The following is a 72089-nucleotide window of genomic DNA, read 5'->3' as shown; positions in this document are numbered from 1 at the left end:
GGACTGGGACGGGATCGTGGCCTGCCATCGCGGCCGCCTGACAGCCACCACCTGGAGCTACCAGCGGTGCACTATGGGAGCTCACCACCTAAAACCTCCATTTGCCGGAAAGGATGCCGTTGCCACGGTGACATGATATTTACATACGTTACAGATGTAACATAAGCCCCACTCTATGATGGTTTGCCAAATGACTTCCTGTCTGTTCCCAGGCTGTTGACATCACTTCCTGTGGAAACTATGCTGTGATTGGCTCGTCCTGTGGCCGTGTGGACATCTACAACCTGCAGTCTGGTCTGCACCGCGGTTGCTATGGTGACGGCGAGAAGGGTGAGCTTGCTTGTCCATTTTATTGCTCCACCTTATGTCTGCGTCTCTTGAACCTCGTTCCCTGTGCTGCAGCTCACGGTGGCGTGGTGCGAGGCGTTGCCACGGATTCACTCAACCAGCTGACCCTGAGCTGCGGCTCTGATTGGCTGCTGAAGTTTTGGCGCTTTAAGACAAGGAAACAGGAAGAAATGCTGAAGCTGGGCGCTGCACCAGCACTTATGAGACTTCACAGGGACAGGTGAGACACATGAGGAACTGAGCATGCTCAGATGGTGCATCTGTCTCTGATCACTGATCCATATCTGTTTCCTCAGCGGGATGCTCGCTATGGCGCTGGATGACTTCACGCTAGCTGTCGTTGACATTGAAACCAGACGGATTGTCAGGAAGTTTGCGGGTCACCATGGCAACATCACCGACATGGTGGGTAGTTGCTAATGCCGACAGATCACTGATTGGTGAAGTCCAGGTGTAAATATAAATAATGACCACAGGGCAGGAATAATGGGAACTTGGACAATCTGAGGTCCAGACTGTTTATCCATCATCAGAATAATGTTACTATTGCTCCGAGTATTTGGGTCCTGGTCCTCACCACAGACCGGGTCTGCTAGTAGTACTGAAAGTAAACCAGTCGAGACCAGGAACTGCTCACACCTGGTTCTGGTTTCCAGGCCTGAGTGCTTAAACTTACTGGGATAAAATGGTAACCAGTTTAGATTAAACCCAGTGACCCGGTTTAAAATCAATTTGTCTCACTTTAACACATTGACCTGTCTATTTTGACCTGGCAGTTCTGATCCATGGTTTTTGACCTCTCAACACTGGCACCTTGGCTCTTGGTGTTTACCTGTTGGTTCTGATCTAGTAGTTCTGACCTGTTCTTCTAACATGGAGCTTTAGCAGCTCAGACCTGAGTGAGTTCTGGTCTGTAAGGTCTGTAAGACCCCCTCCTAGCTGGCCCAGTATGTCACTGGGATCCACTGCAAATTATAATGGCCCCAAAATGATTTCCCAGCAGTCCTTTCAAATGAGATGTACTGTTTCTGATATTAAGGATGATATATGGAGTTCTGACCCATCAGTTGGTTATGATCTGTAAGTTTTGGCTGCTTGGTTCTGATTATTATCTTTCTGTAAATGGAACTGCTGACTGCTTTCTGTTGACCACCATCTTGGTTTTGTTTCCCCCTCAGACCTTCAGCCCTGATGGCCGCTGGCTGGTTACCACAGCGATGGACTGCACCATCAGGACCTGGGACCTCCCCTCTGGCAGGTGAGCTGTGACATCATCAGTTTGTTGTTTGCGTTTAGAAGCAGGAGGCTCTGCCCTCTCACTAATGATAGTCTTCTTCTTCTTCTCTCTTCAGTCTGGTCGACTGCTTTCTGGTTGCCATGGCGGTGGTGGGAGTTTCCATGTCCCCAACCGGTGACTTCCTGGCTACAGCTCATGTGGACAGTCTGGGCATTTACCTCTGGTCTGAACGAATCACAGATCAGTTCCTTTTTGCAGTGGTTACATCACCAAAATATCCGTACCAGTCCTGTATCAGCCAATCACAACACAGCTCTCCTTTCTCAGGAACAACAGGAGCCTGTGTGGGCCTGTGGGGCTCCGCCCACTCCCGGCTGACTACCACCCAGTTGAGGAGACGCTGCCCGGTGTCACTGAGGAGGACACGGCACAGGAAGTGACATCAGAAGAGACTGATGATGCGTACCAGTCAGCTGAACAACTTGGGGTAGAGCTTGTGACGCTGTCGCTGATGCCAGAGTCTCGATGGAAGAGTCTGCTGCACCTGGACGCCATCAAGGTGAGCTCAGTGATGGCTGCGGTTGTGATAAGAAACGTTTGAGCCCCTCCCTCACCTGCTGCTTCTGTTGTTGTTACAGAAGAAGAACAAACCTGTTGCGCCCCCTGCTGCTCCACCCACTGCCCCTTTCTTCCTGCCAACTGTTCCTGGTCTGATGCCGCAGTTCCAGTTGCCCCCAACAACCAAACAGGAAACAGAGGTGGAGCCAATCAGAGCACACACATTCAGCACGTTTTTGTTTGAGGGTCATGTGATGATCAAGGAGTCTAAATGTGGTCGTGGTTCCTTTTTCAGTCCAAGGTCCTTCCATGGGGTTCTCTGGCTCAGAGGTCTGAGTTCGGTTCTGCTCTGGAGTCTGCTCTGGAGTCCGGGTCATGTGAGTCCACATTGGTCCTTAAGATAAAAACTGAATTTTAACCTTAGATTCAAGTAGTTTAATTAAGTTCATTTAATGTTTTATTTGAATAAATTTTAAGCTAATTAAAGCAAAATATTTCAGTAAATATTTAGTGTTGAGAAATTATTTTCAGAACATTTTACCAGTGTTTTTTTTTTGTTCACATCATTTATTCAATTTATTTAAAGAATTGTTATTAAGAAAAACAATAATTATCTGGTTTTATTTAAAATATTTTATTATATTTAATTTTGACATTTAATTTAGAAATAATTTTTATTTTGAAATATCAATAGTGCTGAAAAAATTTTCATTATTATTTTTACCGTTTACTATACATCTTTTTAATTAGAATAAATATTTAAATGAGTTTTTAAAATAAAAAGCTTAAATATTTGTCCTGATCCTCTTCTGCTAATGATAATAAATCTGCAGCAGAGTTAGGCTCTGTGCTTTTATTCTGTTAAGCTGTGGTTAACTTCTTGTCTTATCCATTAATGCTCCCAGTCGATCGGCCACTGCGACTCCTAAAGGATTGTGGACCGGCAGGAGTTTCTGTGGAGCTCACCTGTCTGACAGCAGGAGGGGGCGGAGCCAACAACCTCCTGCTTGCCTTCATCCTCATGATTGACAGGATGCTGGCCACTGGGCGGGACTTTGACCTGGCTCACGCTTACCTGGCTCTCTTCTTGAAGGTGAGCCAATCGGAGCAGAGCTTTAAACTTTTATTATGAAAGAGTCCCAGCTTCCTGTTTACCTTCAGCTTTGTTTATTTATTTTTTTCAGCTCCATCTGCGCATGTTGTCCCAGGATGCTGTTGCTATGGAGGCGTTGCTCCGCCTCTCATCCAGATTGGAGTCTGGGTGGGCGGATCTTCAAGCATCATTCAACCAATCATTGTGCCTGTTGTCATACACAAAGAGTGCGCTGCTGTGACCCACACACACACACACAGTCTGTATTTGAATAAAGTGTATCCTGATTCTGTATCTGTGACTGAGTGAGATTGATTAACTAACCCTCTGTGATTGATTGATTGATCAGCGATCACTCAGTTGGTTAGAATCTAAGAGCACCTCAGTAAATCAGAATATCATCATCAGAGCAATAAAAAAAACCCAGTTTGCTGGCCAACCAAGAACAGTACCACCATGGTTATTAACATGAGAACATTTACGTAAATTTATGAAAGTCATGAACACTGTACAAAAATAAATTACAATGCGTTATCTTCTATACATTGTACACAATAAAAGATGAATCACTCGGACTCCGGTACAGAAAACCATGGTTTCATTCATTCACGTACATGAAACATAATGTTTCATTCATTCACATACATGAAACATAATGTTTCATTCATTCACGTACATGAAACATAATGTTTCATTCATTCACATACATGAAACATTATGTTTCATTCATTCACGTACATGAAACAATGTTTCATTCATTCACATACATGAAACATTATGTTTCATTCATTCACGTACATGAAACATTATGTTTCATTCATTCACGTACATGAAACATTACTGTTTCATTCATTCACGTACATGAAACATAATGTTTCATTCATTCACGTACATGAAACATGTTTCATTCATTCACGTACATGAAACAGTAATGTTTCATGTTTCATTCATTCACGTACATGAAACATGTTTCATTCATTCACGTACATGAAACAGTAATGTTTCATTCATTCACGTACATGAAACATTATGTTTCATTCATTCACATACATGAAACATTATGTTTCATTCATTCACGTACATGAAACATGTTTCATTCATTCACGTACATGAAACGGTAATGTTTCATGTTTCATTCATTCACGTACATGAAACATTGTTTCATTCATTCACGTACATGAAACATGTTTCATTCATTCACGTACATGAAACATTAATGTTTCATTCATTCACGTACATGAAACAATGTTTCATTCATTCACGTACATGAAACATAATGTTTCATTCATTCACATACATGAAACATTATGTTTCATTCATTCACGTACATGAAACATTATGTTTCATTCATTCACGTACATGAAACATTATGTTTCATTCATTCACGTACATGAAACATAATGTTTCATTCATTCACGTGCATGAAACGGTAATGTTTCATGTTTCATTCATTCACGTACATGAAACATAATGTTTCATTCATTCACGTACATGAAACATAATGTTTCATTCATTCACATACATGAAACATAATGTTTCATTCATTCACATACATGAAACATAATGTTTCATTCATTCACGTACATGAAACATAATGTTTCATTCATTCACATACATGAAACATTATGTTTCATTCATTCACGTACATGAAACAATGTTTCATTCATTCACATACATGAAACATTATGTTTCATTCATTCACGTACATGAAACATTATGTTTCATTCATTCACGTACATGAAACATTACTGTTTCATTCATTCACGTACATGAAACATAATGTTTCATTCATTCACGTACATGAAACATGTTTCATTCATTCACGTACATGAAACAGTAATGTTTCATTCATTCACGTACATGAAACATTATGTTTCATTCATTCACATACATGAAACATTATGTTTCATTCATTCACGTACATGAAACATGTTTTATTCATTCACATACATGAAACGGTAATGTTTCATGTTTCATTCATTCACGTACATGAAACATTGTTTCATTCATTCACGTACATGAAACATGTTTCATTCATTCACGTACATGAAACATTAATGTTTCATTCATTCACGTACATGAAACATAATGTTTCATTCATTCACGTACATGAAACATAATGTTTCATTCATTCACATACATGAAACATTATGTTTCATTCATTCACGTACATGAAACATTATGTTTCATTCATTCACGTACATGAAACATTATGTTTCATTCATTCACGTACATGAAACATAATGTTTCATTCATTCACGTGCATGAAACGGTAATGTTTCATGTTTCATTCATTCACGTACATGAAACATAATGTTTCATTCATTCACGTACATGAAACAGTAATGTTTCATTCATTCACGTACATGAAACATTACTGTTTCATTCATTCACGTACATGAAACAGTAATGTTTCATTCATTCACGTACATGAAACAGTAATGTTTCATTCATTCACGTACATGAAACAGTAATGTTTCATTCATTCACGTACATGAAACATTATGTTTCATTCATTCACATACATGAAACATTATGTTTCATTCATTCACGTACATGAAACATGTTTCATTCATTCACGTACATGAAACGGTAATGTTTCATGTTTCATTCATTCACGTACATGAAACATTATGTTTCATTCATTCACGTACATGAAACATTAATGTTTCATTCATTCACGTACATGAAACATAATGTTTCATTCATTCACGTACATGAAACATAATGTTTCATTCATTCACATACATGAAACATTATGTTTCATTCATTCACGTACATGAAACATTATGTTTCATTCATTCACGTACATGAAACATTATGTTTCATTCATTCACGTACATGAAACATAATGTTTCATTCATTCACGTGCATGAAACGGTAATGTTTCATGTTTCATTCATTCACGTACATGAAACATAATGTTTCATTCATTCACGTACATGAAACAGTAATGTTTCATTCATTCACGTACATGAAACATTACTGTTTCATTCATTCACGTACATGAAACAGTAATGTTTCATTCATTCACGTACATGAAACAGTAATGTTTCATTCATTCACGTACATGAAACAGTAATGTTTCATTCATTCACGTACATGAAACATTATGTTTCATTCATTCACATACATGAAACATTATGTTTCATTCATTCACGTACATGAAACATGTTTCATTCATTCACGTACATGAAACGGTAATGTTTCATGTTTCATTCATTCACGTACATGAAACATTATGTTTCATTCATTCACGTACATGAAACATGTTTCATTCATTCACGTACATGAAACATTAATGTTTCATTCATTCACGTACATGAAACATATTGTTTCATTCATTCACGTACATGAAACATAATGTTTCATTCATTCACATACATGAAACATTATGTTTCATTCATTCACGTACATGAAACGGTAATGTTTCATGTTTCATTCATTCACGTACATGAAACATAATGTTTCATTCATTCACGTACATGAAACATTATGTTTCATTTATTCACGTACATGAAACATGTTTCATTCATTCACGTACATGAAACAGTAATGTTTCATTCATTCACGTACATGAAACATTACTGTTTCATTCATTCACGTACATGAAACATCATGTTTCATTCATTCACGTACATGAAACATAATGTTTCATTCATTCACGTACATGAAACAGTAATGTTTCATGTTTCATTCATTCACGTACATGAAACATGTTTCATTCATTCACATACATGAAACAGTAATGTTTCATTCATTCACGTACATGAAACAGTAATGTTTCATTCATTCACGTACATGAAACATGTTTCATTCATTCATGTACATGAAACATTATGTTTCATTCATTCACGTACATGAAACATGTTTCATTCATTCACGTACATGAAACGGTAATGTTTCATGTTTCATTCATTCACGTACATGAAACATTATGTTTCATTCATTCACATACATGAAACATGTTTCATTCATTCACGTACATGAAACATTATGTTTCATTCATTCATGTACATGAAACATTGTTTCATTCATTCACATACATGAAACATTATGTTTTATTCATTCACGTACATGAAACATGTTTCATTCATTCACGTACATGAAACGGTAATGTTTCATGTTTCATTCATTCACGTACATGAAACGGTAATGTTTCATGTTTCATTCATTCACGTACATGAAACGGTAATGTTTCATGTTTCATTCATTCACGTACATGAAACGGTAATGTTTCATGTTTCATTCATTCACATACATGAAACATTATGTTTCATTCATTCACGTACATGAAACGTTACTGTTTCATTCATTCACGTACATGAAACATTATGTTTCATTCATTCATGTACATGAAACATTAATGTTTCATTCATTCACATACATGAAACATTATGTTTTATTCATTCACGTACATGAAACATGTTTCATTCATTCACGTACATGAAACGGTAATGTTTCATGTTTCATTCATTCACGTACATGAAACGGTAATGTTTCATGTTTCATTCATTCACGTACATGAAACATTATGTTTCATTCATTCACGTACATGAAACATGTTTCATTCATTCACGTACATGAAACGGTAATGTTTCATGTTTTATTCATTCACGTACATGAAACATTATGTTTCATTCATTCACGTACATGAAACATGTTTCATTCATTCACGTACATGAAACGGTAATGTTTCATGTTTCATTCATTCACGTACATGAAACATTAATGTTTCATTCATTCACATACATGAAACATTATGTTTCATTCATTCATGTACATGAAACAGTAATGTTTCATTCATTCACGTACATGAAACGTTACTGTTTCATTCATTCACGTACATGAAACATTAATGTTTCATTCATTCACGTACATGAAACAGTAATGTTTCATTCATTCACGTACATGAAACATTACTGTTTCATTCATTCACGTACATGAAACAGTAATGTTTCATTCATTCACGTACATGAAACAGTAATGTTTCATTCATTCACGTACATGAAACAGTAATGTTTCATTCATTCACGTACATGAAACATTATGTTTCATTCATTCACATACATGAAACATTATGTTTCATTCATTCACGTACATGAAACATGTTTCATTCATTCACGTACATGAAACGGTAATGTTTCATGTTTCATTCATTCACGTACATGAAACATTATGTTTCATTCATTCACGTACATGAAACATGTTTCATTCATTCACGTACATGAAACATAATGTTTCATTCATTCACGTACATGAAACATAATGTTTCATTCATTCACATACATGAAACATTATGTTTCATTCATTCACGTACATGAAACATTATGTTTCATGTTTCATTCATTCACGTACATGAAACATGTTTCATTCATTCACATACATGAAACATGTTTCATTCATTCACGTACATGAAACATTACTGTTTCATTCATTCACGTACATGAAACAGTAATGTTTCATTCATTCACGTACATGAAACATTACTGTTTCATTCATTCACGTACATGAAACATGTTTCATTCATTCACGTACATGAAACAGTAATGTTTCATTCATTCACGTACATGAAACAGTAATGTTTCATTCATTCACGTACATGAAACAGTAATGTTTCATTCATTCACGTACATGAAACATGTTTCATTCATTCATGTACATGAAACATTATGTTTCATTCATTCACGTACATGAAACATGTTTCATTCATTCACGTACATGAAACGGTAATGTTTCATGTTTCATTCATTCACGTACATGAAACATTATGTTTCATTCATTCACATACATGAAACATGTTTCATACATTCACGTACATGAAACATTATGTTTCATTCATTCATGTACATGAAACATTGTTTCATTCATTCACATACATGAAACATTATGTTTTATTCATTCACGTACATGAAACATTAATGTTTCATTCATTCACGTACATGAAACATAATGTTTCATTCATTCACGTACATGAAACATAATGTTTCATTCATTCACATACATGAAACATTATGTTTCATTCATTCACGTACATGAAACATTATGTTTCATTCATTCACGTACATGAAACGGTAATGTTTCATGTTTCATTCATTCACGTACATGAAACATAATGTTTCATTCATTCACGTACATGAAACATTATGTTTCATTTATTCACGTACATGAAACATGTTTCATTCATTCACGTACATGAAACGGTAATGTTTCATGTTTCATTCATTCACGTACATGAAACATTATGTTTCATTCATTCACATACATGAAACATGTTTCATACATTCACGTACATGAAACATTATGTTTCATTCATTCATGTACATGAAACATTGTTTCATTCATTCACATACATGAAACATTATGTTTTATTCATTCACGTACATGAAACATTAATGTTTCATTCATTCACGTACATGAAACATAATGTTTCATTCATTCACGTACATGAAACATAATGTTTCATTCATTCACATACATGAAACATTATGTTTCATTCATTCACGTACATGAAACATTATGTTTCATTCATTCACGTACATGAAACGGTAATGTTTCATGTTTCATTCATTCACGTACATGAAACATAATGTTTCATTCATTCACGTACATGAAACATCATGTTTCATTCATTCACGTACATGAAACATAATGTTTCATTCATTCACGTACATGAAACAGTAATGTTTCATGTTTCATTCATTCACGTACATGAAACATGTTTCATTCATTCACATACATGAAACATGTTTCATTCATTCACGTACATGAAACATTACTGTTTCATTCATTCACGTACATGAAACAGTAATGTTTCATTCATTCACGTACATGAAACATTACTGTTTCATTCATTCACGTACATGAAACATGTTTCATTCATTCACGTACATGAAACAGTAATGTTTCATTCATTCACGTACATGAAACAGTAATGTTTCATTCATTCACGTACATGAAACAGTAATGTTTCATTCATTCACGTACATGAAACATGTTTCATTCATTCATGTACATGAAACATTATGTTTCATTCATTCACGTACATGAAACATGTTTCATTCATTCACGTACATGAAACGGTAATGTTTCATGTTTCATTCATTCACGTACATGAAACATTATGTTTCATTCATTCACATACATGAAACATGTTTCATACATTCACGTACATGAAACATTATGTTTCATTCATTCATGTACATGAAACATTGTTTCATTCATTCACATACATGAAACATTATGTTTTATTCATTCACGTACATGAAACATGTTTCATTCATTCACGTACATGAAACGGTAATGTTTCATGTTTCATTCATTCACGTACATGAAACGGTAATGTTTCATGTTTCATTCATTCACGTACATGAAACGGTAATGTTTCATGTTTCATTCATTCACGTACATGAAACGGTAATGTTTCATGTTTCATTCATTCACATACATGAAACATGTTTCATTCATTCACGTACATGAAACGTTACTGTTTCATTCATTCACGTACATGAAACATTATGTTTCATTCATTCATGTACATGAAACATTAATGTTTCATTCATTCACATACATGAAACATTATGTTTTATTCATTCACGTACATGAAACATGTTTCATTCATTCACGTACATGAAACGGTAATGTTTCATGTTTCATTCATTCACGTACATGAAACGGTAATGTTTCATGTTTCATTCATTCACGTACATGAAACATTATGTTTCATTCATTCACGTACATGAAACATGTTTCATTCATTCACGTACATGAAACGGTAATGTTTCATGTTTCATTCATTCACGTACATGAAACATTATGTTTCATTCATTCACGTACATGAAACATGTTTCATTCATTCACGTACATGAAACGGTAATGTTTCATGTTTCATTCATTCACGTACATGAAACGGTAATGTTTCATGTTTCATTCATTCACGTACATGAAACATTATGTTTCATTCATTCACGTACATGAAACATGTTTCATTCATTCACGTACATGAAACGGTAATGTTTCATGTTTCATTCATTCACGTACATGAAACATTATGTTTCATTCATTCACGTACATGAAACATGTTTCATTCATTCACGTACATGAAACGGTAATGTTTCATGTTTCATTCATTCACGTACATGAAACATTAATGTTTCATTCATTCACATACATGAAACATTATGTTTCATTCATTCATGTACATGAAACAGTAATGTTTCATTCATTCACGTACATGAAACGTTACTGTTTCATTCATTCACGTACATGAAACATTAATGTTTCATTCATTCACGTACATGAAACAGTAATGTTTCATGTACGTGAATGAATGAAACATAATGTTTCGATAGTAAGCATTCTAGAGCAGAACGTCCAAACGTTTTCAAACTAACACATGTTTGGCAGACTGTAACCAGAGGTAACCAGGAGCTCATGCCAACAAAGTAGGAGGCAGTTTCAGTAAAACAAGTCCCATATTTTATCTGCACTCACCTCTAGAGGTCGCCCTCGTGATTCTAGTGATTTTATCTGACCTCAGTGTATAAAACGCGCTACAATCATAGAGTATGGGTACATATGTGAGGCTTCAATAGTGAGAGATCTAGGTATGTATACCTAATGTTTGCCAAGCTAAATTTTAAAGACTTCCTAAGCTTGTTAACATGGTTTTTAAATGTCAAAGTTGGATAAAGAGTTACACTTAAATGGGTAAATTTATCCACGTTTTAACTTTCATTCTATTTATAAAAATACCTGGATAACCTTTAATTTACCTCCAATTTTTAATAAATATTGCAAGTGTCTTTTCTACATTCAGTGTTAGGCTGGAATTTCTTGGTTGTCAGCAACCTTCTGTAATTCCTCTGTTAATCTCAAGGGGACGTCTGCAACATTTTTCCCATGACGAACAACACTGTATCTGCATGCATAAAGTTTCTGCCACACAAAAATGGAGATCATTAATATATAAACTAAAAAGCAGAGCCTGTAAAATTGAGCCCTGTGGGACTCCCATGAGGACTGCCATTTAGATAAGATTTAAACCAGTTTATTGCTTGACTCGATAGATTGTAGATTACCAATTTTTACACTAGCAAGTCTAGAAGACCGCCATCATGGTTTTGTTTAAGTGCCTGACCCACATACACAAAACTCTCAGGAGACTGGACAGATTTTAAAGGGTTTATTGAATACAATGAATAAATGCTTTGAGATATAACCCTAACCCGGAGATGAGAGCAAAATACGTCCAGCAGATGTTGTGGATTCGACTTTAGTCTTTCTTTGAAAGACAGACGTTTTCATCTAGTATCCCAGAGGATTATGGGGATCAGGTCATTTCCCACATGGTCTAGGATAAAAGGAGCAGCAGTACCTTCTGAGCTGCCACACCTTGTTCTCGCCATCTTCCCAGTCTTGTCAGTCTTGATCCTTCTGATGGCACCCCAAACCATCACTGACTGTGGAAACTTCACACTGGACTTCAAGGAACAAGAATTCTGGCCCTTTTTACTCTTTCTTCAGACTCTGGGACCTTGATTTCCAAATCAAATACAAACATTACTCTCATCTGAAAAGAGGAATTTGGACTGAGCAACAGTCATAGTACTAGTTGTCCTCAGCCCAGGTAAGATGGTTTAATAGATGTTTTCTCTGGTTTAGGAGGGGTTAAAGAAAAGACCTGTGACTGCTGAACCTCAGGTCCAGAATCCCTCTGTATATAGTGGCTCTTGAAGTTCTGACTCCGGCTACAGTCCACACCTTGTGAATCACCTCCAGACTTTTTCTTTCCACTAAACTTTCTATGGACATGTTTGGATACAGCACTCAGTGAACAACCAGCTTCTTTAGCAATGACCTCATATGGCTTAGCCTCTTTGTGGTGGGTGTCACTGTCTGCTGGACATCCGTCAGGTCAGCAGTCTTCTCCATGATCGTGTAGGTCAGAAGAGACTGTTTCTGTATAAGAAATCATTTTTAATGTTGTAATCTGAGAACCTGGAAGTTGGGTTTTCATTGGCTGGAAGCCAGAATCTTCAGAATTCCCTGAAATAAACACTGAATTAAATCACAGTGTTTGGAACAGATCTAGATAACAAGAGCTTCTCTTGTACAACCGGTTTGCTAAGCAGATGAAATTTTCTCTGATTTATTGAGATGAAGATGTTATCTAAACAGACCAGATATGTCTTGATTCAGGTTCCTTCTAATGCAGAAACAGTAGAACCTTGGGCTGAATCCTACCGCAGTACCTGGCTGGGTTTCTGTCCTGATATTGCAGTTTTTCAAAGAACTCTTCCTCCTTACATCCTTCATGTTTCACTGGGATCTGAGAGGATCCAGAAAGGCTTATTTTCAGTTTTTCCTTCCTGTTTTCAACAAGGAAAACATGAAAAATTTCAAGCTTGTGAATTGTTTAATTCCTGAACTGGGTGGCGGTCAGCTTCATATCGGGCCATTTACATGGATTGGAAATGTTCCGAATGTAAAAGTTAAAAATAAAGGTTCTGCTGCTGTTCAGGTTCATCTTGTCATGAAACAACGTGAAACATGTTCTGTTTCAGCCCAAAATGGATGAGAACAAAAACCCAAAGACTCATTGAAATTATTTCTGTAGAACTGGGTCAGTCTGGTCAACAGGATGTAATATTTATTTATATTCTGAGCCGGTCACTTCTGAAATATTGATTATTAAGAGTCCAGAAGTATTCCCACTTAATATTTACTATAATGTTGAACTGGCGCTGAGGAGAACCAGAACATGGTGTCCATTTCCTGCCATCTGACCCTGACCTGGAAGCCCAACAAACCAGAACTGAGTTCCAACAGAAACTGGGTCACCAAATGTCTTAAAATGTCTGAGACTGAAACAGTTCTGATTCACCCACTGACATCCAGAAAGAACCGGATTACTGATCCGGTCCTGAAAACAGATTTGGTTCTGTTCTGAATATGTTTGTTTATTAAAACTGCGAAGAGAAACCAGGAGCAGAACCTTGAGATCATTCAGGCTGACCTCCAGACGTACAGTCGGGTTAAACATGGCATCTTTGATCGATTTTTTGATCAAATTTTTATTAAGACAAATTATTTTTAGGAAAAACAGAAAAATTGACTGGATTTAGATCTAAAAAAGAAAGAGGTCAACAGGTCAAATGAAACTGTTCTAGAGGAACAAGTTCTTCAGAAGTTAAGTTTCATACTCAGAATGTCAATTATTGGGTTTTAATAAACAACAATGTTTCAGAACATTTTCAGATTAATTCAACTCATTAATAAATGCAGCAAAAACAGAGAAAAATTACTAAATAAATGAAAAACTGCAGCAATTAAAATCGAATGATTCTTTCCAAAATGTATTCTTTTGTTTTTTAATTGAAGTCCATATTTGATCATTTTAAAAGAAGGACAAATATTCTCTTTGGGTGTTAACCATAATGCTGAGCAGAACCATTGGACCTGCTTCAGGATCAGAGTCAGAAACAGTGAACATTTTAACGGGTTTTTAGAACTGATCCTTGGTTTTACATAAACTAATCTAGATTATTGTAATTCCTTTCATGTGGGTCTAGATCGGTCATCATTACACTGCTTGCAGCAAGAACTAGAACTCTGGTTCTGGGTTGATTTGAACATGTTTCTGCTGGTTTTTAAGGGTCTTGATGGTTTTCCTCCATCACATTTAAAGGATCTATTTTTATTTCTCTGTAAACTAAAGGATTCTTGTCTTGTTCTTGCTGTGCAGCACTTCGGTGCAGCTTGTTTGTTATAAAATAGTTTATGAATGAAGTTGGCATCGCCAGTGAACATATTATTAATAATCTGGTCCAGATAAACATCACTGATGGATCGTTATGGTGCACTTAGAAGCTCAACTGCCAGAAAAGCCAATTATTTCCCATTAACTTTCTAGCTAGTCTGTATCATTTTTGTGCCGTGGATTGATAAGAACATCTCAAAGTCTCCTGCTTTCATTAAAACGGCACCGGAGGAAGAACCTACTACAAATGTATTGGAGGAACGACGGGATACTGCTTTGAACGTAGTTCATTCGTCTTCAGTTTGCCTTGTCCTGTGTAGAATATTCTATAAAGTGCATCAGACAAATGCAGAATTATGAAAAATCTACTCGGCAGTCACAGGTAATCATGTGCATATGCTTTGGGCCTGCCCTAAATTAAGTGGATTCTGGGAAAATATTTTTAAAGCACTTAGTCAAGCATTGTGTCCAGACAATTCTTCCTACTGTGCTGTCAGCTATTTCTGGCATCCCTCCTGCTACAAACCTCTCTGGTCCTCTGAAACAATCAGTACCCTGTTGGCTCATAGACTTATTTGACTTAGGTGGAGGCTCAGCGCTCCTCCATCCAGCCACCAACTGGGTGAAAGCAGTTCTTCATAATCTGACGCTGGAAAAACTCAGATTTGCACTTAAAGCTTCTCTTTGTAAGTTCAGGGAAACCTTTTCTATCTCTATTAGAAGCCGTCACTTTGCTCCCTGACACGGAGGCAAATGAGACTGTTTTTATATGTTTTTATTTTCTTTATTGAGGTATGTGTGTGTATATGCATATATCGGTATTTATATACGTTGGGAACTGGTATCCTATTCAGTTTCTGTCTGGTGCTTTTTGTCTCGAGTTAGACAAGGGTGAATCAGGGAGGGGGGACTGGGGAGAAAGTGGCATACAACTTCTATGTAATCATTGTTCTGTTTTGTTATTACTAAAAATAGCTGAAATTGCACGTCCGACTGTTTAAAATTTTGTATAGTTGGATAAAACATCACTGACAAATTTCCTTTGAATTTCTTTGGTTTCAGGGTTAGGGTTACCAGACACCTCCTCCAGTTCCTCCAGGGGGAGCCCAAGGCGTTCCCAGGCCAGCCGAGAGACATAGTCCCTCCAGCGTGTCCTGGGCCGTCCCCTGGGCCTCCTCCCGGTGGGACGTGCCTGGAACACCTCCCGAGGAAGGCGTCCAGGAGGCATCCGGTATAGATGCCCGAGCCACCTCAACTAGCTCCTCTCGATGTGGAGGAGCAGCAGCTCTACTCCGAGCTCCTCACCCTATCTCTAAGGGAGTGCCCGGCCACCCTACGGAGGAAGCTCATTTCAGCCGCTTGTATCCAGAATCTCGTTCTTTCAGTCATGACCCAAAGTTCATGGCCATAGGTGAGGGTAGGAACGTAGACCGACCAGTAAATTGAGAGCTTTGCTTTTCGGCTCAGTTCTCTCTTCACCACAATGGACCGGCACAGCGCCCCCATTACTGTGGCAGCCGCACCGATCCGTCTGTCGATCTCCCGCTCCATTCTTCCCTCACTCCTGAACAAGACCCCGAGATACTTAAACTCCTCCACTTGAGGCAGGAACTCCCCTCCAACCTGCAGAGGACATCCACCCTTTTCCGGTCGAGAACCATGGCCTCGGACTTGGAGGAGCTGATCCTCATCCCAGCCGCTTCACACTCGGCTGCGAACCGCCACAGCTGTAGGTCTTGGCTAGAGGGGGCCAGCAGGACCACGTCATCTGCAAAAAGAAGAGACGAAGTCCACTGGTCCCCAAACCAGACCCCCTCCGGCCCTTGGCTGCGTCTAGAAATCCTGTCCATAAAAGTTATGAACAGTACCGGTGACAAAGGGCAGCCCTGCCGGAGTCCAACATGCACTGGGAACAGGTCCGACTTAGTGCCGGCAATGCGGACCAAACTCCTGCTCCGCTCGTACAGGGACCGGATGGCCCCTAATAAAGGGCCCCCGATTCCATACTCCTGGAGCACCCCCCACAGGACATCACAAGGGAACCAGTCGAATGCTTTCTCCAGGTCCACAAAACACATGTGAACCGGTTGGGCAAACTCCCATGAACCCTCGAGTACCCTGTAGAGGGTATAGAGCTGGTCCAGTGTTCCACGGCCGGGACGAAAACCACACTGTTCCTCCTGAAGCAGAGGTTCAACTATCAGCAGGACTCTCCTCTCCAATACCCTGGCGTAGGCCTTACCAGGGAGGCTGAGGAGTGTGATCCCCCTGTAGTTGGAACACACCCTCCGGTCGCCTTTCTTATGTAGGGGGACCACCACCCCAGTCTGCCAATCCAGAGGCACTGTCCCCGACCGCCACGCAATGTTGAAGACACGTGTCAACCATGACAGCCCTACAGCATCCAGAGACTTGAGGTACTCAGGGCGGATCTCATCCAACCCCGAAGCCTTGCCACCGCGGAGCTTTTTAACCACCACGGTGACTTCAGCCTTCCACCGTCCGATAATGTCCCCAGTCGAGGTCAGCAGCTCCCCACCCCCACTGTAAATAGTGTTGGCGAAGCACTACTTCCCCCTCCTGAGGCGCCGGACGGTTTGCCAGAATCGCTTCGGGGCCAACCGGAAGTCCTTCTCCATGGTATCACCAAACTCCTCCCAGGTCCGTGTTTTTGCCTCTGCCACAGCCTATGCTGCCGCACGCTTGGCCTCACGGTACCCGTCAGCCGCCTCAGGAGTCCCACAAGTCAACCACAGCCGATAGGATTCCTTCTTCAGCTTAACAGCATCCCTTACTGCCGGTGTCCACCACCAGGTTCTGGGATTGCCGCCGCGACAGCCACCGCAGACCTTACGGCCGCAGCTATGGGCAGCTGCATCGACAATAGATGCGGAGAACATGGTCCACTCGGACTCTATGTCTCCAACATCCCCCGGCATCTGGTCAAAGCTCTCCCAGAGGTGGGAGTTGAATACATCCCTGGCCAAGGGGTCCGCCAGACGTTCCCAGCAGACCCTCACTATGCGCTTGGGCCTACCAAGTCTGTCCGGCTTTCTCCTCCTCCAGCGGATCCAACTCACCACCAGGTGGTGATCAGTGGACAGCTCTTTCTCTCTCTCTCTATATATATATACAGTGCCTTGCGAAAGTATTCGTCCCCCTTGAACTTTTCAACCTCTTGCCACATTTCAAGCTTCAAACATAAAGATATAAAGATATAAAATTTTATGTGAAGAATCAACAACAAGTGGGACGCAATCGTGAAGTGGAATGAAATTTATTGGATGTGTCAAACTTTTTTTCCCAGCCAGGTTTTTCTGCATGGAGTTTGCATGTTCTCCCCGTGCATGTGTGGGTTCTCACCAGGTACTCCAGCTTCTTCCCACAGTCCAAAGACATGCCTGTTAGGTTAATTGGTCACTCTAAATTGTCCTTAGGTGTGTGAATGAGTGTGTGCATGGTTGTTTGTGTGCTGCCCTGTGATGGACTGGTGATCTGTCCAGGATGTACCCTGCCTCTCATCCATAGACTGCTGGAGATAAGCACCAGCTCCCCCACGACCCACTATGGAATAAGCGGTAGGAAATGACTGACTGACTATATATATATATATATACAGTCATTTTTGTTTATATAAAGTGAAAAGGAAGGTAGGTTATAATAAGGAAAATATGCTGATTAGAATCCAGCAGAGTAGCTGACTACTCAGGTTGTGAGATGTTCATGATGTTCATCAGAGAAACAGCCTGGAGGGAGAAACTGTCTCTGTAGCGCCACCTGAAGGTAAAAGCCTAACATTAACCAATTTATGTGCAGGGTGTGTGGGGTCTGCAGAGATTTTAGCAGCTCTTTTCTTGACCCTTGACCTGTATAAGTCCTGGATGGAGGGAAGGTCAGCTCTGATTATTCTCTCTGTAGTCCTAATTATTCGTTGCAGTCTGGACCTGTCCTGTTTTGTGGATGATCCAAACCACACTGAGATGGATGAAGACAGGACAGACTGAATGATGGCAGTGGAGAAGATGACCAGCAGGTCCTGTGGAAGGTTGAACTTCTTGAGTTGCCTCAGGAAGTACAGTCTCTGCTGGACCTTCTTCTGAACAGCAACTATGGGTCAGTGTCTTATTGAAGATTATATTAAAGCACCTTTTGATAACTTTTTAGCAAAATAATGGCTTTGATGACTTTATGAATTGACTTTCTGATTATGTTGAGAAAATCTCTGGGAGGCAAACAAAAAGTAGTTGAGAGGCTGAGGTCAGGGGGTCGTTCATCATCTGAGGTGAGGTCAAAACAAATCTCCTGAGACTGAAAAAGGCCTTTCATAACTTTATGAAGAAAAGGAACAACCTAGACTAACATGATTAACTTAATGAAAGTTAATCTCAGTGATCTCCTCCACCACGCAGGTTAATAAACCCAACTCCAAAATGTCCCCATTTAGCTGACCTGCATATTGATAAACAAACAGTAAGTAAATAAACTATAACATTTCTAAACCTGAACAAATGAACATTCAACAAATTATCATAATTTAGTTTAAGCTCTTACTCAATCTTTATAAAAACTGAGGTCCTTTTCATCAAACGGCAATAATTATTTGAAATTCAAACGCCATGTGGAGAGAAAGTTTGTTTAAAACTCAGTTTGCTGAAGAAATAACTAAACATTTTACCAATAGGTTTGTCAAAAAACTGTTCAGAGAGACTGATTATGGCTGTTTTAATTTTATTTTTAAAACTCTGTCCTGTTTAGACACCATTACTGATTTCACTAATGCCTACACACTGATGTCTCCAAATAAAAGAAGAAAGTCATTGTAATCAGTTCGTGTTGCCACATGTAATGAAGGTGCAGGGTAAATACTTTCTATAATCTTTCCAGCGTACTTCATTCAATTCAATTCAGTTTTATTTCTATAGCACCAATTCACAGCACGTTGTCTCGAGGCTCTTTACAAAGTCAATTCAATCCAATCATCCAGATTGTTTTTCTATCTAAAGAAACCCAGCAGATTGCATCCAGTCAGTGACTTGCAGCATTCACTCCTCCTGGATGAGCATGTAGAGACAGTGGACAGTCACTGGCGTTGACTTTGCAGCAATCCCTCATACTGAGCATGCATGTAGCGACAGTGGAGAGGAAAAACTCCCTTTTAACAGGAAGAAACCTCCAGCAGAACCAGAACCAGGCTCAGTGTGAGCGGCCATCTGCCACGACCGACTGGAGGTTTGAGAGAACAGAGCAGAGACACAAAGAGAACAAAGAAGCACTGATCCAGGAGTACTTTCTATGGGAAGGAAAAGTAAAATGTGATAAAATCCAAGACGGATAAAAGCCAACAGCCTCATGTGGATTTTTAATTTTAATTTCACTTCACTGTTTTCATTCATATTTCTTCCTGAGGCGCCCCGTGGCTCAGTGGTGGAGCAGCTGCACCATCTGCAGAAGCTGCAGTCCTCAGCTGTCCCCGGTTTGATTCCCAGTCCTGGGCCCTTTGCGGCATGTCTTCTCCTTCTCTGCCTCGCCTTCTTCCAGTCCAGCTGCTAACCCATAAAGGCCAAAGGGCAAGTGTATCTGAATCGGAGCGTTCAGAGTTCTTTACATGATGAAAAAAGCCCATAGCAGAGGTCTGATTAAAGGCTGAAATTAATCATGTTTCAACTCCTAGTTGAAACAGAACAAAGTGGTTTAACCTTCATTTAAACGAACTGGAAATCTGTTCCAGATTATTGGAGCATAAGAACTGAATGGTACTTCTCCATGTTTGGTTCTGGTTCTGGGGATGCAGAGTAGACTGGAGTCTGGAAGGTCGATGTATTTTCATCCGCTAACTTCCGGTTCAGCAGGGAAATATTTTCGTTATTTTACAGCTCAGTTGCTTTAATGAAATAGATCAACACTTTATTTATTTATTACTGTTTTTGTGTTCATGCTCAGGTAGTGACGTCAGCGCTGCGCTGATTCAGCAAAGGCAAGCCGGAAGCAAAACAAAGCGCACTGCGCAGCCGCAGTAGCAGGCTGAGCTCGTGACGTCCAAAGGTTTAAAACTTTTTAAACTTTCGTTTGTTTTTAAAATTTTCCAGTTTTTTGTTTTCGCGGTTGAACTGACGTTAACTTGACGTCATCACACAGGTGAAGGAGCGCGAGCGTTGCTGCTGTTTGGACAAAACCGGAAGTGAGGAAGAGGAGTTTGGATCAGAAGGTAAAGGGTGCAACGGAAGCAGATAGCAGAGATATTAATAAAAATATTAAGATGAATTCTGGACATGACCAGCTGACGACGCTTTGTTCCTCCTGCGTTGTTAGACACAGTAGAACCAGGCGGTCCAAACACCTTCTAATGGTTTCCTGTTTTTATTAGAAGCCCAAACGATGGCATCATATGTCATAGACAAGGAATCCGGAACAGAACTGAGGTTCTGTCAACCCGTTGATGAAACATTACGGTTCTTGTAGAACAGAGATGAGGTGAACTTCATGGTTCCTGGTCTCATTTAATCTATGTAGCAAAGTCCAGAACTCTACCCAAACCCAGAACAGGTTCAACACATGGTTCTGTAGGTCTCTGAAGATGTGTTTATGCTGCACCATCTCTAGACGTTCCTCTGAATGAACATCTGTTTTATCTTTATCTGCAGGAACAAACCACGTTAGAAAAAGAAATGATATATTAGTAGAGACAACGGTGGCCTGCTGGAAGTTCTTGATCAGGAGACACTCAGTGCTTCAAACCTGGGGAACCAGAACAGTGTTTGGACCACCTTGACTAAATACCTGTTTAGCACTGTTGGTGTTCAGTTCCTTCTCAGACGTAAGAACGCTGCAGACAGAAGAACCTTCAAACATTTCAGGTCCACCAACTGTTCTGTTCTGTTTGGACCAGTATCTGATGCCGTGCCAGTCAGAGCCTGACAGCTACTGAAACGTTCCCACACTGGTCCCGTTTCTCGTAACTGAACTAAAAAATACCTGGACAGCTACCAATAAATACTGTGTTAGTAAAGTTCTTTCATTAATGATTGATGGAGGCCACTGGGCTCACTGGGACCTTCAGAGCAGCAGACACTGTTCTCTATCCTTCCTCAGATTTGTTCCTCAAGACATTCCTGTCTCAGAGGTCTCCAGACGGTTCCTTTGGCTTCATGCTTAGTGCCTTTCCTAACCACGTCCAATCAGCTGAACTTACCACAGGTGGGCAACATTTCAGCTGTAGAAACATCTCCAGGTCGATCCTGGTGAAGGCTGTGAATACCTACATGAATGTGATTTATTAGTTTCTATTTCTAGTAAATATGCAGCAATCTCCGACTTCTTCTACATGCTCATATTGGGGTGTTGTGTGGAGAACTTGGAGGAAAGAGATGAATTTGATTCCATCTGGAATAAAACTGGAACAGAACCTAATGTGGAAAATCTGCAGCGTCCTCAATACATTCTGGATTCTCTACTGTTAGCCCTTTACTCCTCCTGTGAACTCTGAACTCTGTGGTAATGTTTACTGGAACTGATCTCCATGTTCTGGACTGGTTCTGGTTTACTCCCCCAGCACTCTGTTCTGTTCGTTGCTGTAGGGTTAGGGTTCAACATCTGCAAATAAAAAACAAAACGTTTCGTCCATCAGGAGAAAATATTCCAGAAGAAAAATGTTCCCGAAATATTCCAGATATAATCCAGAAATGTTCTTGAAAGGTCTACTAGAAAAGTCCAACAGAACAGGTTTATTGATGTGAAGCATACCTGGAGGATCAGCTCAACCTGGCCTACAGAAGGAGGAAAGACCTCTAGGCCACTGAGGATCTCTACAGGTGGACATTTTAGATTCCAGCAGGAAGATCATCTAGCTATCTGAAGCTGTGTGACCTCAGTCTGAACTAGATGGTCAACATCAAAGATCGTCAGAGACAGTTTGGACCATCTCTGAAAGCAGGTCTCATAGCCGGCATGTCTGACGATATCAACTGGTCCAGGAAATCCATCTCCTTCAGACCTCACAGAGACTGAGGTGGAGCAGATCCTTGAACAGGATGGATTGTCACCTGAAATGTCTCCAGCAGCAAGAAGAAGCTGCTGATGAACAGATGTTTCAGATCCAAAGAAAACAGAAGAAATCTGATTCCAGGTAAAAAAAACTGACAGATGGAATAAACCCAAATCAGTCTACCTCTGCTCCTGAAGTTCTGTAGATGTTCTGATGTCCTCCTGTCCTTTGGCATCTGTACTCTCATGGACAGCGTAGCTGAATGAAGTCCGTTTTATGCATCAGAACAGATTGAGGCCTTAGTGTACCATCAGAACTGATCCACAGAAGCCCACTCAGAACCATCACCTGAAATCCAATCGGCAAACATCTAGAACCTTCTGATAGTAAAATCCTGCCTCCATTTACCATCATCCACCTGTCGTCGTTTTAATCTCTTTGTCTCTCTGTTGCCATAGTGATGAAGAGGGGCCGGGTGCTGGCGGTCCTGGTGGGCGGAGTCTTCTGCCTGGCTGTGATGTCACTGTACCGCATGCTGGAGCTGATGCAGGGTGCGGAGCGTGATCAGCGCGGTGGCTCACCTGTCGGGCAGGTGGAGGAAGTACGTTACTGTTTCTGTGAAGGTTTAAACTGATCAGTGATCAATCAACCAATCATATGTCTGTGTTCAGGATTTGTCCCGCCTCCAGCTGAAAATCGACAGGTTGGAGCACCTTTTGGTGGACAACAACCGGTTGGTTGCTCGGCTACGGGACTTGCTGTTGCTTAGAGAATCACCTGAAGGAAGGGGTGTGGCCAACGTCAGCTCAGACTCCACCCACAACAGAGGGGGTCCGCCTCCTGGTTGCCTAAAAGCCGAAGAGATTAAGGACAGCGTTGATGGAGTGCAGGTGATGTGAGCGTGCTCAGTGCTGTTTCTGAGTGGGGTGATTTGATTGGTCAGTTATTGATCCTGGAGCAGTTAGAAATGAAATAACAGAGTTTATCTGAACTGTTTGTTTGCTGATCAGCTGCTGGATGTTTATGACCTCCTGCCCTTTGACAACCCCGACGGCGGCGCTTGGAAGCAGGGATTTGAGATCAGTTACCATGGAGACGAGTGGGCAGAGCAGCCTCTGGAGCTGTTCCTGGTACCCCACTCCCACAACGACCCAGGTGGGTGGGCGGAGCTACACCTCCTGGTGACACCTGGTGGAGCCTCAGGTATGTAAAGTGAGCGACTGCTTTCTGTTTCAGGCTGGCTGAAGACGTTTGACGGCTACTACCAAGACCAGACCAGACACATCCTGGACAACATGCTGGTTAAACTGGGCGAGGACAGCAGGTACGTCCACTGGTCCCAGACCAGATCATCTTGTATTAAAACATGTCAACACGCTCAGGCGAGGATGCAGAGCAGAGACCTTCTGCTGCTTATTCTCTGAGACGAGAAGCTCCAGGTGTCTGACAGTGACCTTTATTACAGGAGATCAGTGAATGATCATTTCACACTGAAATCAGACAAACAGATGCAACATCACAAGGTTCTTACACTGAACCCAGTGCACTACTGCCACCTGGTGGTAACCTTTGCAGTGTTTCTCCACTTCAGTTAAGAGCTGCAGGGATCAGGATCAGTGTGCCAGATTACAGTTGGTCCATTTTCCTTTGATTGGCTCCGAAGTGAAATATCACTTTATTATTACTATTATTATTATAACGCATCAAACAATAAGAAGTATCACCATTTTAGTTCGATAAACCTCCTATGATAAGCCTCCATCCTGCTGTTGTAATAAAACGCAGTTTATATGAGCAAAGACAACAGGAGGGAATAAATTCAATTCAAAGATACTTTATTGATCCTCGAGGGGAAATTATAATTCCAGTACAACGCATCCAAACATACATCATGACACAAGACAAGGGAGACGGGTCACCGAGGCTTTGCTGCCCACTCACAGGTGCTGCCCTTGTTAGATGAGAAAAGAGACCACATTAGGAAAGTAGAGGGAAAAAAATAATATTTCACACTTTATCCTTAGCAGGATACAGTTTGAGATTGTTAAAAAACCTCAGAACAAAGAAGCAACAAGTTGACAAAACAACATCATGCTGGGAACGGTGAAGTTGGTGTGAGGGGTGCATATGTTAAGCTGTTGCTAGGCGATGACATAATCTATATGCTCATTAGTAATTGACATTATCTGTATATAACAGGTATGTCCCAATTCAGGGGCTGGATCCTTCAAAGGACCCGGTCTACGGAGACCGGGTCCTTGGAATTGGTACATACCCATTTTTAGACAGATTGTGAAAAATGAATGAGAACTGGTTCAAGCTGTGAGCTCTTTATGGAGGTAAATTAATCTCAATATTATTCAATCAAACAAAAAAATAATCTCAATCAAAAAATATTAAGTTGTGATCAAAACTTTCAGAGTTGTAACAATAATTTTTTTTTTATGGAATATTTTATTTTGGGGAGAAATAAAATAGTTTGATAAAACTTTTTTTTGATTAAAATGACTCATTTTTTCTCACGAAGAGAAAAAAGTTATTTGCAAAACATAAACTTTTATTTGCGCAGGTCAAAAATCTTTGGTTACGACTCTCTTGGTTTTGACGCTCTCTGTTTTTGGTTGAACTCAACAAATTTTGAGTTCTGGGAACATGAACATCCTGGGCGGGGCCTAAAGACGAACGCTGTAAGACGTTTCCCTATTGGTTAGCGCTGACTAAAGCAGCAGACTCTGATCCCTCCACCTCTGAACTTCTGGTCCAACTGCAGGGTTTGCAGCGTCGCTTCAGTGAGGAGACATCAACTGTACAGAAGAAAACTGAGACGACAGTCAGAAATACGTGGTGACGTCAGCCGACACCAGCTCTCTCTTAAAGATTAGCTTCACGCATAGAAGATGTATTAATGGAGCAGAAAGGACCAGATCCTGGTGACGGTTGAGAAAATAAGAGGAAAACAGAAAAGTAACCTACAGAACATTTATATTAATTACATTTTTACAACTTTAACATTCATGTTTTATGTAAAAGAATAAATATTTAATATTTTACTGTACAGTTTTGGAGAAATATCTTGTCAAAATACCTCAAAATGCTCAACCATTATATGCATTGGTCCCACTTTCAGGAATTTATTTCTCCAAAACCATGAGAGGTGACAACACAATCTCTTCAGATTATATTAGAGGGTCATCTATATTATAACCAGAATTAATATTTCATAATTTTACTATAAAGGTTTGGAGAAATACACAACTACCCCAAGTGTAGTATAAAACAGAGTCCATGTCAGGCAGATGGCATCCCATAATCCTGTGTGTTGTCCTCACAACCCGTGAACCTTCCTCTCCTGTGCAGTTCCCTCACCACACTGTCCTCCTGAGACACAGAGTGCTTTCCACCGTGGCCTGTAGATATCTGTAAGCAGCTGAGGAGATGAAGAAGAGCTGTTGTTGTACCTTCTTCAACAGGTGAGGGGCGTTTCTAGTCCAGGAGAGGTCAGAGGAGATCTGGATGCTCTTGAACTTTAACCTGTCCAGACCACTTCCCAGGACCTCATCGACCTCACCAAAAAGAAGCATTTGTGGTACTTTGTTGGGGTAGTTGTGTATTTCTCCAAACCTTTATAGTAAAATTATGAAATATTAATTCTGGTTATAATATAGATGACCCTCTAATATAATCTGAAGAGATTGTGTTGTCACCTCTCTTGGTTTTGGAGAAATAAATTCCTGAAAGTGGGACCAATGCATATAATGGTTGAGCATTTTGAGGTATTTTGACAAGATATTTCTCCAAAACTGTACAGTAAAATATAAAATATTTATTCTTTTACATAAAACATGAATGTTAAAGTTGTAAAAATGTAATTAATATAAATGTTCTGTAGGTTACTTTTCTGTTTTCCTCTTATTTTCTCAACCGTCACCAGGATCTGGTCCTTTCTGCTCCATTAATACATCTTCTATGCGTGAAGCTAATCTTTAAGAGAGAGCTGGTGTCGGCTGACGTCACCACGTATTTCTGACTGTCGGCTCAGTTTTCTTCTGTACAGTTGATGTCTCCTCACTGAAGCGACGCTGCAAACCCTGCAGTTGGACCAGAAGTTCAGAGGTGGAGGGATCAGAGTCTGCTGCTTTAGTCAGCGCTAACCAATAGGGAAACGTCTTACAGCGTTCGTCTTTAGGCCCCGCCCAGGATGTTCATGTTCCCAGAACTCAAAATTTGTTGAGTTCAACCAAAAACAGAGAGCGTCAAAACCAAGAGAGTCGTAACCAAAGTTTTTGACATGCGCAAATAAAAGTTTATGTTTTGCAAATAACTTTTTTCTCTTTGTGAGAAAAAATGAGTCATTTTAATCAAAAAAAAGTTTTATCAAACAATTTTATTTCTCCCCAAAATAAAATATTCCGTTTAAAAAAAAAATTGTTACAACGCTGAAAGTTTTGATCACAACTTAATATTTTTTGATTGAGATTATTTTTTTGTTTGATTGAATAATATTGAGACTAATTTAACTCCATAGCTCTGATGATGGTACATGTGGCACCTATCCAAACCCTAGACTATCAACCCTGTAACCAACGGGACCCTGACCGTGACACTTTTATAAGACCGCATATTTCTACCTAGAACTTTGGTTCTGTCCTGATGGTCCGATCACCCTTAATGAATCAGCAGACGTCAACAAGGCCAGGCAGAAGAGGTGGAGGGACAGCTATACACTATCAGCAGCTCCTGGTCTTGTTATTCCTGCAGAGCAGTTTACAGACCTCCTAAACTCTGTCCTCCTTTTGTCTCAGATGTCCTCCATTGTTCTGAACTCTGACGCATTATTTCAGGTGGTTTTACCTACCTGTTGAGTCTTTATGCAGGGACCTCTGACCTTTACCCGGCATGCTGCAGCTCCTCCACATGGTCTCTGATTACTTCTGTGTATCTTACACAGAAGTGCCTCACCTGGGGAAGATGATGACAAAGCTGGCACCTTCAACGGACCTATAGTGCCTCCTGGTTGGGGGGCAGAAGGTCGAACAGTTGGGTGCAGTCATTGCTGAAGAAGTGGTTGTTTTGGTTGTAGTGAAGTAGACAACAGTAGATGATCTTTTTAGAGCAGGCAGAGTTGCATTTACTCCATCCACAAGGATGCTTTCAGTGGCAGAGAGGTGAAAGGTCACCAGCTCCAGCTGCTGATTGTTCAGTCCATGTGCCTTTAAAGGTCTAAGGAAGTGAAAACATTGTTCAAGCTTTTTCTGAGCTGAAACTGTAATGGTCTGAGCTCTCCTCGCATGTTCTCCTTGAAGGAAGGTGGGGCCAGGTCTGTGCTGTCAGTGTGAATGGAGCAGGAGATCTAAGGTCTCGTCCAATCAGCAGCTGCTCAGATGTTCAGACTGACCTTCATAAACCAACCCTGCATCTCTCAGACACAGCCAGACTGATCTCTGATCTTCATTAATCTCAGGAGGAAGATGATCTGGGCTGAGATCAGTTATTTCTCCAAGTGGTGGAGTGACATCGATGACCAGAAGAGGGCGCTGGTCAAACGGTAACATTTTCTACCTCCTCTTCATCACCGTTCCTAACCTATTTCACCTCCTCCTCTTCATCACTAATCCTAACCTTCATCATGGGTTGGCGGTTTGATCCCGAGTGATTTTTGTAATTGGAATCTCCCCGTGTCCTGTCTGTGATTGGTCAGCCTGGTAAAGGCGGGGCAGCTGGAGATGGTGACGGGCGGCTGGGTGATGGCGGATGAAGCTAACTCTCATTACTACGCCATGCTGGATCAGCTGATGGAAGGCCACCAGTGGCTTCAGACTCACCTGGGCGTGAAGCCAAGCAGTGGCTGGGCCATCGATCCCTTTGGACACTCCCCTTCCATGACGTACCTGCTAAAGGGGGCGGGGCTTGACAACATGGTGGTCCAGAGGGTGCACTACTCCGTCAAGAAGCACTTCGCCAGGCAACAGACGCTGGAATTTCTATGGCGACAGAGCTGGGGTGAGAGGCCGAGAGACAGTCGGAGTACATTGAGATAAAGAGAGAGGTTCTGCTCCAGGGTTCTGACCCTGCCCACTTTCTCTGTTCCAGACCTCTCCTCCCGCAGTGACATCACATGTCACATGATGCCATTCTACAGCTACGATGTTCCACACACGTGCGGTCCAAACCCGGCGGTCTGCTGCCAGTTCGACTTCCACCGTCTGCCAGGAGGACGTGTTTTCTGTCCATGGAGGATCCCGCCACAGCCAATCACAGAGCAGAACGTCAAGGAGAGGTAAGCAGTGGACGGAGCCAGAAGAACACATAATCAATAGTAATTAAATATTTGAAAGATTTCTTAAGACTTTGGTTCTGTTTAATGTCTGGTTCAGACCAAAGAAAGGTCATAAGGACTCTGGAATGGACCTCTGGTATCACTGAACCATGGAAGACCCAATCTAATCCTTCTTTCATGACTAGTTTCGTTCAATTAGTAATGTGGAATCTATATTTGTCTAATCTATTAGGGATTAAGACTTTTATTTTGAATAGCTTTTTAATCTTTACTTTGAAAGTCCAAACTACTAACACTGTTGATAACTGCTTTAGGTCCAGTAGGTATTCTTGCTTTTGTAGTAATCCTTGATCTTTGCATCCGCTAAGCTGATCTACAACCCAGGTGCTAATCGGATTGCAGGCGCAAACTTTTTAGCGTGTTTGCCTTCATGAATATGCAATTAATACGATTAATGACACCTGAGATGGATTTTGGTGCTGTTTCTGCATCTAGATTTAGCACGTTGGAAATGCAGCTGCTAACTGGGGTGAGAAGGAGGCATAGATAGACTGACAGACGATGGAGAGAGAACCTTTTGTTCATGTGTCAACAGAGATGTTAAAGATAAAAATAGATGAGAATATAGGAGCCAATCACAAACAGAAGCCATGACATCTCCTATGGTTAAACTCTGTCTGGATCATTCCAGCACCATCACTGTCAGGGAGATCGTCTGCTGCTGATCATGTAGAGCTGCACATAACGGATCATCTGCCAGAGAAACGCACAGCCTGGTAACTAATCGCACATCATGCTAAGGACCCACTGTGCTGTGATGTTGATAATATAGAAATAAAAGACAGTGTATGCTTTAAACTTGTCACTAAAGTAAACACATTGCATCATTGACAGCAACATTGTGTCATTGCAGAGCAATCAGAGCTGATCAGTTTGATTATGTTCTCTAAATGTGAATATATACCAGGGGAGGGTTTCTACAGTAAAAATGATTTCATGTCACTAAAGAACAAACACGTTGTATATTGTTAAAATTTTAATAATAAAAACAAAACTGTAAAATCATTGGAAAAATAATAAAAATCTTTTTTTCTTTTCATGTTTATAAATGTTTGATTTACATTTGATGCAGGACAGTTATGTGACGTTATCATTTAAAATGAGCAAAGCTATAATATACAGAATTACAGAACTCCTACAACAAGCTACTTTTATGTTGCTAAAATGACATTCAGGCTTAAATATTGTGGCTGTTTATGATAAACTCTGAACTCTTTAAACACATTATCAAAACCAAAAGAACACACAGTGAGTCCCTGAAAAAAATTAAAAGTTATCACGTTATCAACATGCTGGAGATGGTGCTCCAGCCGCTGTGCTCAGCAGGGATGAAATGAGCTGTTAGCGCTTCTCCACCGTGTCTGACCTCACAGCGCGGTGACAGCCCAGTCAGTTACTGGGAATGATGTCAGCAGCTCACATGGTTGTTCCGCTGGGTCTGCTTCATATGACACTCCTTGAAAGATGGTTCACTCACCTGTGTATAGATCCTGAGCACCACAAGAGGTGGAGGATTTCTCTCCCTCCTTCAGTGGGAGCCGATCTATCCTCACTGGGGAAACCCCCACACTGTCAGAGGGAGTTCCCCTCAGCAGGCCTGCATCACATCCCAGTATTCACTATCAGCATGGGGGGTGGGTGCGTGTCTGTCCCAGGTAGTGGGAAGAAAGTTGCCAGATCTCACTTCTTTCCACATAAAGGTCCTGAAGCTCCTTGGAACATGACACAGCACTTTGCTTCTCTGCTGCTGGATCAGCATCTTCTGACCCACACTGATGACAGAGTAGCAGCCTAATAACCCATCAAGGGGCATACGATCTGCTCAGCTGTTGACATCTCCAGACAGCTGCTATGCTTAGCAGGATGCATGAACCTCCTCTCCACCAGAGCAGTTTACATCCTGAACTGAGGAGCAGATATCATGTTCAGGGGGCGGGTCCCAAATACCGAGACTGGAGCCTCCATCCTGACCTGATCTCTCAGATCTGGAACTGGTTGACAGAGCAGCAGCAGATCTGTTCGTGACATGGGAGAACGCAGAGTGTTAACTGTGGTTCTCACTGAGCCCACAGGAGGATCCACCATTAGGAATGGACGCCTTTGCTCACAGTCTGTGGCCACAGATGCTCTTTTACTCTTTCCCTAGTCCCGCTGATCCTGGATCAGGTGTGGGAGGAAAAGCTTTTAGTAATTCTTAAGCCCCAGAGCACACATCTTTTAAAGGTTTTGGTTACACATTGTAACCCCAGATTCTATGAGCCCTTTAAGCTCTGGGGCTCTCTGGTTCCTGAATGGCTGAAGAAAAAACGCTATCTGGGAGCTGATTAACTCGTACTCGTACTCGTCGTCTTCCGCTTCATCCTGGACCGGGTCGCAGGGGCAGCAGATTCAGTAGAGACATCCAGACGTCCCTCTCTCCAGACACCTCCTCCAGCTCCTCCAGGGGGAGCCCAAGGCGTTCCCAGGCCAGCCGAGAGACATAGTCCCTCCAGCGTGTCCTGGGCCTCCTCCTGGTGGGACGTGCCTGGAACACCTCCCGAGGAAGGCGTCCAGGAGGCATCCGGTATAGATGCCCGAGCCACCTCAACTGGCTCCTCTCGATGTGGAGGAGCAGCAGCTCTACTCCGAGCTCCTCACCCTATCTCTAAGGGAGTGCCCGGCCACCCTACGGAGGAAGCTCATTTCAGCCGCTTGTATCCGGGATCTCGTTCTTTCGGTCATGACCCAAAGTTCATGTCCATAGGTGAGGGTAGGAACGTAGACCAACCAGTAAATTTAGAGCTTTGCTTTTCGGCTCAGCTCTCTCTTCACCACAACGGACCGGCACAGCGCCACCATTACTGTGGCAGCTGCACTGATCCGTCTGTCGATCTCCCGCTCCATTCTTCCCTCACTCGTGAACAAGACCCCGAGATACTTAAACTCCTCCGCTTGAGGCAGGAACTCCCCTCCTACCTGAAGAGGACAAGCCACCGTTTTCCGGTCGAGAACCATGGCCTCGGACTTGGAGGAGCTGATCTTCATCCCAGCAGCTTCACACTCGGCTGCGAACCGCCCCAGCGCATGCTGTAGGTCTTGGCTAGAGGGGGCCAGTAGGACCACGTCCATCTGCAAAAAGAAGAGATGAAATCCACTGGTCCCCAAACCAGACCCCCTCCGGCCCTTGGCTGCGTCTAGAAATCCTGTCCATAAAAGTTATGAACAGGACCGGTGACAAAGGGGAGCCCTGCCGGAGTCCAACATGCACCGGGAACAGGTCCGACTTAGTGCCGGCAATGCGGACCAAACTCCTGCTCCGCCCGTACAGGGACCGGATGGCCCCTAATAAAGGGCCCCCGATTCCATACTCCTGGAGCACCCCCCACAGGGCCCTACGAGGGACACAGTCGAATGCTTTCTCCAGGTCCACAAAACACATGTGAACTGGTTGGACAAACTCCCATGGACCCTCGAGTACCCTGTAGAGGGTATAGAGCTGGTCCAGTGTTCCACGGCCAGGACAAAAACCACACTGCTCCTCTTGAAGCTGAGGTTCGACTATCGGCCGAACTCTCTTCTTCAATACCTTGAGGTAGGCCTTACCAGGGAGGCTGAGGAGTGTGATCCCCCTGTAGTTGGAACACACCCTCCGGTCCCCCTTCTTATAAATGGGGGACCTCCACCCCAGTCTGCCAGTCCAGAGGCACTGTCCCCGACCACCACGCAATGTTGAAGAGTTTCTGCCTCTGCCACAGCCCGGGCCGCGGCACGCTTGGCCTCACGGTACCGTCAGCCGCCTCAGAAGTCCCATAAGCCAACCACAGCCGATAGGACTCTTCTTCAGCTTGACGGCATCCCTTACTGCCGGTGTCCACCACCGGGTTCGGGGATGGCCGCCGCGACAGGCACCGCAGACCTTACGGCCGCAGCTATGGGCAGCAGCATCAACAATAGACGCAGTGTCCACTCGGACTCTGTCTTCAACCTAGGGCTCCGCTGAGGGCTCCGCCAGACGCTCCCACCAGATCCTCACTAAACGTTTGGGCCTGCCAAGTCTGTCTGTCTTTCTCCTCCTCCAGTGGATCCAACTCACCACCCAGTGGTGATCAGTGGACAGCTCAGACCCTCTCTTCACCCGAGTGTCCAAAACATGCAGCCGAAGGTATGACGACACGACATCAAAATAAATTGCCCTCAGACCCGATTAACTGGTCTGAAGCCAATTAATACAGACCAGGGTGAGGTCCACCCAGCAGGTGGGCTTGGACCAAAGTTTTCAGTGCTCGCATGTGCGAATGTATAAACAAACTAGTAATAGCCTTAAAGGGCTTCGACTATACTCATACTCATAGAACTTCCTCTTTTAAAGGTTTCAAAGCCTTCAGAAGAGGAGCACTCTTACTGTGCTGTAAAAGCTTATTTTTAAACGTTTCCTTTGAGGGGGAAATGGTAAATGGACTGAACTTATATAGAGCTTTCCAGTCATACAGACCGCTCAAAGCGCTTTACACTAGAGCCACATTCACCCAATCACACTCACTAACACTCACACATTCATACACCGATACGCAGATCGGTAGGCAACTTGAGGTTAAGTGCCTTGCCCAGGGGCACATCGACCTATGGCAGGAGGAAGCTGGAATCGAACCCACAACCTTCTGATTGCAAGACGACTACTCTTCCTACTGAGCCACAGTCGCCTGGGGTACACTCTAGTACTACGGCAATGTTTTGTGCAGCCATACAACCGGTTGCCATGGAGATTCCTGATGGATTCTGATGGACCATAGGGCATTGATCTGTCTCTCTTCCTCTCAGAGCTCTCCTCTTGTTGGATCAGTACCGGCAAAAGTCCCGTCTCTTTCGTTCACCAGTTCTTCTGGTTCCTCTTGGAGATGACTTCCGCTACGTGGAGTCTAAAGAGTGGGACGCTCAGTTCAACAACTACCAGAAGTTGTTTGACTACTTCAACCAGCACCCCGAGCTGCACATCAAGGTGAGAGGGTGGGAAACCAGGGAGTGGGCTGGGCTTAAAGAAAGTCTTTGTCAGAAGTCTTTGTGCTCTGTGATGTGTCTGGAAGGATTACCCTGTCCGTTCCTATTTCTGTGGTGTGGTTTTAGGCTCGTTTTGGGACTCTGTCAGATTACTTTGCTGCTCTTCATCAGCGGCTGAACACAGCAGGAACAACTCTGCCTACACTCCGTGGAGACTTCTTCACATACGCCGACCGAGACGATCATTACTGGAGCGGATACTTCACATCACGGCCATTCTACAAACGACTGGACAGAACCTTGGAGTCCATGCTCAGGTGGGTGTCAGTCGTACCTGTGTCCTGACAAATCGCAGGTCCATGGAGTCCTCAGGCAAGGCAAACTCACCTGTTTTGCCTACCTCCATTCTTCAGAGCGACTGAAATCCTTTACACTCTCACGTTGGCTGAAATGCGTCGTTTCCGTAAAGATGGTCGTTTGGTTGAAGGTTTTCCTGCCCGTGAACATTATCAACGTCTGACAGAGGGGAGACGGAGCCTAGGGCTCTTCCAGCACCATGACGCCATCTCAGGAACTGGTCGTGACCCTGTGGTGATCGACTACGGCATCAGGTGACCACTTTCTATTCCAGTCAGTGAGCCGTTTTTATAAGAAAACATAAAGAGGCTTAAGACAAGTGTTTAAAGATTCCTTAAAATAATCACAGTAAAACTTTTTTTCTAGGGTGGAGCTTAAATAAAATCAGCTGATAAAATGAATCTGTTGTTTGCAATCAATGAACTAGAACATGTAAAACCAGCCTTTAATTATTCTTAGATTAAATGATCTACACTGACAGTTCAGTTCAATTTACCATACCACTTTATTTATGAAGCACTTTAAAAACCAATAGTAAGGCTGATTGAAGTACTGTAATTTGCTATAAAAATGAAAACCAAGATCCAAACACATGTCATATCTAGTTGGTATGTACTGTACTCCAATTCAGTTCAAATCATTTGAAATCAGAACTTTTCCACAGTGCTGTGGTCTCACAAAACAGATAAAGGTTTGATTAAGACACTTTTTGACAACTGTTGCTTGTAAATTATATTTTTAAGTTGCTATCTTAATAAGCTTAAAACATAATTTACACAATTATGTTTTTTAAACCTAACAAAAAGTATGAATGAAGATGAAAATGAAATTAGCATGTTGGCTATGAGTAAAGCTTTTTGCCTATCCTGTTTGCAATGTAAATCTGTATTGTTAAAAATATATTTGGTGTTTACTGATGAATGGCTCCTTGAAGATTTTTTTCTGGCATTGTTTTGTGTAGCCTATTTTAGCATTAGCCTGTTTTGGTCTTATTTTTCCCTCCACACTCTCTATTGAAGATGCTGTCGACATGGAAAATGCTAAGAGGTAATTCCCCAATTAATATCAGCTGTAAGCTTTTAGAATTAACCTTCATCACACCCATTCAGTTAGCTTTAGCTTTCAGAATTAACTTCCATTATTATTATTCATTTTTTATTTACTTCACTAATTATTTTCTGTTGTTAGCATGTTGTAGCCATATTGTTCCATATATTATATTGCCCTAGTCAGCCTGATGTTGGCATGCTATTAGTCTTCTGCTACTTTGTTGGCCAGTTCTTAGCTTATTGTAACCTTGTTAGCCTGCCGTTAGCCTATTAGCATGTTTTTAGCTTTTTGTTTGCATGTGATGACTTTGTCAGCCTGTTGTTACTTGTTAGCTTGTTTATGGCTGCTGTTAATGTGTTATTGTCTGGTTACTGTCAGTTTTAATATGTTAGGTCTTTGCTGGTTGATACTTTTTGAAGAGTAATCTTGTTAACTTCCGGTTTGCCTGGGGCTAGCATGTAATGTTTTCCCCATATTCAAACGTTGTTTGCTGTGTTGTAAGTCTTTTGGTAAAGTGTCACCAGCCTGTTATTGAATGATATAACATGGTTAGCCTGTTGTTAACCTGTTTTAACATGTTTGCCCTTATGTTATGTTTTAAAATATTGTCAGCCTTTAGCGTTCTAGTTAGCTCGGCATTAGCATATTTTGTTGCTATCCTGCGCTTGCATTGTTACAATGTTATTTCCATTTTTTAGCCTGTTCTAACAATGTAAGCATGTTGTTAACATATTTTACCCTGTTGTGTTAGCAATTTTTCCGTTATTGTAACATTGTTAGGATATTTGAGCCAACTGTAAGATGTTGACTTGCTGTTGGGATGTTTTAGCTTGCTTTTGATTTTTGCAATATCAGAGCTCTCAAGCCTTATGCAATGAACGTGAGACACACGCATTTTCCTGACTTCACACACCACACGACATTCCTCACGCTGGAAAATAACACAGCTAGAGGTGGGCGGATCGGTCCAAAATATCGATGCCAACTCGGGATCGGTATCGGATCAATATTAACATGGTGAGATCGTTAGTTTCAGATTCTCTTCTATGCCTCCACCAAATTCCTCGGAGCGCAGCGTCTCTCTCTGCTGCTCCCTGCCTGTCCCCTCCCTGCTCCGCAGGGAGAGAGCCCTGACAGCGGCTCATGTTGGAGGAGAGACAGCGGCGCTTTGTGGACGTTATTCACTGCAGCTGATAAGGATACTGCCACTTGATGTGTGCAGAAAAGTCATTCGCTGCTGTGGCAACGCCACTAATTTACTGAAACATATAAAAAGGGTGGCTTGTCCTCTTCAGGTTGGAGGGGAGTTCCTGCCTCAAGTGGAGGAGTTTAAGTATCTCGGGGTCTTGTTCACGAGTGAGGGAAGAATGGAGCGGGAGATCGACAGACGGATTGGTGCGGCTGCCACAGTAATGGTGGCGCTGTGCCGGTCCGTTGTGGTGAAGAGAGAACTGAGCTGAAAAGCAAAGCTCTCAATTTACCGGTCGGTCTACGTTCCTACCCTCACCTATGACCATGAACATTGGGTCATGACCGAAAGAACGAGATCCCGGATACAAGCGGCAGAAATGAGCTTCCTCCATAGGGTGGCCGGGCACTCCCTTAGAGATAGGGTGAGGAGCTCGGAGTAGAGCCGCTGCTCCTCCAGATGGAGAGGAGCCAGTTGAGGTGGCTCGGGCATCTATACCGGATGCCTCCTGGACGCCTTCCTCGGGAGGTGTTCCAGGCACGTCCCACCAGGAGGAGGTCCAGGACACGCTGGAGGGACTATGTCTCTCGGCTGGCCTGGGAACGCCTTGGGCTCCCCCCGGAGGAGCTGGAGGAGGTGTCTGGGGAGAGGGACGTCTGGGTGTCTCTGCTGAGTCTGCTTCCCCCGCTACCCGGTCCCAGATAAGCGGAAGACGTCGAAGAAGGACGAAGACGAAAACAGCTCGCCCTCAACTCTGAGCTGCAAAAATAGATGAGGAAGGAGATCACCAAACCAGACCCAGGTTTTTAGGTTTTTAGTCAGAAATCAGGAGAAATATTTTCAACAGTTTAACTGGTGAACAGAGATACAATTTTAGCAAACTGTTATCAACTATTATTGATTCAGCCAGTTGAAAGAAATCTTAATTGTTTTTTGGAACTCAAAATTATAGACTTCCATAAAGATACATACCTTAACCCAAAACATGAATATGGCTGAATATAAAAACTTTTTGAGTTAAAAATAGTGTTCCTGAACTAACGTTCTGACACTTCAGAGTATAGAAAATATAATGTGAACACTGACAAATGAATGTCCCCTGAAATGCAGAGGGATACATTTTGTAGCGGCTGTTATCAACATGTGACCATCCTGACGCTGAAAAGGAAAGGGCTTGAACCTCAAAGCAAGCTTAAAAATCTCACAGCTGCCTTTCTTCTCTTTCTGTTGTGGAGAAAAACATTTTCAGCATTAAAACACTGGATTTCTGTTGGTAACCGTCTGAGTTAGGCTCCACTTAGGTCACACATTCCCCTAACAACTATCAGAATCAGCGATGTTTTACATTTCAGTTGTCAGCAAGATAAACAAAAGTACATTTCTATAAAGTAAAAGTTTTTGTCGCACTGAAGCCTCATTAATTTCAAAAGCTTCTGCTTTTTGGATCAAATGCATAAATTGAATTTATGCATTTGACTAAATCTGTCCTTAGATTAAACAGTTATCAACATTTATATTTGTGGTAATTTGTAGCAAGGAGGATGTAAAATTTGACTTTTTTCTTAATAAAACAGCTGGGAGAACAGAGTGAAGTAGAGGCGCAGCTGTGTCCAAAACGTCTATAATCTGTAGTTCCCTCAACACCAGCAGACATGACCTCACTCTGACCTTTTCATTAAACTTGAGAGCTCTGGCAATTTGGTCTTAAGATGTTAGCTTGTTTGTTTTATGCTTGTTGTATCATTGTTAGCCTATTGTGTTAGCTTATAGTTGGCATGTTTTGACTTGTTAGCATGTTTTTAGCTGTTAGCCTCACGTTATATTGTTCGCCTGTTGTTTGCACGTTTAGCCTATTGTTGCTCTGTTTGTAACCTGTTTTATGATGTGAGCCTGTGGTAACATTGTTAGCCTGATCTCTGCACGTATTTAGCCTATGGGTAGCATGCTTTTTTCTTGTTTTTAATCTATCGTTAACGTATTGTAGCTTTTTGTTAGCATGTTTTTATTCTGTTGCCATTTTTAGTTTGTTGTTGGGCTTTTGTAACGTTTACTTACAACGTGAGCCTGTAGAGACACTGCTAAACTTTTGTTTTTTATGTTCTTATCCTGGCTTTGACTGGTTAGGTGGTTGCCATTACTAGAAGGACCTACACATATTCTGTTGATTGACATGTTACATTTTGAAAAACAATATGACTGAATGTTGGTTTTTACAGGTTGTTTCATGCCATCCTGAACCTGCGGCAGGTGCTGCTGAGCTCCGCCCACTGGCTGCTCCTGTTGGACAAGGGCCAGTACCACAAAGACCAATTAAAATCCTTCTTGCAAATGGTGACCTAACCTTTTCTTGATCTTTTTAATTTAAGATTGGTTTTTATAATGACAACACAATCATCTGAAATATTATGATTTTTCCAGTTTTCAAGTGTTTTACTTTGTGCTGGAGTCTTGTGGCTACTCTGGGTCCTCACCTAACCCATCTGTTCTCACCTGAATCAATGTGAGCTCACCTGAATTGACCAAATGAAGTGTTTTTACTGTTTCTGATGTTGTCAACATCTTTCAGGATGATGTGATCTCAGCACAGGATGCTCTGCCTCAGAAGACAACACTGACACTCAGTGATGAGCCCAGGTGAAGAGGCAGAGCAGGGTTTGATAACATCACATTAGATTAGCCCCATTTGGGAGATGTTAGGGTCAGGTATTGATTATTGTTGTTTTTTGCAGATCATTGATTCTTTTTAACCCAACGGAGCAGCACCGTACTACTGTCATCAGCCTTGTTGTCAACTCTCCAGATGCTCATATTGCTGATGCAGAAACAGGTCGACCAATAGCAGCTCAGATCTCGGCTGTGTGGGTGGAGCCAAGCAAAGTGTCTGCAGAAGCCTTCCAGGTGATGAGTAACTCATTGATGGATTTATAGATCATAGCAGCTCTCTTTAACCTCCTCCATTCCTTTCCTCCAGCTCTCCTTCGCTGCTGAACTTCCTCCTCTGTCACTTATTGTGTATCATGTGATCAAAGCCCCTGCTGGCTCCACCCCTCGGGCTCGCTACACTATTCATCGTCATGGCAACCCACCAACTGTCCACTCTGAGCACTTCCAGATGTCCCAGCTCGATGGAACTGAAGCCAACACACCTCTGTCACTTAGCAACAAGCACCTTCAGATGTGGAACTCCCCGGAAACTGGCCTGTTGCAGGTCAGATCCTTCAAAATAAAATCCTGATCAAAGCAAGAGGTCCTGACATGCGTTTCAAAAAAATTAAATAACATCACTGAACCAGGAGAAAAGCCTGCAGTTAATATGATGGTGGTATAAAACCACATAATCACAATGTTGATGTTTTTATTTTGGAAAACAGAAGCTCCGGCTGCAGTCTGGTCTGGTCCGTCAGGTCCAGGTCCAGTTCCTGTGGTATGGAACAAGAACTTCAGGGGATAAGAGTGGAGCGTACTTGTTCCTGCCAGGGGTGGAGGGGCCTCAGGTGAGCCACAGTCATCAGACCAGGACTCTCTCGCTCTCTTTCTGTCCTCTGATTCATGGTGAATGTCTCTCGCTCACTGCAGGCCTACTCATCTTCTGAGCCCCCCCTGGTCCGAGTAACCAGAGGGCCGATCTTCTCTGACATCACTTCCTGTTTCCCACACTTCACACACACAGTCCGACTCTACCACCTGGATGGTATCACTGTTTATAAACATAAAGAAACTTTCCGTATTGTTTAGTTTTTCTCAGACTTTTCACAATAAGAGCCTCCTGTTTTTTGCAGGGCATGCTGGGAAATCCCTGGAAATTTCTAACACAGTTGACATCAGGTCAGAGACCAACAGGGAGCTGGTCATGCGAATCATGAGTGACGTCACGAGCGGCAACCGTTTCTATACCGACCTCAACGGTTTCCAGGTTTTTACAGTTTTTTTATTTATCGGCTTTAATATTGGCATGCAGTCAGTCTGACCAATCAGAGCTTCCTTACTGGGATGTCACTGTTGGGCTATATTGATAATTTATGGATTATTGCCAGGTTATTGACAGCTGACTGTTCACTGATGCAGATGCAGCAGCGCCGCACCCTGGAGAAGCTCCCCCTGCAGGCTAACTTTTACCCAATGACATCGTCATCGTTCCTTCAGGACTCAACGAGTCGTCTTTCGCTGCTGTCGGCTCAGAGCCAGGCGGTGGCATCGCTGCGATCAGGTTAGTCCTGGTGCAGTACCCGGTGGAAGATTTGGTTCAGAGACAAAAACAATCCGTCTCTGAACCAGAATCTGTGGCAGAGAACTTAAAGGTGGAAAGCTGTCGCTCTCTAGGACAAGACACACCTCTGCATTTCAAGCGTTTATCTACAGAGAGTCTTTGTTCTTCTGTCCACTTCAGCTGGATTTACACCTTTAGTTTTGCTGTTTGAGTTTCTCTTACCAAAATAACAGACTGCTGTTGTACCCTTTTCTTGATAAAAAACATCACTTTGACTAAAGTCACTGTTGAAACTTGGCAACTTAACAAGCTTTCCGTCTCTCAGACGGGAAAAAGGAAGTCTATATTTGGACTGCTTGACATATTTACATCAATATACACTTCTGATTGGCTACGAGTTCTCTTCCTATGTGATTTGGAAGGAAATGCATGATTCAGTTATTAGTTATTGTCTCATGTTAGACTATTTTACCTCCATAACCTTTGAACTGCTCAGTTTCTTCCTTACTGAATATCAATCCTTTGAAAATATGGAGATCTCTTCAGCACACGTTGCTTAAGTGAGAGGTAAGGAGTTCATCCTGATTTCTGTAGCAGCTTCTGAGTTATCCACTTTGGACTTCACCTTCAGAATTTTCCAACAACTCCATTTGCCGGAAAACTATTTTTCTAGAAATGTGTTAAAATATAAAAAACAAATAATACAGACAGGAAGGCTCTGCTTAGGGGGGTAAAGGCTGCACAGAGGACTGTAGGGAGTCTTCCCACCACCTCTGACCTCCGCATCACAAAGCACTCCACCCATCCTGCACACAGACTGTTTCAGCCCCTCCCCTCAGTCAGGCGGCTGAGGAGCATTCAGAGCGAGACCACCAGGCTCAGAAACTGTTGAACTCGAGCTACACTCTGACCTGCTCTAAACACTTCACCCACCAAAGGTGCAATATTTCCCTCACCTATAGGTGCAACATTACAGACTACCTCATGCTTTACATGTGGATTTAGTACTTTGCCAAGGTAATTTCAGCTTCACTATTTAACTGAGTATATTTCTTTTTCTGCTCTTTGCTGCATAGATTTTACTGATTGCTATTTATTGCTATATTTAGCATAATATGTTTTTTTTTTAACTTGAATTTTAGGCTTTTTAACCGGGACCTGAGTCCACATTTTGTGCCTTAACATGTTAATGTGAGCAGGTATGACAATAAAAATCCTTGAATCCAGCAGCTGCAGCAGTAAATTATACATTCAATTCAGTTTATTTATATAGCACCAATTCACAACACATGTCGTCTCAAGGTTCTTCACAACAGTCAGGTTCAATCATTCCTATTAATTGTAACCATTGAACAGTTCAGTCAGATTCAGTTATTTATTCAAATTGGATAAAAAGTTTTTCTATCTAAGGAAACCCAGCAGATTGCATCCAGTCAGTGACTTGCAGCATTCACTCCTCCTGGATGAGCATGTAGAGACAGTGGACAATCACTGGTGTTGACTTTGCAGCAATCCCTCATACTGAGCAAGCATGTAGCGACAGTGGAGAGGAAAAACTCCCTTTTAACAGGAAGAAACCTCCAGCAGAACCAGAACCAGGCTCAGTGTGAGCGGCCATCTGCCACGACCGACTGGAGGTTAGAGAGAACAGAGCAGAGACACAAAGAGAACAAAGAAGCACTGATCCAGGAGTACTTTCTATGGGAAGGAAAAGTAAATGTTAATGGATGTAGCTCCTTTAGTCGTTTCATCTAGAAAGAAAGAACAGATAAACTCTGATCCAGTTTTCAAGGTTAGAGTCTGAAAGAGAGAACATAGAGTTAGTTACAGTAGAAGCTCAGTCAGTAGCCATGTCTAGGAGAGAGAAAGGGTTAAACACTAAAAGACAGGGCCATGTGGATCATCTGTAGAAGGTGAGCATTAAGTTGTTGCCAGCAGAGGCTCGGACGTTTCCCCTCTCCAGAAAGGTGTCACAGGTAGACACAGAGTCAGGCCAGGTGTAGCTTCTAGGAAGAGAAATGAGAGAACAAAGTTAAAAGCTGAAATAACAGCAAATAATGTAAAATTGGAGAGTAGTGTGAGAATGTAGTGAAGAGGGTGAAAGTGGTCATTATGTCCTCCAGCAGCCTAAGCCTATAGCAGCATAACTACACAGATAGTTTCAGTTCAGATTATTTAGTTAAACGGCGCTTATTTACAACAATGTCGTCTCAAGGAACCTCACAAAGGGTCCCACTGATGGTCATTGTTATACTAAAAACCACAAGGATTGGGATACCTCTCTCTGTCAGACTGATTATAACCATTGGAGAAGAGAAGGGGTCATACAGGTAGCAGAAATGGAGGGTGTGTTTGCACCTCAACCATAAATGAGCCGGTTTAGGCTAAACCTGACTCCCCCTTACTCCAACCATCAGGGAGGGAAGAAGACTCCCTCCCTGATAAACTAAGCAACATGTTCATGGAACACATGAACATGAAGTGTTACTACCCAGGTCAACCGTACCAGAGACTTACCTCGCTGCACCATGAGGGCACATTGAAGTGTTACTGATCAGATCTATTTATTTAAGTTTAATATAAATCAGGTCCAGAAGTAAAATGAAAGCCTGAATGATTTCAGCATAACTTGGTAGAACCGGTAGATAAATGCTCCCAGCCGTGACCCGCTTTAAATATTGAAGGTAGAAAATGTGCCCAATATATTAAAGCCCAGTTATGAAACAGGAGCGCCTCAGCTAATTGTTGGCACTGTGTACCTGTCTCACCTCCTTGCGTACCTGATCAGGTGAGCTGGAGCTGGTGTTGGACCGGCGGCTGCAGCAGGACGATAACCGCGGCCTCGGTCAGGGTGTCACAGACAACAAGCTGACGGCAAATCTCTACCACCTGCTGCTGGAGGACCACAAGGGCGAGGCCAAGGTGAGGGGGCGGGGCTTATATATTCAAGTTTATGTTTTTTCATGTGTCCTGTCTCAACCTTTCTCCACATCAGTGCTCCTATCTTATCCTAAACATTCCTGCCAAGGTGTCCTAGCTTCAGGGTGATTCAGTTCTCTGCTGAGAGCGAGTCTGAGGAGGAGACAACAGATATTCCTCTTAGTGAGGAGGTGTGGTTGACTTCGTTGCTAGGGGTGGTTGACCTCGTTGCTAGGGGTGGTTGACTTCGTTGCTAGGGATGGTTGACATTGTTGCTAGGGGTGGTTGACTTCGTTGCTAGGGGTGGTTGACTTTGTTGCTAAGGGTGGTTGACTTCGTTGCTAGGGGTGGTTGACTTCGTTGCTAGGGGTGGTTGACCTCATTGCTAGGGGTGGTTGACTTCGTTGCTAGGGATGGTTGACCTTGTTGCTAGGGGTAGTTGACCTCGTTGCTAGGGGGTGGTTGACCTCGTTGCTAGCTAGGGGTGGTTGACTTTGTTGCTAGGAGTGGTTGACCTTGTTGCTAGGGGTGGTTGACTTCGTTGCTAGGGGTGGTTGACCTTGTTGCTAGGGGTGGTTAACTTCGTTGCTAGGGGTGGTTGACCTCGTTGCTAGGGGGTGGTTGACCTTGTTGCTAGGGGTGACGCTGTGATTGGTTGTTACAATAAAACAAACGTGCTCCCAGTAATCAGTGGAGAAATGAACCGATGATACAGTTTAGACTGGATTCAGAAATGTTTCAATCATGATGATAAAAATTAATTGTCCTATGGCATCAACATGTTTGAACATAGCTTATTTACATGCTCATCATTATTCTGGTTTGCTTGTCATTATGTTTATCCTCCATGCTGGTCGTTTTCATACTGCATCCATTTCATATTAATTTCATGTTAACATTAAAATTCTGAGGAAAAAAGGTGGAGAAAAGCGAAGTGAACAGAGGAGCAGAGCCTGCTGGTGGAGGAGAAGAGAGGAGTGTTAAAGGTAGATTTGGTTCTGGGATCACGGTGGGAACCAACAGACATTCCCAGTAGATCAATGTGTCGTTCCCTCTGCTTTCAGCACCAGCCTGGAATGTGAGCAGCTCTGGTTCCTGCTGCATTCAGAAGCTAGAGAGGAGATAGCAGCACCAGAGAACTTCTCCACAGATGTTGGAGATGATCATTTAGACTGCTGACATCATCATGAACAATACAGCAGATTCACCTCATTTATATCTTCCTGCTCTGGATATAGAGCTCAGATTATTGGACTGTTGGAGACACTTTCTATTTATGTATTTATACATTTCCAATTTTTTTCCATATTTTTTATTTTTAAAACATTTTACCGTCTGCAGATATTTTAATAATTTTCCTCTATATTGTTTGTAATTTCATTCACTTTTCCTTCATGGTTATTTATTATTGTTTCTATTGTTTATTGATCCTTCCTAATATCACCTTACTAGAGGTTGACCTTTAACCTGTTCTGCTAGTGAAACTATTTAATTTCCCTCTAGGGGGATGATACATTAATCTTATCTCTATATTAATAATTGTATGATTGTTCTAGAAGTTTATGTTCTCAAGGCCTCAGATGCTTCATGAATAACTTTTATCTCACCAAGGAAACACTAAGAATAATCTGAGAACGCGAGAAATTCTAAGGTTTCTTAGACTGAAGTCACTAGGAGCTACTGTTGGTCTCAGGGTTCTTGGGGTGTGAACAACTGAAACTTTTCAGTGATCAATTGAAATAGGCTACCATGGTAACAGGCAACAACATGAACGTACAGATCCATTTACTCATCCCACATGCATCAGTGGTTCTCAACCCTGGTCCTCAGAAGCCTCCGTCCTGCATGTTTTAGGGGTTTCGCTGTTGCTGCTGCACACCTGACTTAATTAAATGGCTGATTAACAGGCTTGTGCAGCACCTGATGGATGCTGAGGAGATGATGCAGAGACACATCTAAAACATGAAAAACGTTGGGCCCAGAGGACCAGGACTGAAAACCACTGACATACAAGCATAGACACACACTCTGCAGGTTGCTGATGAAACCATTTATTCTGACAGGACCTTTAACAAACCAACTCTGACCCTCTTCATTTACGACATGTCTAACTGACAATAAGAACCACAATCAGCAATAAGGACAACCTGATATTTCAGCTCTGCTTCTTGATTATAAAATCTCTTTTTAATCCAACAGGAAATGGGCGGAGCCTCAGTGGAACACCTGTCTCTGCTCGCCCACCTGGCCTCTCTCTCCCTCTGCCACCCTCCCATCACCATGGTAGCCCTGAGTGAGGAACAGCTCCCGAAGCTCCGCCCCTTCCAGCCGCTACGCTCGTCTCTGCCGTGTGACGTGCACTTGTTGAATCTGAGGACGCTGGAGGACCCACAGGTGACAGCTGAGGTCACTTCCTGTGTCCCCTCCACTGCAGCTGGAATTTGTAACAATACAGATTATTACCAATCAGCTGCAGAATTCAGAAAAACGTTTATTGATCCAGATGGAGTCTCGTTTAAACCTGATCACGCCTGACAGAAAGGTTAGATTCTTAGATTGAAACTTATGGTTCCAGGGTTTAAGGAGTCAAATCCCGGCACTGATCCCTGAGGAACACAGTTGGGTTCAAAATAACAGAGTCCAGCTAGACCAACCAGATCAATGTATGGTCTTGGTAGAAATCATATCACCACATGGTTAATATTTACTAGCAGGTGTAGTGGAGTCATAGAAAACCAGCAGAACCAACATTCATTATATCCATTCTCTTGAGTCTGTAATTGAATAATTGATTGAAAGAGACTCCATGCAACATAGATCTGAAGCAGTTCTTAGAACCTGTGGTTCTACAGCTAAATATGAGCGTAGTAATTTAAGGAAGGATAAATCCTAAAGATTTTTCTGTTTAAACAGTAAATATTTGAGCTTGTGAAGAACTATACAGACACTGCTATTATGTTGAACCAGTGTTATTGTTTCTATATTTTCTGTAAGGTGATTAGCAGATGGATTCATTTTTCTTCTTGGTTTGATTTAGAAGATAATGAGCAGTTGTCCCAGATGAACGGAAGTAGAAACTCTTCTAAGGATTCTGATCTTTACTCATGTTTTAAACTCTCTGCTATTATTCTAAACACAACTGGAATACTGCTAATTAGCAGCGAACATCTATTCCTCTGTTAGATGTTTAACTGTCGTTCAATCTGAACAAACCTGAAACCAAATTTTATTTTTAAAGGGACTGTAGTAAGTGAGGTACACAGAAGAGGGCGCTGTTGCTCTGCAGAACTAATAGAAGTCTCCTCCTGGTCCAATGAACCCTCTGACCATCCTGTGCAGGATCAGATCCTCTGTTACTCCTTATTGATGAGTTACTGTTTCGGTCAGGTGGAAAGAGGAGGTCTCACTCTGTTTGAAATTTCCTCACAGCAGAGCTGCACAGTGATGCATTTGCTGCTCATAAATGATCATCAGGTTCATAGCTTTTATTATCCGATCCATCAGGTTTCTGCTACCTGTCAATATTCTCGGCACTGATAATTCTTCTTGACTTCTGGAATTGTCTCTGACCTGCTGGATATAAGCTTGCAGACACAAATCCTGACTGATGTTCTTCTTGGGAGACTGGAGTTGATCCCAGTTTGTTGTTTCTCCGCCTGCTCTTGGAGACCTGACCACAGGTTCTCACTGGAGTTCAGATCTGAAGAGTTTCCTCACCACAGGTCCAACATTTCAATCTTCTGATCTTTAAGCTATTTTGTTCTAATTCGCTGTTTGCAAACAGGAAGCTGGAAGTCCATCACAGGAAGTGGCCCTCCTCCTCCACAGGAAGGGTTTCGATTGTAACTCCGCCCCCGAACCGGTTCCGATGTGCACATGGAGTGAAGATGAGGAGGTGAGCATGCAGAAATGTTTGCTCTTCAGATTTATTTGGTTTATGGTTTGTTTTTTATTGATCTTTTGCTTATTAATTTTGTTTGTGTGTCCCCCTGCAGATGAACCTGGACGACCTCTTCTCTCCTCTTCGGTTCCGCTCGCTCCGGCGGTCCGGCTTCACTCTGCTCCGTGACCATGACGAGCCTGACTCCGCCCACCAGGCGCAGCGTGTCGCTGTGCTGCATCCGATGGAGATCAGCGCGTTCCGCGTGCAGATCGAGTGACGAAGCTGCGACCAATGAGCTGAGACCTGGAGGGATCAGCAAGCTGGAACAGCAGGAGGGCAGGGTCTTTCACAATAAAAGCCATCTAAGGTCAGAAACACTGAAGCCTCTTGTTGCTACGGGAACACGTGTGTTGAATGTGTGTGTTTCCATGGAGACGCTATGTTACTGTTCTCCTTGTGAGCGTGTGTCAGATTTATTGTTGTTTTTGGTGAACTGGGGAATTCTGGGAAATGTATTTTTGTAAATTTCTTTTTTTCTGTGAAGCTGGGGAAGAAAATGTGAAGGGTTCTGTTTCTGTGGAAAATCTGGTTGAATAAAATTTAAATTATTGATTAAATGGAAACATCTGGAGTCGTTTTGTGTTTATCCAAGCTGCAGGTTTAGGTTCTGCTGGGTTCTCAAACTTCATGCTCAAAGATCCACGACATCCAGTGATGAGTCCCTCATCCCTTTTAAGAAAAAAACCTTCCAAGCAAAGAAGAGCAGATGTTATGACAACCTAATTACTCTTCCTAGCTCAGGAACTTTCTATTCACACAAGATAAACCCAAATAAATAACCGAAAGCAAAAGTCCCTGGTACCGACCCTAATCCTCGCCTTATCAACCTGGCCAACATGCTGTGGTCTTCAGGGATCTGCCTAAAGTTTCAAAACTTGGTGTTTTACAAAGAGAACACATTTTTTTTACCTGAGACCAGGGGTGTCCAAAGTGTGGTCTGGGAGCCATTTGTGGCCCTTGGAATAATGTGGCCCCTGACTGTAGCTCAAGAATGGTGTGAGTTTGTCCCTCCAATAAACGGAGCCAACGTAGATGGACTCTTTTTGTAACTTTCTACAATGATACTTTCAATGAATTATTAATATGTTCCTAAAACGAAGTATTTTTCTTTTATTATCAATTTATTTTACTTTTATTTTATCTTCATAGTAAGTCGGGCCTCAAGCTTCCAACCACCTTTTACTCAACAAAAGACGGGCCGGGCCTGGTAATTAAACTGGGCTCCAGTATCCTGTTCTTGTAAATTGAAGCAGGAACCTTCTTTAACCACAGTGGGACTTCTTTCAGGGTGTTACAGGTTTTAAATCTTCTCATTTCTGCTGAGCATTCTGGATCCAAACCCGGCTCACCAGAGCGTTCTAAAGCTTGTCTTCACTGAAACAATATTTCATCCTTCCTGATCACATGTGAGAGAATAAAATGGGCTGCATCCTCTCCAGTTTCTACAATGCACCCTATCACTGGTAGCCAAACAGCCCCACAGCATGATGCAACCACCACTATGCTGGACAGGTGGTACAGTGCTGTTAGGTCACATTGACTCCTCCAAACATCTGTCTTATCATCGTGTTCAAACAGTTCGGTCTTTGTCTTGTCTGACCATTACGTTTTCCCCAGAAAACATCATTAAATTGTTGCCAGCAGAAGCTTGTACAATGTTCCCCTCCATGAAGGTGCCACAGGTAGACACAGAGTCAGGCCAGGTGTAGCTTCTAGGAAGAGAAAAGAGAGAACATAAAGTTAAAAGCTGAAATAACAGCAAATAATGCAAAATTGGAGAGTAGTATGAGAATGTAGCGAAGAGAGTGAAAGTGGTCATTATGTCCTCCAGCAGCCTAAGCCTATAGCAGCATAACTACAGAGATAGCTCAGGATAAACTAAGCCACTCTAACTATAAGCTTTATCAAAAAGGAAAGTTTTAAGCCTAGCCTTAAAAGTAGACAGGGTGTCTGCCTCACGGACTAAAACTGGGAGCTGGTTCCACAGGAGAGGAGCCTGATAACTAAAGGATCTGCCTCCCATTCTACTTCTAGAGACTAGGAACCATCAGTAAACCTGCAGTCTGAGAACTGGGCTCATTTTCAGAAAGCAGGGTTAGTAAGAACTCTGAGCAAGTTCTGGGGTAAGTATGTGCATACCCTGGGTTTTTGGTTTCAGAAAGCTAGGTAATCATTACCCTGAGTCAAGTTACCCTTGCATTGAACTAACCCTGGGTTTGGTCTACTTTCAAGCCTAGATCTGTAACAACGACAGTATAAGAAATGATCTTTTCTGGAAGATCCTGGAGATGTTGGAGTACAAATACTCTCTAGAAATCTATATCAGTAGAGGGTGATCAGACCACGATTAGATGTCCTATCGTTTTCTGGATGAATATATTTCTGAGCATTACTGTTTTCACCACAGTCAATAATTTATCTCGATAATATTGTCATCCTGCACATCGCTGGCATGACATGACTGTACTTTGTTTTTATGCCAACGACGGCTTTTTGGTGACAGAAAATCCTTTACAGTATGTCCTGCTGTAGGAATGTTACTGTTGCAATGAGACTGTTACTGTACAGTTTACTGGTGTTCTCTAGTCACAGAATAAGACTAATTTAAGGATTTCACAGGACTGCAGGAATCAGTGAAAGCAATTATTTAATCAGCATCACATTTTGAGACGTCAAGCGTTATGTGTTCATATATTTTATATATTTCCAGGCATAATTGGCTGCTTACATGTTACACAGTCTCTTTGCAGTTTTAACAGCAGACTCAGTTTTCCCATTGCTCTCTGGGTACCCTGGAGACAAGGTTTGTATTCAAACTCCCACAGCTGGTTGAATATTTGGAACTCTTGGGATGAATGTTGACGTCCATTGAAACTACTGTGTTTGGTGTGCTGTATCGAGCAAAATGTGCTTTTGGCTTTTTTATCAAAGTAGTAGACTTATTGTCAGGCAAAAAGTGTATTTCCCAAAAGTTAGAATAATAGTCCACTGTTACATGGTAATTCCTGTTGTCAAACTGAAATAGGTCAACAGCAGCTTTGGCTCATGGTCTGCTTGGCACATTGTGTGGATTTAAGGTCTCTTTGTGTTGTCTGTCATCCTCTGACCTGCAAATATCACCATGAGCTCACAGTTTGTAACGTATCATCATATTTTGTAGCTTTCCTGATCTGGCTCAGACTGTCACATGAAATGGGGAAGTGTTGCACCATATTAACAGTCTCTATTTGAGCTTCAGCTGAGCTCTGAGACCCCTTGAAGGGCTTTTAACAGTTAAACTAAATAAAAAGTAAAACCAATTACAATAAATGCAATCAGAAATGTCCAGAAACCAGTTAGTACTAATAAAATCATTGTAATAAAATTAACACATTCACTCAAGATCAAACAAGTGTACGCCTCATATATACAGTTATGCATTTCATATGACCACACTGCTGCCGCAGTATGAGCCAGGATTTTGTTTGTTTTTTGAAAGTGGACAGTCTAGTCAAAGTCTTAATATTAGCGGGAAGGCCATTCCACAGGTTGGTTTCTTTCATAGAAAATACATTTTTAGCAAAAGATGTTTTACAAAATGGAACTTCCAAATGTAGCAGCTCTGGTTGGTCTGGAAGTTTCCAGTCTGTTAACAAATTTACAAAGTGGCTCAGGTCTAATTAAACATTTAAAAATCAACTTTATTTAGCTGAAATTAACAAAATTCACAAAATTAGAAAATTTATATTTACTTAAAATGTAACAGTGATTAAATTGAATGGGCTTTTTCTCAAAAATGTTTAAGGCCCGATTATACAACCTTCCAATAGGCTTTAAGGTAGATGGACTGGTCTGAAGGTAGATGGACTGGTCTGAGCTCAAACAGCAGTGCAGTACGACAGATGTGACAGGATCACTGTATTCAAAAAGACTTGAACACATTCATATGTCAGACAGCTCCTATCATTCTGAAACAGTTCATAATCGCCTTCATTGTTCTTACAATGCTTTTATTGTGACCTTCAAAATTTAACTGAGGATCTAATATTACTCCTGAATATTTTTCTTTCTCTACCTGTTCAATGACTTCTCCATTCATTTTGGAATGTATGAACCTGACTTTAGTGAAGTGCCTTGAGACGACGTGTTGTGAATTGATGCTATATAAATAAACTGAATTGAAAACTGAATTTTAATGTTCAAATCGTTTGTTGTCTAGTCTTTGTATAGAGAAACATGTAGGTTTGGTTTTCTTTAAGTTTAATGTTAAACAGGATTTGTTTAACCAATCGGACACTTTCTCCAGACTTTTGGTGAATGTGCTGCTGATAGCTGAAGGGGTTTTACCAAGCACATAAATCACAATGTCATCAGCGTACATCTGAAGGCCGACTTCAGGACACGCTTCAAGCAATTCATCCAGATATATTTGCTAAAGACAATAGGCCCCAGTATGGTTCCCTGAGGGATTCCGGTTTTAATTTTACATGGGGCAGAATCAACATGGTCAATAACTACACATTGTTATCAGCCCTGCAAATTTGACTTGAGCCATGATAGTTCCTGATGTGAAAAGATGATAATTTTTAAATAAGACGACTGCGGTATCAAATGCCTTCTTTAAGTCCAGGAATACTGCACCCATGATGTTTCCTTTATCGAGTGACTGCACAATGTTTGCCAATAATGCACAGATGGCTGATTCAGTACAATGGTTTTGTCGGAAACCATACTGTAAAGCGCTTTGAGCGGTCTGTATGACTGGAAAAGCGCTATATAAGTTCAGTCCATTTACCCTTCTGCATAAGTGCTGCTCCCAAACCTGTGCATCACAGTGCACTACCAGGTCCTTCTCTGGGCAGTAGTACTTCAGGACAACAGCATCTGCAACAGACTTTTTAGGGTCACAAAAGCATTGTCATGCTGCTCTGTCACCTCCCACTGGTCTGAAAGGTGAGGGCCAAACTTGCCAAATAGTATACCACACCACAGTCTCTGTACCGCTTTCGTATCCGTAGGTCTTAGCATGTGTTTAATGGCATGAGCCTTGTTTGGATCAATTTTCAGTCCATTTGCTGCTAGGTGGTGTCCTATATATGTGCACTCACTTTGTCTCAGCTTGAACTTTTGTGGGTTCAGTTTATTGTTCTTTTCTCTGCATTGTTCCAGGAACTGTTTCAACTTTACATTATGGTCTTGTTCTGCTGCTTCCTCAGTCTCACCCTGACCTGTAATAAGCACATCATCAGCGATAATGTACAGACCAGGTAACCATCCAGTGCTTGGATCTATTTTCACTTGAAAACCTCGGGCGCTGGACTTATTCCCATGGGCATTCTTAGCCATCTGTAAAGGCCAAATGGAGTTGAGAATGTAGTCAGATAGCTGAATTTCTCCTCGAGCGCAACATGCCAAAAAATGCTTTTGATGTCACATACTGTGAACACTTAAGCTTTAATCGTCTCTGGGAGTGCATCCTCAAAGGTTGGTAGTGACTGCACTTGGGTGCCTTATTAAGAGGCTTTTGATCAATGCAAATGGCTTTTGTACAACCACTATGCTAGTGATCCAGTCCATACTACAGTCCACCGGTGTGATAATGCCTCTGTGCTCCAGGTCATGTAGCTCCTCTTTCAGCAGCTTCATCGTGGCATGAACAGGTTTCACACTCTCCATTTTGTATTCTCCCTTCAGGCACCCTTCTCCTGTGAACACATCTGCAAAGTCTGTCTTTGTTCCAGTGTCCATCGTCCTTTCGCTTCACCCTCTGTTGTCACAATCCTGTCAATATCCATAAGGTTTTCATAGTGCACCTTTATGAGTTTCATAGCCTCACTGGTTTTTTTACACATCAGTGGTACTGTGCAATCTCTGTCAGCAACATGAAAGTGTAACTGGTGCAGTTTTTTGTTTAAGGGTGTCGTAAGTTAATTTTACATTTACCCATTGGCTTCACTTTGCTTTCATTGTACATCACTAACACAGTCTTTGTGTCCTCAAGCTTAGCATCTGTGTTTAGCATGTTAATAGGCAAAACATTACATGTAGGCCAAGCATGCTATGGTCTGGGCTGTGGCAGAGCCAAAAACTCAGGCCTGGAGGAGTTCGATGAGGCCACGGAGAAGGACTACCGGTTGGCCTCGAAGCGATTCTGGCAAACCGTCCGGCGCCTCAGGAGGGGGAAGCAGTGCTTTGCCAACACTGTTTATAGTGGGGGTGGGGAGCTGCTGACCTCAACTGGGGACATTATCGGGCAGTGGAAGAAGTCCTTCGAGGATCTCCTCAATCCTGCCATCACGCATTCCCTGGTGGAAACAGAGGCTGGGGACTCGGGGTTGGACTCTTTCATCACCCAGGCTGAAGTCACCGAGGTGGTTAAAAAGCTCCGCGGTGGCAAGGCTTCGGGGGTGGATGAGATCCGCCCTGAGTACCTCAAGTCTCTGGATGTTGTTGGGCTGTCATGGTTGACACGCCTCTTCAACATTGCGCGGCGGTCGGGGACAGTGCCTCTGGATTGGCAGACTGGGGTGGTGGTCCCCCTTTATAAGAAGGGGGACCGGAGGGTGTGTTCCAACTACAGGGGGATCACACTCCTCAGCCTCCCTGGTAAGGCCTACGCCAGGGTATTGGAGAGGAGAGTCCGACCGATAGTCGAACCTCGGCTTCAGGAGGAGCAGTGTGGTTTTCGTCCCGGCTATGAAACACTGGACCAGCTCTATACCCTCTACAGGGTACTCAAGGGTCCATGGGAGTTTGCCCAACCGGTCCACATGTGTTTTGTGGACCTGGAGAAAGCATTCAGCTGTGTCCCTCGTGATGCCCTGTGTGGGGTGCTCCAGGAGTATGGAATCGGGGGCCCTTTACTAGGGGCCATCCGGTCTTTGTTCAAGCGGAGCAGGAGTTTGGTCCACAATGCCGACAATAAGTTGGACCTGTTACCTTTGTGTGTTGGACTCCTTCAGGGCTGCCCTTTGTCACCGGTCCTGTTTATGACTTTCATGGATAGTATTTCCATTTCCGGACGGATCGGTGCAGCTGCCACAGTAATGGGGGCGCTGTGCCGGTCCGTTGTGGTGAAGAGAGAGCTGAGCCAAAAAGCGAAGCTCTCGATTTACCGGTCCGCCTACGTTGCATTCCTCACCTATGGCCATGAACTTTGGGTCATGACTAAAAGAACGAGATCCCGGATACAAGCGGCTGAAATGAGCTTCTTCCGGAGGGTGACAGGGCACTCCCTTAGAGATAGGGTGAGGAGCTCGGCCATCCATCTGCTGCCCCACGACGCAGTCCCGGATAAAGCGGAAGATGACGAGTACGAGTACATCACACGTAGCTCCACCATTAATCTGAAATTTTACTATATCTTTCCTAGGACCATGCCTGCAAACAAATCAATGTATTTACCTTTGTTAGAGTCAACAACATTTGCATTTTTACTTTCTGTTAAATCTCTAACACAAATATGTCCTCATATTCACTTTCCCATTCAGTAACCTTGTGCACAGATTTCTTCTATGGTTCAGTTCAGTGCAAGCTCTACACTAAGCTGCAAAGTGGTTGTCTTAACCACACTGTTAATTTGACATTTTTGTTTTCTCCTCCCGTGCAAGTTGCCACAGAACTTGCAATCCAAGCTGTTATCCTTCTGCTTGAGACGTTATTGCACACAAGGGCCTGTACCCTTTTTCCCTCCATGCACCACCGGGTCCGTTTCTCTCCAGTTCCGAGACCCAACCAGTAAAACCATCAAAGTATTTACCTTGTGAAATAATGAGAAATGGTTCAGTATAAAATCAAGATTTAATGCCAAAATGATCAGTGTACAGAGTATACAACTGAACAGATACAGAGTGACATTCACCTTCGGTACCGGGCCTCCCTCAGCCCATCTTAGGGAAGAACTGAGAGGAGCAAAGAATGGAGCGTGAGTCCTGCTTTTATCTAAGCCTGTTCTTAACCCTCCTAAAGGGTTTCATCCTCTTGTATCAGTTTATCCTTGACTATGTGTTGTGTCTTATGTGATGTCAACAGTTATGTTGTGTCAGCTGTAGCAGTGAGCGGTGCTGCAGATAAGCAACAAGGGCAGAGATATTTAATCAGGGCAGCAAAGAGATGATTAGAAAAAGCCATAGAATTATACATCCATAACAACGTGAAACTCCTTGGACTGCATGAACTTCTTCCACTGCATGTTCTGCTATTGTCTTGCAGTTTTCCACTGACAACTCAGCAGCTCTGCAAAGCTGAATGTAACAACAACGTTCTCTCGCATGTTGCTGCTGTTAATCCAACATACGATCCTGTCACAAATGAGTCTCTCAAAGCCCCAAAATTGCATGTCTTCGCAAGTAACTTGATCTCAGTAACATAACCATCAATGGATTCACTGGTACCTTCATTTCATGTGAAGAATTTGTCCCGCTCCACTGTCTCGTTCACTGTAGGACTGCAGCAGTTATCAAACTTTACAGTATTGTCCTTTATCTTTCAGTCAGACCACGCTGTCTCTCCCATTAATGTTTCCAGTAGCTCTCTGCCACTCTCACCAACCACATAACTGGAGAGTCTGACTTTCTTTTTCTTGTCATCCTCGGCCACAGTTAATCCGATATACAGTTCAAACTCGTCCTTCCACGATTTGCATGTTTTTGACAGGTTATTAGAATCCAGATGTAACGTCTGTGGTACGAAACGCTGAAATGCTAAAAGTTAAATAAATAAATGAAACATTATGAAATGCGTATCTATATCAATAAACAATAGATAAACATAATGTGATAATGAAATAACTGAATGTCTATAAAATTCTCAGCTCATTATTATGAAATATATTTCATTTTCCATTAAAAATCAGCTTTATAATATAAAAGAATTTTCATATAGAATTTTTACCTAATAATTAAAATTATTGTTGAGGCTATTTTTTATATAATTCCAGCAGATTTTTTATTTCAAAATGTCCTTTTTTAAAAGTCAGCTTTTATTTCAAAAAGTCAGCTTTTATTTTATAAGGGTGATTTCTCCCCATGGTCATTTATTTCATAATGTCACTTTTTTGAGCACTTTGGCGTTCCGTACTGTGAGGTTCTCAGTCTGTCCATGCTGTTAGCCTTAGTTGTTCTCCTGCATACTCTGTGACATAACACTTGTTCGCCCCCTGGTGGTGGGTCTGATCTGGACTGTACATAACAATATTCTGTCCCAATACTCGTACTTCCACCCTTGATGGGTTCGAGTGCGTAGTGTGGTCTTAGGCTCCACCCCCTTTGCGCCCTCGGTCTACGTCTCGGCTAAGCGTGCATCGTCACCACCCGATCTGGCTCGGAAGCACGATCCGTAGCTTTAGCTCATTTGTGCAAACAAAATTACTAACCCTAACCCTTATCTTATTTTTTCTTTCTCTTATCTGTTTTTGGGTGGAATGTTTCTTTTTGTATTTTATTGTAAACGAATAAATAGTACATGATTTAAAGGGAATGACAAAAATGGTCCATTTCGATAGATTATTGTGACGGCTCTGAGCACGCGCAATGGTTACGTCACAGAGCGAAAACTTAACTGGTTTGAACATTTGATTTTCTCTATACTGAACACCACAACAGTGTTGATCACAGAATGACCCGTTGACCGTCTTTCGTCACCTGCTTTTTTTCTGGAAAGGAAACGTTTTCAAACGATGTGGATTTTTATTCCAGGAAAATAATAAAACCGATGTCTCTAAAACAGGGAGACATCAGAGAGCACATTGACAGCGTTAATACCTTAATGTTCGCTCAATATGTCTAATAAACAATTTTCTACTAAAATATATTTTAAAACTAAATAATGAGAATTGTTATTAAGTGAATTATAGCATTGTCTAGGAAAGTATGTCCTTTTAATAACAAGTCATAATTTAATATCATAGATATGTTTGCTTTATAGATCTCAATTTTAATATCAAAATGTGTATTTACAGGATATAATATCGCACACCGTTATACTTAAGGATGGAAATACTTATGTCCAGTACTATTTAAATGACTAAAGCGCATTCAACAGCGACCTGGAAGTGATTCTGTTTGCGCATGCTCAGATGAGCTGACGGTACGGATCATCTCAGACTGGTTTCTTGAACATGACAATGAGTTCACTGGACTCAAATGACCTCCACAGTCACCAGATCTCAGTCCAATAGAGCACCTTTGGGATGTGGTGGAACCGGAGATTCACATCATGGATGCAGCCGACAAATCTGCAGCATCTGTGTGATTCTATCATGTCAATATGGACCAAACTCTCTGAGGAATGTTTCAGTACCTTGTTGAATCTATAACACCAAGGATTAAGGAAGTTCTGAAGGTAAAAGGAGGTCCAAGGAGGTACTAGAAAGGTGTGGCTTGTGAGTGTGTGTGTGTGTGTGTGTATATATATATATATATATATATATATATATATATATATGGTTCAGACAGTATTGCAGTTCCACTTTATATAGACCAAAACTGAATGATTCAAGTGGGTAAAGGAAGAATGATGTCTCCTTAAATGACTGGGTCAGAGCAGCAGGATAAGAACCTGAAGCAGCGTTCTTTGTTTATGATGAAGTCTGCTATCTGTTAATCTTTTGCTTCTTGAGTTTCGGTTTCTGAAGAATCATGTGATCAACTGTGTTGGCCACCGCCCCTGCTTAGAGAATAAACGCCTGAACTCTGGTCTGTTTTGTTTCTGCATCAGATAACTTCATGAAACCAGCTCCAAATGGTAAGATCCTTTCTGTTACATTTCTGTTTGTACAAATAACAAAGGAGTTGTTTCACAGCTAACCTCTGAGTCACAAATGAAATTATTCAACCAACTGAACATCTAGAGGTGTGTCCCTCCATAATCCTGTCAGTCAGGTTAGCTTCTAGGATGAACGTTTTGTTTTTCACCTTTTAATTTTGTCATGTTTGATGGTCTCCCTGAACTTAGGCTGGTTCTGGGTTTATTTGTTGACTGGATAGGAACTTTCCTGCTTCCACATCTCTCTGTAGCCAGATGCAGCACCAATGACTTCATTAATGATAACTACAGTTAGGAGTATGTTCTGATAAAGGGAGACCTATTTTAGCTCCTCTTCATAGACTTCCCGTTGAATCCAGAGTTCTCCTCCTCACATATGATCTAGCTCCATCATACATCAGAGATCTGATTGGTCCATATGTTCCTAACAGAGCACTTTGTTCTCAGACTGCAGGTTTACTACTCATTCATGGCTAATAATGTGTAGGTTCTGCTGCAGCCTACATCTACAGGTTAACAGTGTGCTCTCCAGTTTGGTCCCCAGGATTCCTCCAGAAGAGCTTGGTATTTGGCCAACTTGTGCTCAGATAATTCCTCTGTGTTGTCTAACGAATTGCTACTTCCACTCAGAAAATATAGAATAATAAGGTGTGGTCATAGAGATTGGTGTTGCAATGAGTGTCAGATGCACCATCTTTTTCCAGTCCATGCAGAAGCTTAAGTTCATCACCAGAGACTCTCTGTGGACGTCTGTGTACAGCCCAGATGTCTATGACCCGATCACTGGTCGCGCCGACAGGGGCGATGATCATCCCAGCCAGAGGGCGGCGCCAAACACACAGCAGATAAATAAAATAATGGGTTGTATCATGTGCATAGGAAGAAAAACAACAACAAAGCTTGTTTTAAATGAATGCAGTGAGAAGAGCTCTGCTGACGTCTCAGTCTGGATCATTTTCTCTCACAGACAACAAGGACAGAACAGCTGTGCTGATGTTCTGCTGGTACGTCACTGTTCTTCTTCTCTTCGTGGGTAGACATCTTATAAACCTCTAATGACCAGGAGATCAGTTAGCCACTGGACACGTTGATGAAGAAGAGCGAGCCATCGGTACATAGCAGTGAGATGGATCTTCAGTGGTCAGCGTCAGTAGAGCTATTCTGTTTTTGGATTCGTTCTCCTTCTGCTTAGTGACAGTACCTATCATGGCTGTGTGGAGGAGCTGGCTAACTTCCTGCTTTGCATCCTGAAACTCCTGCTGCCAAACATCTGTTATGAAGCTAAATGGGTTCATTATGCAGGCACTGTACGTCCCACTCTGACCTGCACATGGCCACGAGGTTGATCCTGATGATGGACCTCTGGTTGGATCTGGTCTCCAACATGTTGATGAGTTATTTAACTTCATTTGCCTCTGAAGGACTTTGGGTTCTTGGGCTGCTCAGGGAGGGGAACCTACAGACCTAAGCCCTGCTAACAACAATCCAGAAGACTCTCCTCCACTCTGCTCCTTCAGCCTGTCAGCCTTAGGTTCGAAGAAACCCCTCCTGTGGTTCTTGCTTGGTTCTAACCGCAGTCACAGTTGCGGTGCTGCACAGTGACGAGAAGATAGGCTGTCACTGTTCCACGGTTTCTCTTGGCAGCCTGTGATGTGAACATATTGTTCACTACTCACCACCAAGCAGTGCTGATGAGCAGAACTTGTGTTTCCACTGTGGCTCTGCGTCTCAGTGCTGATTATGTTACAGCGTTTAACCCTAAACCTGACTGATGGGTCCCAAAGGAGCATTAACCACAGCAACACTAACCCTCTTGAGGTTGTTCGAATCAGAACATAAAATGTTTAAGATCCTAAAATATTCCTTTAACTAAAGAACTGATGTTTTTAAAACTGATAAAGTTACAGAATATATGAGCTGTGGAGAAGTTTAAACTGATGGGACTGAATTCTAATGTTGATGAAAACTAAGCCAGTTCACTGATCAGCAAACTCTCCTTCCAGCTGCTGTTGATATAACTCAACGCGTCAAACAGGTTCTGCTGCTCTGGGGATGTGCCAGTTCCTGTTAGAGAAAGAGAGGGCACATTCAGCCACATTCACCTGTCTTCAGAGCTTGAGAGATCATGGGCGTCACAGGAATGAAAGATCTGGTTAAAGAGTCAAAAACTTCGGACAATTTTTGGTTCCAGAACAGCCAAGTCATCATTGATGGTCCGAATCTCTACTATTCTTTGTACTTTAACTCCAATCCAAAGATGGACCAGCAACATGGAGGAGATTACCCTGCATTCACAGAGCAGGTCAGGATGTTCTTCACCAATCTTAGGAGGTGTAACATCACAGCGCTGGTTGTTCTGGATGGAGGCTCAGAACCTGGGAAGGAAGAAACAGTTGGAGCTCGTCTGAAGGACAAACTTCAAAAAGCTAAAAGAATTTCTGAGTCCAGTGCCAACCAGTGGGATAACATCTTACCTCCTCTGGTCAAAGACCTCTTCATCCAGATCCTTCAGGAGCTGCAGATAGAGATGGAGCAGTGTTTTGGAGAGGCAGACCTGACAGCTGTCCTTCGTGCCAATGAGAGAAGATGTCCCATTCTGTCCAACGACTCCGATTTTTACATCTTTGATGTCCAGGAAGGGTTCCTCTCAATTGATTCATTTCAGTGGCAATGTGAGACAAATGTAGCCATTCCTGCTCTGCGCTACAGAACCTCACAGTTTTGTGACCATTTTAAGGTAGATCGTAATCACCTGCCCGTCTTTGCTGCAATATCAGGAAATGATTACTCACGATTAGAGGACAGGGGGGCGTTTTCTAGAAGATATCCTGAACCTCAGCAGCCTGGAGGTTATTCTGCTCATCGACGCCGAGCCATCCTCAGGTTTTTGGCAGGTTTCAAGGGGAAGACAAGTGAGGAGGCTGTGAGAGCAGCTCTACAGCTGGCTGGTGAAACTCAGGAAGAGGTCATTGAACATTTCCTGGAATCAACTCGAAAATATGCCTTAGAGAATCCACCTCGTCCCAACCTACCAGAATGGATCATCCATGAAGTTCACAGAGGAAGACTGACCTCCTTCGTCACATCCGTTCTGACCCAGAAGTCAATGACATTGACTCCACTGGTGGAGGACTTTTCCAAGCCCAGCAGCTACGACGCTTCTCTCCGTATCCGACAGTTCTTCTACGGACTGTTGGTAGGAACGCAGCCATGCAAGGAATATGACAGAAAGGAAGCTGATGCTGTGTGTGCTAAAGAAGTCACACCTGTCTTACCAAGTGTGACACCTGAAGACCTGCAGAGGCTGGAGCTGAATAATCTGAATGAGGTAAAATGTTAAAGGTTCACTCAGATCACAGACTATGTTTCTCACTTCAATCTAAGTCAGTTATTTATATGGTGTTGTACTAGTTTATAATAAAAACCATCTGATGGCTTCTGAACAGGCAAACAGTCAGTAAAGCCCAACCATACAGAACCCAAAACATGAATGATTTCAGCCAATCATGTTTCAGAACATCATCGCAGCAATTAGGTACAGTTTATTGTTTAATTAGCTGCAGCTTAACGCCGCTGCTGTTCTTCCTGGGATCCATACCAATATTCAAACAAGAGAACAAAAGAAAATTACACCAGTGGCGTAAACTTCATAGAAAAATATATAATTAAAAAAATTAAAATACAGCATGCTACAGTAGTTCATGTAAATATTCCAATACTACAATACTAACCAAACCTGAAATTAATAAATCTCACTACCAATATACTATCAATATACAACCTTATAATACAACACTATTTTCATTACATATTTACATGTACATTTCCACTCACATATATAATAGTAACTATAATTAATTCTTATTTACTAATTTTGACAGTGACCATACATACACACATAAACAATGATAATTTATTTCATACTTGATTCAGTATTTTAATAATACTTTAATCAGGACTTTATTTTTGGTGTGAAATATATTTGGTAATAAGCTGATAGAGAGCAGTCTGTATGGTATGAAATGACCAAAACTAGCTTGTCTTGTAAGGTCATTATGTTTAATTAATGAATGGTAACTTTGGTAATATGATATTTCTGATCAATAAAAGCAATGAATATAATAGCCTGTCTGTAACATACAACCAATTTAATTGTCTATGCATGAATTTAACATTAGTTCTGTAATTACATCTCAAGGCAATGCAAGCTGCTCAGTTTTGTAACATTTGTAGTTTCTTTAATATTTCTGTTGCTGCACTGGACCAGATTACGGGTCAATGGTCTAAATTGGACAGAATCAGCGACTGAGTAACTTGTCTCAATGCTTGTGGCGTCAGAAAACTGGCAGTCCTATTAATTGTAGAAATGAGACGGCCATGATCGGAGACGAGGGATGGCTGTAGCCCAAGGTTTGATAATTTTTCAAATACCATATACGGTTTCCGAGTTATAGGCAGTTGTTCGGAAGCATGCGCCACCATGTTAAAAAGCTAGGGAAGAATGAGACACTAAGTGTGATGCTGCATCAGTGAAAAACAGCAGGTGTCGGATTACAATGACAGTTGATGCTGATTGGCTGATTCACTCCCTAACCATAACCCAGTTCATACCCTAGGCCTAAACCTAACCCCTGTCCCAAGAACGGAATTTGGAAAAGTGAGGACCAGGAAAATGTCCTCAGTTTGTCAAATTGTCCTTACTTTGCAATAAAAATATCAAAAATGGTTCTTTGATTTGGACTTCCGTTGATTTTCATTCATTTCAATGGCCTAAACCTGACCCGACCCCTAACCCTTTGACCATCTTCATAAGAGGCAACTACATGGCGGCCATGTTGTGTGGGGAACTTAAACAGCATGTACTGCTGTTCTAACACCCAGACAACAGTGATTGACCCTAAAGGTCAATTTCTTAGACTTTTGCATATAGGCTAATGTAAGCATTATAGATGGACTACATTAATGTTAGCCAACATGCTAGTGATAGCCCAAATGGTAATGTTAGCATTTAAGCTAACATTAGAATTTAGGCTAGTTTTCAATCATACAGCTAAATAATTCAATTCAATTCAGTTTTATTTATATAGGACCAATTCAAAACACATGTCATCTCAAGGCGCTTTACAAAGGGTTTGGAATATAATTATTTAAACAGATTGAATGGAGTGAGTTAATGTTAGCCCACCAGCTAATGTTAGCATTTAAGCGAATGTTAGCATTTAGGCTAAAATTTACTTATAAGGCTAAATTAACATTTTGAATGGAGTGAGATAATGTTGGTCAACATGCTCTTCAAGGTTCCACCCTCACACCTGACACAAGCAGAGCCTAACCCAGCCACAGAACCTTTGGCTCTGGTCCGAGAAGCATGCACCATGAGGCAGGCCTTGTCTAAAATTCTTCAGAAATGTTCTAGTTCCCTTTTTATAGTCCTGCTGATTTCATCTATAGTAAATTCAGATGAAAATATAGAGTCATCTGCATACATCATAATTGTTTCCCTATTTAATATTGATGGTAAATCATTAGTAAAAACTGCATAATAATGGAAGGCAACTTCCCTGTGGTACTCCACATGTTACCTTTCTAGCATCAGAATAACAATGTCGAGGTAGGAAAACTTTACTGGCCGTCCGTTAACTCTTACATTACTCCTCACCTCTCATCGACTCTTTTTGTTTGGCACCCAAAGGACAATCCTCAGTCAGAGATCAGTTGTATGTTTTCACAAGTTTATTAAAACCAATCTGAATTCAGAGAGGGGACACACACTTACACTGGTACCTGGAAACGTCTGTGTGTCGTCTCCTTTGGAGGTGCGCCACAATACCTTTATATACCCCACACTGCTATGCAGTACACATACACTTTATCAGTTGAAACTGTCTGTTTTCATTGTTGTCTGGCACCCGACATTCAGCTGACTTTTCAGCACTTCCTGTTTTTCCACTTTTGACCTTTATCTACAGACATATGCAGAAATCTTGCAGAGACACATACACAGAGAAGCCATTTAGCAGGCCTCTAAATTACACAATACATTTTATTTCACACATTATTAAACATACTTGAGCATAGCAATACAGATCCTATAAGCATAGCATGAATATTTTCCAACAACAACCATTAAAAACACTGTGTTTTATTTGTCAGAAAACTTTCAATCCAGGAAAGGGCAGAGTGTTCAAATCCATAACATTCCAGTTTTTTCACTAATAATTTATTATAATATCAAATGCAGCAGAACAATCTAACATAACTGCCCCTATTATTTTATTATCTTTTATTTCTCTAGACCAGTCATCAGTCATAAAAGTGAGAGCTGTAGCATGGATTGCACTTTTCTGTAAATTTGTTGGTAATCTGTAAACAGATTATTTGTGTTCAGATAATATTGAATTTGGTCATAAACTATATTTTCCATTATTTTACTTAACAGAGGGAGTAAGCTGATTGGACAACTGTTTGAACCAGATAATTGAAGTTTCTTGTCTGTCCCATTTCAGCTCCTTTCCATTTAAATAGACATATACAGCAGATTAGACTTTGATTGATAAGATGACAAACAGCAGGGGCAATTAGTCGGGATTATCAATGCCAGGTGGTTTATTTGACAAAGTTTAATTCTGCTTTATATCTACAATATTCAGTTTTAATTTACAGTTTTTATTTTTAATGATTATATTTTCTGTTGTTAAATGAGATTGGTTATTATCTACATTAAGCACTATTTTTTTCTTATTTTATCAATTTTGTCAGTAAAATTATTATTTAGATAATTAGCTATATCGTTCAGTTTGGTCATGAATTTTCCATCTTCTAAAAAACACTGGATGCAATTAACGTTCTTTCTTAAAAACTCTTTTGTAGAATCCCACGTTCTCTTTTGGTCATTTTTACTAGCATTTATTTAATTTTCACAATATTTTCTCTTTTTATTTCAATTTAATTGTGTGACTATATTTCTAAGTTTATGACATAATTCCCAGTCATATTGATTAGCAGTCATGTTTGGATCTTTCTTTATTTCATATATTCTTTAATCTCACTGTCTAACCGTGGCGTGCTGGTGTTTCTGGCGACAAACGTCTGTACTGGGGCATGTTTGTTCACCACAGACCTAAAAATATCATCCAAGGCCTGAAGAACATCATCAAGTCAAGTTTATTCATAAAGTGCTTTTCAGCAACAATGCACTCAAAGCGCTTTACATGAGGAAAAACATTACAATGATTCAGAAAATCAAACACAGAAAAACAAATCAAATGACATTAATAATCCTTGGGAGTTTTTATTGGTAAGAGCTGGTTCTGATCCAATCTTTCTAATAGAGGTAATTAGATTATTAAGTCCTCTGTGTTAAGGAATTTATCCTGTGCTAGAAGAAAAATGATCATATTAATCCTTGAGGTCGCTGGTTTGAGGCAGTTATGGTCCCATCATTCAAATAAGCTGGGTCACTGGTATAAAACAGTTTTAGTCCAAACTTTTTAAATACTAATAATGTTTGGCTTTCACTGGTATGAAATAGTTGTAATACAATCCTAATAAATCTAAAAATCTATGAAGCCACATTTAGGTAAAAAGAGGATAAGAAGAAAAATCACATTAGGTAAGAGGGGGGAAAAAAATCATAGTTCACACTTTATTCTTAGCAGGATACAGTTAGAGATATTAATAAAAAAACTCAGCACAAATAAGCAACACATGTATGAGACAACATATAGCAGAGATACGGTGAGGGCTGTATGTCAGGGTTGCGAATGTTTATATGAGCATGTGTGTGTGTGCAAGTGAGTCCATGAAGCACTGTCACAGAGGCCATTGTCCTTGATGGTACGTTGGAATGTACATCAACCGGCCACAAAGTTCTGAGCAGGTCCACAGATGTCCTCAGGGAAGGGAGGGAGCAGAGTGTCATGTTTACATAACTTCCAGGAGAAGTTGAAGATAACCAGCCCTCAAGGCCGTGCAGGGGAGCCAGATTCAGAAAAACAATAATTATTTGGGTTAGACTGACTCTTAATTTTCCGTCAGCCTTGAGAGTCTCGCTGGTTCTTCTCAAAGGTGAATCCAAACAGCCAAATTCCTGGTCTTTCTGCCAGGTCCGAGTGAACAACTTTCTCCAAGATTTATCCCATTTCACCCCTGAGTCCAGGAACCGCAACCTGCCTGCGGTTGTAAGGATCACATCCAGTCTGCGATTCAGCTCACGTAACATCTCAGTCTGAGTGTTGATCGCTCTGAAGATCCCATCATACATGCCAAGCAGTTTCACAATGGCCAGAACAGCTGCTGACGTTTTTGAATTTCTTGATATGCCAGGTAACCGCTGACTCCAAAAAGCAGAAATCCTGTTATCAGAAATCCAATGATGTACACATCTTCCAATATTTCTAACATCTTCAGTGAATCTATCTTGATTAACATCTTAGATGATCTTTTATAAATAATTTTTGGTCCTGGTTTAACAACTTTTGCATTCCTTACTATTTAATCAGAATTAAATCCTGATCACAGCAACCTACAGGAAGGTTAAGTACACTTGAACATAGCTCAGGTGAAAGTATGATCAATGCAGGTTGCTGTGACCAAGCCGTCATATTTTAAGCATGTTCTTGTAGGTTTATTAACTAATTGAGTAAATCCATACGTTGTAGAGACATCTAATCTATACTCAATTCACTCATAAAATATGTTTCAAAGCTCAGGGTACAATTGCAGCCTAACATTTCACGGAGAGAGCATAGATAAAAGGTTTTGGCACCATGTGGTCTATAACAGCAACCAGTCAACATCGGCTTTAAGTGTGGTAAATATATTTGCAACCAAAGTATTTCAATGTCATTAGATCATTTCACATTTTTTAACTGGTATATAACAACTGAATATAACAAAACAACTCCACCACCAAATGTTTTTCTACAAGATGTGTTTCAGAAATGTATTAAAACATGCAAATTATTACAGAAAAGAATATCTGAAATGTCATTTAATTTGTTCCTGATGCTATTAATATTCAAATGTGCTTTTCTTAATAGTTTCTTTGGTAGTGTAAAGCCTATTCTGTTTGACATGTAAAAGAGCTGTTTCTAGAACAATCAATTGATCATGTCTCAAAATGCAATGTCCCCTATGTCACCTGCAGCTTTTAATTTTGCCGTTAGTTCTTTTCCCTTTCGTCTTACAGCCTCTGTATAATCCTCATTTATGTCCATTTTAGTCCTTTTGAATGTTTATCTCTCTGTAATACCGATGACTTGTCCTTGAACCGGACGAGTTTCACCACAATTGATCGACGTCTGTCTTTGCTGAATTCAGTCCTCCCTGTGCGGTTTGCTCTTTTTAGCTCAACGTCTCTTGAAAACTGCAACTTCTCCTTAATGATTTGCTTGACTTTCTCCTCAGAATCTGCCCATGTTTTCCTGGTGACTCTATAGGCTGACCATGGCTATCCCCAGAGGAGTTGCTACCTTCATGCACTGGAGGGTTCTAGTGCCCCTATGATTCTGGGGGTTCTGTTGCCCAGGGCTTTGGTCCGTGGTGTGGTCTCCCATGCTAAGTTGGCCTCAGCTGTTTAATGATCTCAGTGAGTTGCAGACTAAAACCATCAGTTAAGCCTAGATCCAGAGGGGTACCGTGGAAGGAAGCCCTCCCACATGGGCCAGTATCTCCAGCGTTCTGTTCAATGCAGGCTGGGTGGCAGGGGATGGATGGGCCTGAGAATGCTGATTACCAGCATCATACTCTGGCTTTTGTGACCAGGAATGTCACCTCACTGGGCGGAATAGGGACAGAGTTGCTGTGTGAGATTTCAATCTGGATTATATGATGCAAGTGGTACCATCTGGAAGCCCGTGGTGCTCCTGGGGGACCTCAGTGTCCATTTGGGTGCTGATGATGTTTCCTGGAGGTGTGTGATTGGTAGGAACACCCTTCCCAATCTGAAACCGAGCAGAGTTTTGTTATTGGACTTAATTGCTAAACATGTGATGGTTATGACAACATGTTGGTGCACAGTTTGGTTCATAAGTGGACTTGGTACCAAGCCCCCTTGGACCTATGGTCAATGAATGATCTGTTTTGCAATCATATTATCAGACCTTCAAGTGAAGGGGGGCAGAGCTGCCAGACAGACATGGGAAACCAAGGTGAAAGGTCAAGATGGACTTGGAATGTCTGCTAACACCCAGTTAGGGAGATCTTCTTTTCTCATTCTCAATATGCAAAATAAAAATATGAACAAAACCCCCCCCCCCTCACCCCCTTGCAGCTGTTGTTGATTTTGATGGACCTTCCACCCTTGAAGCCCAGTAAACTGAACCTATCTGCTGATGGGCCACAATCAGCTGATCCAACAGAACAAGGTAAACATGTTTACATGAGTTAGCCGAGTGTCTGAGAGTGAATAGAATAGAATAGAATAGAATAGAATAGAATAGAATAGAAGTGGGGGATTCAGGTGTATCAGTTGCACAGTAAAAGGCAAAATAGATGCGTTCAGATTCACACTAAAGTAAAGTCAAAAAAGGTGTAGAGTAAAGGAAACATTTACAGCAGAAGTAAGAAATACTGTAGAGGTATTAAAATTAGCATACTTAGATTAAAGAAATCTGCAACTGAGGAGGGTGTAAATGTGCATAAAAAACAACAGACTATAAGAATTGAAGAACTGCAAATATCAGCAGGGGTGTGAACACTTATTGTTGGGGTGTATGATGGATGCCAAACCATAATCCCACCTAAGGTGAGGGTACCTAGGGTACCTAACCGTCTCTGATTGGCTACCTGGGTGGCTTTTAAGGCCGATCCAAGTGTTGTATGTCCAAAGCAAGAACCGTGTCCACATGCTCAGAAAAAAGTCCACCTTGTTTTCAGCGCTGGTGGGAGTCCTCCAGAGCTCCCATTTGTCTCGGACCTGTTTTTGTCTCGGACCTGTTTGTGCTGTTCTTGCACAGAACCAAAGTTCTGGGATTACTAGTTCATCAATCATCCAGTATAAATGAGGTTGGTGCCCTCTGCTGTCTTCTGTGCTACCGAGGAGCTAAGTAATGGAGCAGATTATTTAACAGTCCAATAAAGATCCACAATGAGGAAATGTTCTGTCGGGTCCAGAGTACTGGTCTCAGATTCATGGATTAGTAAAAAAGCTCAGTCAGGATTAATGGATCTCGTTCCTGTTCAGGCTCCTGAGGATCTGCGTTGTAATGTCTTGTATGAAGCTCTGAGATGTTCAAGGTTAGACGCCGAAAGCATTCCAAACCACCTGAAACTGCCACTCTGCGTGACCCGGTTCTGGTTTCAGTACCGCCAACAGAACTACCCAGACCACCAGACCAACATGTCCTGTCTCCAGGCCTTGGTTCTGGGGTTTGTGTATGGAGAAGCTGATGCAGGTGAGCCTCAGCTCATCAATATTTCACCTGAACGAACGAACGAACGAACGAACGAATATTTGTCCATGTTTGTGCTTCAGACCCTGAGTTTAAGACCAGGATGGATCATTTAGAGCCTGGAGGCAAACGTCTGCAGCTTGATGTTGCTCATGCTTTCAGCCAGTGGCAGAACTGCATGAGACAGAGTCTCCATCTGAACCAGCTGCTGAGCTTCCCTCTGCCAGAACCTCAGTGTTCCAGGTAAAGACCCAACAGATGTTCTGCTTCACCTCACAGGGACATGAACTGGCTCCCAGCTGTTCTGTCTGTCTTCAGGAGACAGAATCATGTTTAACTGGGTGATTGTTTTGTTTTCAGGCTCTACTGTGGACCTCTGCTCCACAAGCTGCAGAATGCTCTGCTGAGCCACAGCAGAACATTCACAGAGCTGAAGGTCCTGCTGGCGGAAAGATGGAGAGTTCTCCTGGAGACCTTGCTGCAGTCAGCTGGAGTGGGGCCCTCAGGTGATGATGAAGGATGGCAAACTCAGACAAGAAAGAAACGGAGGAATTAAGGCTTTCAGAGGGCTGTCTGTAAGAAGAATCATGAGAAAAAGCAGATGTTCTCCAGCTGCTGGGGCTCACAGCATCAGAGGAAAACTGGAGTGGTTCGGTTTGCTCTTTCATCAGCTTGTTGCTCTGATTTGATGTTATTTTCAAATGTGTGTTTTTATTACGTTTGTGTGTTGCCCTGCGATGGACTGGTGACCTGTCCAGGGTGTACCCCGCCTCCCGCCCATAGACTGCTGGAGATAGACACCAGCTACCCCGCGACCCACTGTTTTTATTACTAAATGTTGGAGATGATGTGTTTTCTGTGAGAATAAAGGTTTCAACCAGGAAATGAACCGGACCTTCTGGTTCTAGCAGCTATTAGAGGCTTGTTTCTAACTCTGGATTCTTCGCTGTGTTTTACATCCAATATTCACTCCATCAGTTTTTATGTAATCAATAGAAACTTGGATTTTTCTCCTCAGATTCATATTTCACAGCTGTTTTTGTTTTTATTTGATCATATCTGTAAATATGATAAAGGTGTGATATCTTCAGGTGGGCTAAGCCTGAATGAAACACCTTCACGTCTCTGTCTGGTATGCTCTTTATTATCACCTGTTTATTATCTGTTAATTATCTGTTTATTGTGTGTGAATCCAGATTACAGTAGTTGGGTCCAGAGGAAGGCGGAGACCCCTCACTAACCTAGAACCGCAGAACAGTCTGAGGGTTCTGTTTGGTACTGTAGCTCTGTTGAGCCATCCATTCCCTTAGCTCTTAGCAGTCATGACTTTATGGGATTCTTCTTAAATAAAATTGATTCTATTAAAAATAAAATCTTTGACATACTCCCGAAGATGATTACTTCATCCTCAGCAAGTGAGACAACATTGGAAATAACTGCAGAACCTGATCTGTGTTTGGACTGTTTTGATCCTGTGAAGCTTCCTGAGTTATCAGAAATATTAGCTTCATCTAAACCTTCAACTTGTATGTTAGACCCAATCCCAACCAAATTATTTAAGGAAGTGTTCCCTCTGATTACCAGCCCCATTTTAGATATAATTAATCTATCCTTAGTAAATGGATCAGAACCACAAGCTTTTAAGTTAGCTGTAATTAAACCTTTACTTAAGAAACCTTCACTTGATCGAGATGATTTAATAAATTACAGACCTATATCCAATCTTCCATTCTTATCTAAAATTCTTAGTTGCGAATCAAGTGTGTGAGCAATGATCTGGTTCATTCGGGGTTCTGAGATCTGACCAGAATCTATGGCTGGACTGAACTGATTATATATTAATGTGTAAATGTGATGGGTTCCTTTGTAAATGAGATTTTCTGTAATAAAAATAAATTGAATTTAAATAAAAGATCAATAAAGATCACTCAAATCCTCTGCAGAACAGCAGGTCAGATAACTGATCAATAACCTCTGGAGATGGTTAAACATCCTTGAA

At 41.7% G+C, this 72089-nt stretch overlaps 3 protein-coding genes across 7 annotated transcripts in view; all 3 read left to right on the top strand.

The window, feature by feature from the left end:
* The window catches only part of wdr36 (WD repeat domain 36), a 27213-nt gene extending 23685 nt beyond the window's left edge, over positions 1–3528 (top strand). Inside the window, exons 12-22 of the mRNA XM_047372852.1 lie at positions 1–127; positions 213–330; positions 403–568; positions 645–753; positions 1527–1606; positions 1701–1808; positions 1913–2144; positions 2224–2343; positions 2439–2520; positions 3049–3236; positions 3328–3528. The exon at positions 1–127 is cut by the window's left edge and continues 16 nt beyond it. Of these exons, the coding sequence (XP_047228808.1) occupies positions 1–127; positions 213–330; positions 403–568; positions 645–753; positions 1527–1606; positions 1701–1808; positions 1913–2144; positions 2224–2343; positions 2439–2520; positions 3049–3236; positions 3328–3477 (1480 nt within the window). The 3' untranslated portion in view covers positions 3478–3528. The remainder of the gene's footprint in view (positions 128–212; positions 331–402; positions 569–644; positions 754–1526; positions 1607–1700; positions 1809–1912; positions 2145–2223; positions 2344–2438; positions 2521–3048; positions 3237–3327) is intronic.
* Positions 3529–19063: 15535 nt separating this feature from the next.
* Positions 19064–48517, top strand: man2a1 (mannosidase, alpha, class 2A, member 1). 5 transcript variants are annotated; one of them, XM_047372889.1, is made up of 26 exons: positions 19064–19110; positions 20938–21039; positions 21133–21202; positions 21639–22191; positions 23437–23570; positions 23650–23868; positions 23989–24133; positions 24215–24302; positions 28440–28523; positions 28677–28978; positions 29069–29255; positions 34113–34290; positions 34416–34606; positions 34703–34900; positions 39102–39216; positions 39452–39519; positions 39615–39783; positions 39857–40093; positions 40257–40379; positions 40462–40576; positions 40665–40798; positions 40951–41092; positions 43881–44014; positions 46211–46405; positions 47796–47906; positions 48007–48517. In XM_047372889.1, the coding sequence occupies exons 4-26, from the start codon at positions 22023–22025 to the stop codon at positions 48169–48171; spliced, it is 3603 nt and encodes a 1200-aa protein (XP_047228845.1). In that variant the 5' UTR covers positions 19064–19110; positions 20938–21039; positions 21133–21202; positions 21639–22022; the 3' UTR covers positions 48172–48517. The 5 variants fall into 5 exon arrangements, with proteins under 5 accessions (XP_047228845.1, XP_047228844.1, XP_047228847.1 ...); XM_047372888.1 differs by having other exon boundaries at positions 19071–19110; positions 23437–23579; XM_047372891.1 differs by lacking the exon at positions 21639–22191 and having other exon boundaries at positions 19073–19110; positions 23437–23579.
* A 10011-nt stretch (positions 48518–58528) lies between these two features.
* Positions 58529–71007, top strand: LOC124872035 (protein asteroid homolog 1-like). The gene is made up of 5 exons (XM_047371685.1): positions 58529–58676; positions 60701–62025; positions 69883–70093; positions 70174–70333; positions 70451–71007. Exons 2-5 carry the CDS (start codon positions 60823–60825, stop codon positions 70644–70646), a joined length of 1770 nt encoding a protein of 589 aa, XP_047227641.1. The 5' UTR covers positions 58529–58676; positions 60701–60822; the 3' UTR covers positions 70647–71007.
* The last annotated feature ends 1082 nt before the right edge of the window (positions 71008–72089 follow it).

This window comes from Girardinichthys multiradiatus, chromosome 8 (genome assembly GCF_021462225.1).
Source record: "Girardinichthys multiradiatus isolate DD_20200921_A chromosome 8, DD_fGirMul_XY1, whole genome shotgun sequence".
NCBI classification, from domain to species: domain Eukaryota; kingdom Metazoa; phylum Chordata; class Actinopteri; order Cyprinodontiformes; family Goodeidae; genus Girardinichthys; species Girardinichthys multiradiatus.
Note: the sequence above shows the minus strand (reverse complement) of the source record. Positions and strands in the feature narration are given on the sequence as shown.

What these genes read in the sequence shown, in the direction of transcription:
- man2a1 (XM_047372888.1), top strand. Translation starts at nt 22,023, where the DNA reads ATGGAGGCCACTGGGCTCACTGGGACCTTCAGAGCAGCAGACACTGTT. An exon ending in ATCAGCTGAACTTACCACAG is followed by an intron (nt 22,192 to 23,436) that starts GTGGGCAACATT and finishes CTGTTGCCATAG; the next exon opens with TGATGAAGAGGGGCCGGGTG. An exon ending in ACAGCGTTGATGGAGTGCAG is followed by an intron (nt 23,869 to 23,988) that starts GTGATGTGAGCG and finishes TTTGCTGATCAG; the next exon opens with CTGCTGGATGTTTATGACCT.
- LOC124872035 (XM_047371685.1), top strand. Translation starts at nt 60,823, where the DNA reads ATGGGCGTCACAGGAATGAAAGATCTGGTTAAAGAGTCAAAAACTTCG. An exon ending in AGCTGAATAATCTGAATGAG is followed by an intron (nt 62,026 to 69,882) that starts GTAAAATGTTAA and finishes GTTCCTGTTCAG; the next exon opens with GCTCCTGAGGATCTGCGTTG. An exon ending in CCAGAACCTCAGTGTTCCAG is followed by an intron (nt 70,334 to 70,450) that starts GTAAAGACCCAA and finishes TTTTGTTTTCAG; the next exon opens with GCTCTACTGTGGACCTCTGC.